Genomic DNA, 61,944 nt, shown 5'->3' on the forward strand with positions numbered 1-61,944 from the left:
ACTCACCAAAATTATGAGTATTTGAGACTTTGCTGGAAGCTATCTGTGGTAAGGGAAATTGCAGTATAATTGAATTGTAGATGCGCTATCATTTTAGGCCACTGTTGTTAGAGAAGATAGTACTTGTGAAAAGGTGGTTACTTTTCTTGGTGATGGAATTAAAGGCTTTTAGGGAGGATTCAGGCTTGAGGGGATAATGATAGTGATGGTTCTAATGCTCCCAAGTGCTTACGTCCCACTAACCTTGCAAGCTGCTATGCATTCATATCTCTGAACCTTACAGTCCCGTGGATAGTGTTATTATTATCCCCATTTAATAGATTAGGAAATGGTGGACAGCATACAAATCCAGATAGCTCTGGACTCCTAAACACTGGTTGTTTTCTATCACACCCTCTTGTCTCTGTTCCATATAATCCACCCACCCTTTACTTAAATCCTCAAAGGTCCTCACTTTATCTTGGGGCAATATTTGTAGCATCGGACAGCTCTGCTCATCCAAAAGTTCGTTCTTTGTTTGAGATTATGTTTGTTTCTTTGTGGCTTCCATTTATTGGCTCCATGGGAGAAATATTAAAGGTAGATCAGAGAGGGAAAGTAAAATAGGGAGTACTGAGAACATGAAGGTAGACCCCTATGGAAGTTGAGGAGGAGGCTGTGTGTCTGGAGTTAACAGGATATAAGCACAGGAAGCTGTTCTATTTTCTCCTCTTAAATTGGAATTTTCATTCTCCAATGGTATGCCCGTGGCACTGTTAAAGGACTGAGGTGTTCTGTTATCCAGCCAGCAGGGGGAGCATTGAACTCGAATTGACACACTGTAGAGATAGAAAGGTCCATCTACTTGGCAGTAGGTGTTCTTACTCTGCCTAGCATTAATAGATTCCATTTTTAAGATATTGTTTAAGTTTTATTTCATCATTATTATGGTTAATTAAGCCATTGGACACCAAGAGCAATACTACACTACAAAAATATGTTCACTTTGATAGTAAAAATGCATTGTGTGCTTTGCTTATAAATGTCTTTATGGTGAATCTCAATTTTAAGGGTACCTTTCTAGATTCCAGTAGGATTGTTAATTTTGGCCAGAATTAATCCTATGTCTGGAGTTCAGAATAATAGGTTTTCTTTGGAGCAATCAGATGAAAAGATTTGGTTCTATTAGGTGAGTTGAGGATCCCTGGAAAACAATTACAGTATTGTCCTCAAGACATTTTACAGTGCCAAAAATTGCAATAATTTTTAGGTTAAACTCTATCACTTTTCAAAATTAAGGAAACTAATACATGCACATTTTACCTAAAAGGCATAGCTCAATTAATTGTCCCCCTTACTGAGTTTGTTTGCTCTTCTTTAAAAAGTTTCTGAAGATTGGTGCATTTTTATGTTACAAAGTACAGGTCATAAGGTATATGTCAAGCCTTGTTAAAGCGTAGGACAGAGGACTCATACCAGAAAAGTGGAAGAATAAAAAACAAACCATTATTTAAATTTGGACTGGTGCTGGTTGGTTCTCTCAGGTCTTAGGATAGGAGAAGCAGCATGTTCTGAGTAAGACACCTAAGATGAGATATGAAAGTCATAGTTCAGGCCGGGTGCAGTGGCTCACGCCTGTAATCCCAGCACTTTGGGAGGCCAAGAAGGGTGGATCATCTGAGGTCAGGAGTTCGAGACCAGCCTGACCAACATGGCACAACCTGTCTCTACTAAAAATATCAGATTAGCTGGGCATGGTGGTGCATGCCTGTAATCCCAGCTACTAGGGAGGATGAAGTAGTAGAATAGGTTGAACCCAGGAGTTCAAGCTGTAGTGATCCAAGATCGCACCATTGCACTCCAGCCTGTGCAACAAGAGTGTAACTTCGTCAAAAAAAAAAAAAAAAAAAAGAAAGTCTTAGTTCAAAAAAGTCCAGGGTTTAATGATGTGGATAATACTTCTTTTGTGCAGTGGCTTATAAAGTCTAATTGGGACACGGACCCCTAGGAGTATCAGATGAAATTTGTGGACTTTTCTTCCAAGAGAAATGCACATACCCACAAAATGTATTTAACATGCGATTTCAGGAGTTCACTGATGCGCCTCCTCCCCTGAAGACCATCCTTGTTTACTGCAATACTCTCTAAAATGGAAGGGAGTGGTGCATGCATCCCAGGGGCGTGCAGAATGATCCATTGGACTATGGACCCTTCTCTGTGTATTTATTTTCTGTCTTTACAGATTTTTTTTCTGTAGAGGTTTTATATTGCACATACTAGCACCATAATATATACATAACATTTATATATAAGTAAGTAAATTTGTTGTAAGAACTCAAATTTTTACTGATAAGGAGGCATAACTCAAAATTGATAGACTACCACTTTAGAGAGTGGTGCTAATTATATGTAAATTCTACACTCTCTTCTTCCTAAATTAGAAGGCCAGTGATCAGAAAATAAATCAAGAGGTTACCACCAGTGGCCAGGAAATTTTGGACCTAGTGATGACAAGTCTATTGCCCATACTTTACTCAGCACTTTCACACATGCCTATTTTGGTACCCCCAGCAGTTCTGTGAGATGACAGGTATGGTAATGGAAATCTCTAAAAGCAGGCATGTTAACTGAAGCAGACATGTTAACTAAATTCTCAAAAAACTTAAGAGACTTTCCCAAGGGCCCTGGGCTAGTCAATGGCAGAGCTCGTACTCACGGCCTTGGCTGCTGACCACAAATTATGTGCTCATTTCACTTAACAGCAGGGATAAGTCAATCATTATGGGTTGTCTATGGCCCCGTTGTTGCACTTACTAGTGCTCCCTAAGAATATGGAGTTGTCGAATCCCTGGCTGATCCAGGCACAAGGATAGAAAACATATTTTAGCTACTTGATCGGAGGGTTAGGAAGCTGAGCTAACAATTCAGTATTAGCTCTCTCCTGTTGGTACTGTAATACCAACATATTTCAAAACAGAGGACTCTGGAAGGGTTTAGATACATCTATGTACAAAAAAGATTTACAATGGGTTATTAAATGGGAGTTCTGAGGCTGGCTTCACGAGAAGTGTCAACTGCTCTTTCTCCCAAATTTCCCTTGGTGCCACTGTCAAAGGCAAAGTACTCATCTAGATGGATTTTTGTTCTGACCCAGAATGACATTTCCAACTTTTCTTATATATAATCCAATTTCTGAACTTCCTTTTCAGTGATATTAAGTGGAATAGCATAAAAAAGTCTTTTGGCATTAAAGATAATAAATGTGTTCAGCATTGCTCAGGTATCTTTGCTCTTTGCCAGTACATTAGCTGTATTGATTTTAGAATTTTAAATGACCCTTTTTACTAGTCTTGATTAATGTCCCCTCCCCAGATCTTGGCTACCTGCTTCTTCTCTCTTTCATGTGCAATTTTCTTCCCTTTCACACTCCTACAAGTTAGAGGTGGCTGACCTTCACTCGACCAGGGGTCAAGAAATGTTGTGAGGAGTATGCTTTGGGCCTGGTGATCAGCATCTAAAGAGTGGGCTCGTTGTGGAAGGGCCAAGTCTTCAGTCCATTGCTCTATGTCCACATTTGAGCCTAGGCCCTGGGAACACTCACAGTGGACCTCTTGGCTTGGTAAGTACCACGTTGTTCTAATATGTGACTTCCAGAGAAGAAGCATTGAGCCAGACAGAGAGCTTGAAGGTGAAATGAGATCTCTATCAAGAGAGGTCAGTTCAATCCAAGTATCAGTTACTGTGTGAGACAAAGGTTAATTTCCTGAGACTCCCTCTAATTAATTAATAGTGTCTTCTGTTATCCTCAGAGGATATGTAATTTAAAATTCTGTTCACACATTATTTTATTCTGCCTCTGGAACTGCACTATAAGCTCCCTGAGCTCCCTGAAGATGCTGTGGCCTGGTAGAGCTTTGTACACCCTCCCAAGCTTATCTCAGGGTGGCTGGTCCATGGTGGATGATGACCCTTAGGCCAGGCTTGTCCTTCTCTTCGGGAAACAGGTGGGAGGGAGGTTGACCACTCCTTCCCTGGAGATGGCTACGCCTGAACTAGATTCTTTTCACTTTTGACTGCTTATCTTCTTTCATAATATTTTAAGAGTAAATTTGTTGTAAATAATAATGTAATATAGCTACATTCTTGCAAATTTGAAAATTTTAGGCCTAAAAATCATCCTTAAACTTCTATACAAATGTGCCTACTCTCAGCATTTTTTTTACCTGTATGTTTAAAATATCTAATTATAACGACAGTGTTCTTGAATATTAGAGTTTCAAGATTGAAAATTCTATTCTAAGAAGTTTTTCTTTTGTTCAATCATCCTCATAAATGTATTGAGATACCAAAATTTATTTCACTATTCATCCTATCGTTATCTATTAGATATACTGTAATTTGTTTCCTCATTGTTGTTTACTGGATATACCATAATTTGCTTCCTCATTGTAATCCATTAGGTGTACCATTATTTATTTGACTATTTTCAGTTGTCTCACACTGATGATGATTAAGTGATTATTAAGTGAGCATTGGCTTAGGAAATCTGCTAATTCAGATTCAGTTTGACAAAGGTCATTATTATTATGGCTTTTGCCTCCAGCAGATACTCAATAAATGCTCTTTTATTTCTTTTGCTATAAGTCTGAGGGTATAGTTCATATTTGATCCAGAGATTTCTGTTTTATCATGTAAGTTTGCATGGTCATTTTAATTACTAATTTATAGGGAGTACCAGCATTCGGATCCCAGGAGTTATCTTTATATGGTTTGGTCAGGTATATATATTCCTTCTTGTCAGACACAGAATATTAGAGCTACAAAGGACTATGGCAGTAACCTCATCAGGTGGTCCTTCAATTGGTGCACATCTGAATTTCACAGGATGCATAAGAATAGCAATTTCTTACTAAATCTGAATTTGGCAGATGAGGACCAGGAATCTGCATTTTGGTTAGGAGACCTTGCTAACTTTTTAGGGTTAATATTACATTTTTACCATGTTCAGTCTTTTGCCTTTAAAACTAATTGAATCTTGAGATGACTTATAACACGAGGCAAATATTACAATCACAATTATGTTCTGCAACAGGAAATAAGCTCTAAATGAATCTTAACATTTTACTTGACACATTACTATGTTTAAGTGTATTAAAGATGTCATTGAAAGGTGCAGGGGAGGAAAATGAACTTGATTTGGCAGGTAGGTGTTCGTGGTACTATTATCCACAACTGTCTATCCTGATTGACAGCACACACATTACCTCTTAACAGGCATTGTATTCAGTTGCCTCAGATTTAAGTGTATGGCATTTTTACTGAATATTTGAAACTGTTTTAGTTAATAGTATTAATTGCTCATAGACCAACTTTCAGCCACTGTTATAAAGTGCTTAATATATAATAAACCAAAAGTTTCTATAGACCTTTGGTTATAGTAAAATTAGGCCAAAAATGCCATGTTGCTTAAATATGACATATTCTGAGTAGGGCAAATGCTTAATAGTGCTGAAAAGGAATTTTTTCATATTATAGCTATGGAAACTGAAATGCAGAGGCTCAGAGTTTCAAGGTCACTCAGCCACAAGGAACAGAGCCAGAACTGGAGTTCAGCTCTCCTGGGTCCTCGTTCTCTGCTCTTTCTACCACACCAAACTGCCCTTTTTGCATAATTTCTATCTAATCAGAGGCACTTGGTCTAATGGCTGGTAGAGATGCATATTTATATTGCAAAGAGCATTGAAGCAAGGAATTTTACTCAATATGTTCTTTTGGAAAACCAAACATGCTTTATTTCATTTTTTTCACAATTTATTTAAACATCTCACATATACAAAATAGGTACAATTTAATTTTTCTGCTTGCCCAAGAAACAAAGCTTCTATGGAACCATGGAAGAAGATGAAAATGAGACTGGCAAAGAACAAATGCTGAATTTGAAGAACAGGACAACTTTGGGCAAATAATCTGCATACTTTTAATTGGGAGTAAGATGGAAAATATGAATGCTAAACCAAATTTTTTAAAAAATACACCACACGATACAACTCAATACAGGAGTATTTCTTCTCAAATTCTTCTAGCACCATCAACATTCTTCAAGTATCTGAAATACTATTAATTAGCACCTTTGTATTATGAACAAAACAAAACAAGGACCTCAGTTCATCTCTGTCTAGGTCAGCACCTAACAATGTGGATCACACTCATGGGAAAGTGTTTTGAGGTAGTTTAAACCTTTGGAAGTTTGGGTTTTAAACTTCCCTCTGTGGAAGATATTCAAAAGCCACAAGTGGTGCAAATGTTCATGGTTTTTATTTTTCAATTTTTATTTTGGTTTTCTTACAAAGGTTGACATTTTCCATAACAGGTGTAAGAGTGTTGAAAAAAAATTTCAAATTTTTGGGGGAGCGGGGGAGGGAGTTAATGAAATTGTATTGCACAATGCTCTGATCAATCCTTCTTTTTCTCTTTTGCCCACAATTTAAGCAAGTAGATGTGCAGAAGAAATGGAAGGATTCAGCTTTCAGTTAAAAAAAAGAAGAAGAAGAAATGGCAAAGAGAAAGTTTTTTCAAATTTCTTTCTTTTTTAATTTAGATTGAGTTCATTTATTTGAAACAGACTGGGCCAATGTCCACAAAGAATTCCTGGTCAGCACCACCGATGTCCAAAGGTGCAATATCAAGGAAGGGCAGGCGAGATGGCTTATTTGTTTTGTATTCAATGATTGTCTTTCCCCATTCATTTGTCTTTTTCTGTTTAAAGAGAAGAAAATAGATACACAAAGCATCACTATTTCTGAATCTGATAATATCTGAACCTTTGATTTAATAAGAACCACTGTTTGGCATGTGTACTTCTGAAGATGTCTGTCCCAGATAAATAAGTTCATCTTTGAAATAACAGTATCAAGGGTGTGTTTAGTGAGAGGAGCTCCCTATCAGTCTAACAAAAAGCGAACAAACAAACGAGCCAAAAAAACCAACAACATTTCAACACACATTCCAAGTGACTTATCTCTACAAAGTCATTTTTAGGATTGTCGTGTGTATGTCCCTCTATGTGTGTCTTTGGGAGCGGGACCTGGGTGGGTATGTAGTGCTGCTGCTAGTGAATTTTAATTTTTCTTATATTTACAGCATATTGTAGAAAAAACATTACAAGTTAAATGTAGGCCATACTAATAAGTAAAATAAAATACACATAACTATAAATTATAGTTTAGGCCACTGAAGTCTCAAGAAATTTTAAGTTCTGGGCATACATTATCATTTAAACAACATGCTAAAGAAAAAACAATACATGGACATAGTATACATTTCAGTATTTCAGAAGGCACTATCTGATAAGAATACTCTGAATTTATCATCTGAATTTAAATATGAAATTAATATGTATAAATAAATACAAAATACATACAAAAACTGAATTTACTTATGAAATAAAAATGAAATAAGTTAGTTCTCTCATTCTCCTGTTCTTTTAACCCCCCTTTAAACCCCCCTTGGGGGGGGTCTAAGTTAGAACCCCCCCCATCCCACTTCCCAAAGCTATTACCATATTTCAGTATTACTTACAGAGCAGCCATCTACAAGAACAGTGTAAGTGAACCTGCTGTTGCCCTCAGCAACAAGTTCAACATCATTAGAGCCCTGTAGAATGACAGCCTTTTTCAGGTTGCCAGTCTCCTCATCCATGTATGCAATGCTGTTCTTGCAGTGGTAGGTGATGTTCTGAGAGGCATAGTTGGCCAGCAGGCGCATGAAGGCAAGTTGGGTAGCCATTTCCTTCGAAGTCACTCCTTCTACATTATATTCAAACTACAGAAAATAAGATGAAATTCCGGTTAAGTGGAGAAGGACTCAGATACTAAGAGTCAAACATTAAAAAAAAAAAAAAAATCTCAGGAAGAGTGGACTCAGATCCAAGCTTAGGAAAAGAGTACTTTTAAAGAAAACTTAATTCACTTGTCTTTGAAATATCAGTTACCGAGATGAACACAAGACCTACTAGACTGAGGCAAGGTCATCTAAAAAAGTTATCTGTTTCAATTAATCCTTTTTGCATATGCTTCTTCTTTAGAATAAGAGAATGAGGAGGCAGAAATTCTGACATTTTTCTTTTTCTGTAATTTTGTAATTTATGGAATTCCAGTAGGCATTCAGTAAAGTTGGTGAAAAGGTTTGATTAAAAATTCAGAAAAGCTGCTCACATTCTGAAAATGCATATGTATGAGTGTGGCATATAGCTGGCCAGTGCTCCTTCACACTAAATGACATCAGTCAGTTTTTTCAATGATTACCAATTAAGTCAAATTTGAATAATAGCTTTGAATTACATGGATGTGTCCAGTCAATCCATCTTCTAATGTGCAATTTAGGACAAAATTGGAACCCAGGAAAGGAACAGGTCTTTTTTTAATAAGCCCATTTTTTGTCAGAGATTAAAATGCAGATAATTAACAAACAGTCCTATGAAAATATTATTTAGCAGAAGGAGAGGTGTTTGTGGGATTCCTCACCTGGCTGCCAGCATTGATAGTTTCTCCTAGCCAGACGTGTTTCTTGTCCTTGGAGCTCCTATACCAGTTCTTGGCTGGGATGTTTTCAGGTTGGGCCCGGATACAGGTTTCGCCAGTAGAGAAATCACAGTATACTTTGATAGCATCCATAGTGCATCCTTGGTTAGGGTCAATCCAGTAGTAACCTTTTAAGAAAATAACATTCAGATCATGAAACTTCTCATTGAGAAGAACACAGATTCTAATAATAACTAATGAAAGATACTAACTCTCATAAGTAATATTTTTGATTGTCTACCCCACATTTAAGAGGAAGAGGGTGGCTATTTTTAAGATTAGACAGTTCCTTCCCTCCCCTCCTCCATGAAAAATCAAATCAGGGTCTTATTACTATGAAAAGTGCAAAAATACATTTTAAGAGAAATGAGATTGGGTGCTGGTTGGGAGAAGATGATGCTTCATTAATTGGGTGTGATTTCACATAATGTAATCTTTACCCAAATGCATTTTCACTCTAAATGTCAATGGAAACTAATTTTGAAAAGCTCAACTTGTGAGAAGGGTCAGTCTGGTCTGGACATCTTGACCTACCACTGCTCCACTCTGGGTGGCTGAGTCTCAAGTCACGGCATGTGCGAGCTGGGTTCTTTCTAGAGCCTTCAGGAGTAAGAAGGGTCTCAATCTGGTTGTTGAGAGACTTCAGAGTAGCGTCAACTTCATAGTCCTTGGGTCTGAGAGAAGGTGCTGAGCGAGGCTGGTCAGCCCTGTAGAAGTCTCCATCGTAACCAAAGTCATAACCACCACCGCTTACACCTGGAGGTCCAGGAGGGCCAGGGGGACCAGGGGGGCCCTGCAAAGGTGAAAGTGAGACAGGAGAGGCTTTATATTTTGTTACCGTGACAGACATCCATGGCAGCAGATTTTCAGTTGAGCTTCACACGGAAGCATGTTCTAATAAGTAAAAAAATAATCAAGTTCACATAAATAAATAACGTGCTTCCAGGCACACTTGCAGGGATGGACTTAACAAGCCCATTGCATATAGACAATTTCCAGATATTTTAGAGAATATATTGAAATGGGGCTAACTTTAATGGGTTGTCATAGTTGTCTTGGTTTAGTCTGAAGAAAACATTCCTTAGGTCAGTGATCTTCTTTATTATTTCCCCAAATCATACTTACAGCAGGACCTTGGTGACCCTGAGGGCCTCGAATGCCAGCAGGTCCAACTGTACCAGGATGTCCAGTGCGACCATCTTTTCCAGCAGGGCCAGAAGGACCAGCAGGGCCCTAAGGAAAACAGACACCAAGTGCATGTGAGCTGGTGAATCCCACCAAGGGAGCAGCAGCCTGGGGCTCACTGCTCGCTTTAGCCTCTATTTCAGAGATGAACTATCTTCTCTTGAGTCCACCTACCCTAGGACCAGCAGGACCCACGGAGCCAGGAGCACCTTGATCACCATGGTGACCCTTTAAAGACAGAAGAGGAAAATCACACTTTCAGAGCACATGTCAAGAGACAGATTTTTTTTTTTTTTTTTTTTTTTTTTTTTCCCAAATTGAATGGGAAACTTTAGTTTAAATGGACTCCGGATTGAGAAAATTGAAAATGTAAAGTGGGGCTCTTTTCTCCCATTATGTCTATTATATTCAATTATTTTTTTTCACAACCTATTTCAGCAGTGCAATATTAGTCATTCCTCTAATTATGTTTATTTTAAGTGGGGTTGAAGGACATTGTTGCCAGGAGATTTTAATGTATGTATATTTCTATCTCCCTTAATCCTCACCTTTCTTGTTGGGATGAAATAGCATTATCTCCAACAGTGAGATGGAGTTAGCCAGAGAATGGGAAATGGATATTATATAGGCTATACTGGAACAATAGCAGTGAAAATATGAAAATCCTTCTGAGCTGAAGGCCTTCAGGATCAGTTTATGCGCGAGATGGCTACAGTTTACTTACAGCGATACCGGGCAGACCTTGCAATCCATTGTGTCCCTTTAAGCCAGGAAGACCTCTGGGCCCCTTTTCACCGGGCTCTCCCTTATCACCACGAATGCCTTGTGGGCCCTATGAAGAAACAGAAGGATGGATAAGACTTACCGTTTTAAAAAAATGGCACTCACTTCACCACAAATACTGCTTAATTCGTTTACAAAGGTAACTCAGGACATGTAACGGTCTAGCTAGGCTCTCACCTCTGCTGGTAATCTGCTTTAGTTGTGCTATCTGTAAAGTGGCTAGATCCTTGTAATTGTTTAATACAAACAAGCAGAAGAGATTTAAAATAGCTCAAGTTATTTGTATCAATTCTCAGCACGGACTGAAATTTTTTTAAAATATTAAGTCTAGCTGATACATTGTTTATTTTCTTAACAGATGTTTTGGACTGATTCTCTCTAAATGTTAGTGTTGCAAAGAAATCTTCAGCATGTACATACACTAGGACCTCTTGGGCCAACAGCACCAACAGGACCAACAGGACCAGAAGGACCCTGTGAAATGGAAAAGAAAAACACAACTTAGCTAGGCCCAAGATAACCCTCCCCACTCCCCCACCATCCCCAAGTGTGGGGAAGTCAGAAGTGAAGCCCACAAGAATGCTACACTGAGGGACTGGTATTCACAGACTTACAGTTTCACCACGGTTTCCATGTTTGCCAGCAGGACCCACGGGGCCATGAGGACCAGGTGCACCTGCAGCACCAACGGGACCAATATTGCCAGGGTAACCACGCTCTCCCTACCAAAGGCAAAATGAAGCTTAGCATCAATCTGGGTTGTATTTTAATCACTTTTGAATTAGAGAAAGATGAAAAGTGTACTGACCTTGTGTCCGGGTTGACCATCGCGACCTGGGGGCCCATCATTCCCAGGGTTGCCCTGTGAAGACACCACACAAATTAAGGCTGTTGGTTAGGCTCTGCTGCCTAGCAGCCCCTATATTGTGGCTACTCTGTCTTCATCACTTCCAGTGCTCAGTAACGAATCCTCTTTCAGACTGTTAAAACTAGGGATAAAAACCTGCCAACCTAGATATTTTTTAGAGATGTTTTAAATACTTGGGCCCAGTTTTGCAGTGTGCTATTGAAAAGCCCATTCTTTGGCCTAAGCCATTTTTCATATTTTCAATACTAGGTGTAGATACTATGGAGAAGCTGACCATCTTGTTCAGAAATTTGGAAGAAGAGAACCTCAGCTCAGGACATAAAGTTTCACACAATGAAATCCTGCTCAGTTTTATTTTACAAACCAAGTGTTGGACTCACATCACGACCAGCTTCACCAGGAGCACCATTGACTCCAGGACTACCCACAGCACCAGGAGGACCACGGGCCCCAGGAGGGCCAGCAATGCCAAGAGGACCAGGTTCACCCTAAACAGGCAGAGAAGATAAAATGACATTCCCCTCATTCGATGGAATGCTAACCTTCCCCTCCAAAACAACCCTACTCAGGAGATTCCAGTTTGAAGAAAGAAGGTAAATTGAATGTGAATGGGTCACACAATGGTAAGAAGTATCATTAGCATCATCCCCGCCCTCCTTCTCCACATGTAGGTGGCCAGCTTTATGTAATCATGGGATGTCGCTCTGTAAAAAGTGAGCCTCGTGTCATTCAGTATCCCAAATGAAATGAATTCAAAAAGTTGATGGAGTTTATGGAGATGAGATGGCTTCTAGTTGTTGTCACGTATAAGGTTTAATGGAATGATTCAGAACTTCCAGAGTTTCATTCTTCCTACAGGATAAATGATGCCAGCATTTCATATTGCAGAGGAGTAAATGCAATTAGAGATTGTATCGTTCCTAAGTGCGTGGAAAGAACAAAAATCATTCTGCATAATTTTAAGCTGTGTCTTTATAGTGTATGTCTAAGTAAGGTGGTATTGAAGCTTCTTAGATAAGTGACATGTGATCTGTATAAAGAAAATGCCATGAATAAAAATCTTAAGTGAAGTTATTCAGTGATCAATCTGTCACATTTGAAGTGGCAGCTTTTAAAATCTTTTCTTATGTTAATGGAGTCAGAATATTGTCAAGCACTCACCACAGCACCAGCAACACCTGGTAGACCACGTTCACCTCTTGAGCCAGGGAGACCCAGAATACCAGGAGCACCAAGAAGACCCTGAGGACCTGGAGTGCCAGGAGGTCCCTAAATAGAGAAAAAATACTGAGTATTATGGGTAAGACCCTAGGTGATAACACAGGTTGGCTTGAAGATTGTGAGAATAAACTGTCTTCGCTTAGAAAAAGGCTAATGACCTCTTATTACTAGGACATATCCTTGGATATCTTTTCTCTAGTGATGACAGTGAGTTTACATCTTGGCATGTATACTTTTGTATCTGATTCATCCTTGAGACCAATGGCACAACATTTAAAAATATGTGGTTGAGATTTATAAAGACACTTGGGGTGGTGAAATAGAGTTTTTATAGCCTCTAGGCAGGGAAACAAATAAAAAAATTTATTTTAAATTATTATGGATACATAATAGTTGTACATAGTAGGAGGGGTTCCTCAAAAAACTAAAAATAGAACTACCATAAGATCCAGCAATCACACTGCTGGGTATATACACAAAAGAAAGGAAATCAGGCTGGGTGGGGTGGCTCACATGTGTAATCCCAGCACTTTAGGAGGTCAAGGTGGGTGGATCACCTGAGGTCAGGAGATCGAGACCAGCCTGACCAATATGGTGAAACCCTGTCTTTACTAAAAATACAAAAATTAGCTAGGCATGATGGTGTGTGCCTGTAGTCCCAGCTACTCGGGAGGCTGAGACAAGAGAATTACTTGAATTGGGGAGGCGGAAGTTGCAGTGAGCTGAGATCGTGCCACTGCACCCCAGCCTGGGCAACAGAGGGGAACTCCATCCCAAAACAAAAAAACAAAAACAAAAACAAAAAGGAAATCAGTAAAATCAGTATATCAAAAGGAAGCAAATTTTGACTTTGGCCTCTAAGGTCTAATAGGGGCACCTTTCAGAGTAGCACTAATACTGGACAGTGTATGCTTAAGAAATTGGTAGCCTACTGAGATTGATTAATATGTAGTAGGATGGCCACAGCAATGGGACTCTGTTCTAATCCTGGTACCAGTAAGGTGCCTTCAATAGCTTAAAGGGCTGTGTGATAAAACCGAGTTCCCTCATTTATTGTCTTCCCGATTTTGTGCTTTCTGAGCATCTTGGAAGCCACAGCCCCTCAGTGTGTGCTGGACAGATTTCCTGGCTCAACTGAGCTCTACTTGAGAGCCTACAATACTCATCAACAAATAGATGCCACTTGAAGATTTGTGTAGGGGCTTTATTTTAATTCAGCATAAGGTATTAAGAAAGAGGAGTTGGAAATCACTTACAGCAGTACCAGCCTCTCCAGAGGGACCCTTCTCACCAGCGAAGCCAGGGGGACCAACTGCACCTACTTCTCCAGTTCGGCCAACTGGACCTTGGTCACCACGAGGACCACGAAGCCCTTCTTTCCCAGCAGGACCAGGAGGACCAGGAGGGCCAGAAATACCCTATGAGCAAATGTACAAGGTCATTTCCTTTCTGTTAATCACCAAGGGCCTGGAAGAGAGCAGCGAAGATTCTAGATCTTAAGATGCAAACAAAGTGATGCAATAAAATAATACCCTAGCCATTTGGGGGAAATATTTATAGTTTTTAACATTCTTTCTTTCTTACAGAAAGAAGCAACTCCTGTCTTCCTTTATGAGGCTGTAACAAACCAAATAATGGAGGAGAGACTATGGCAAATTTCTATGACGAAAAACAATGTCATGCCACTGGTACCCTGGCATATTGGAATCAGAACTATGTAGAATGATAGGAGTTAATGATAAATGAATGGGACTCTGAGTTTCGAAGGACTTTGCCTTTTCTTTTTTCTTCTTTTTTTTTTTTTTTTTTTTAAAGAAAGCCAATATAGGCATTTTGTTCATAATTGAGGAATCACACACGCTTCTCAACTAGGTTTAATTAAATGCCTACAGGGAATGAAGATTTTTCTGTTATGAACCTGTAAAAGGATTCCAAGAAATCAACATCTTTGCTATTTTTTTTTCCCCGAAACCTTAACCAGAAGACTTAATCCTTGGTAATTAATTAAATTTTCTTGAGTCCTGACAGGAGAGTCTGAATCAGAATTAAATTAGACGCCAAACCACCTTTAAATTCAGGAACAATTATACCTTAACAATGGAGGCAGAATGTTAGCCATAAAGGGTAATTAGATAAAGAAATATCTGATATGTGGCTAAAACTGTTCTTTTTTTTTTTTTTCAAAGAGACCATGCCCCTGAAAGGGGACTGGTGTTCACATGAATAAAAGCCTCTTAAACTGATATTATAAAATATAACTTGTGATGAAATACCTTAATGGTTCAGAAAAGCTGATTTCAGACCAGGAGAGTAATAGCAAATATTAGTGATGCATTTTCATGAAGAGTTTCTTACCAGTTTCCTACCAGAAGGCAGACCTTTTGGCTAGAGTAAATGAAGACACATGTTTGTAGTGATTTACTTACAGAGGGTCCCGGGGGACCAGTCCGTCCAGCAGCACCAGGGAAACCAGTCATACCCTAAGAGCCAAGCACATTAGAATTCCACAGTCAACATCAACTCCAAGAATTTGGGTAAGATGGGAATTTCTTTTTTTTCGGAAAATCAGTACATGTGACCAGGGATAGACCAAGGAGTAGGAGGTAGGCAGCTTTATATAGGGCATTATTTAGCCAGGACCCTGAAGGCCCTCCTTCTCCACACATCTTCCTTACCAGCATGCCACCAGTTGGAATGCCCATATTTTGCGTTAAGGTTTGGATGGTCCTTTCTGAAATGCTGACATATTATCTTATGGTTGTAAAGGTATGAAGATAAGACACTGTGTCATTATTACACATTAATGTGTATACATTAACAACTATCTTTATCACCTGGCTAAGTGGTAAGGAAATGGACACTTAATAAGTAATGGTGTTCATGGACGAAAGAATAACAAATGACCTAGATCATTCAGCACTGTCCAGTGAGAGAAGAAGTCAGTAAAGTTCATTTTTGGGGAGCTCTGGGTCTCTAGAGAATTGTTGTGATAGCATTGCCTGCAAAGGGGAAGGACGTGGTCAGGCAGAAGAAGGGGCATATTAATAAACAGATGAAAGACGCCAAAGAAATATTTTTTCTGACTTTACAATTAAACTGCCTAGGGCCCACCTTGGTTATTATCTCAAGTGAGGTGATAGCAACATACACTGAGTTCCAGCTGAGTTCAAGTTAACATCAATATTGGAATTGCTCTGAATAGAATGAACTTGAATCTCAAAAGTTTCCTCATGGTAGTCCAAATTTACCAAAAATTTCAAAACTTTCAAGTGTCCTTAACAGATTCTGAAGAAAGAAAAGTGGCGAGAGTCCATTGTAAATACTCACAGGGGGGCCTCCATCACCACGACTTCCAGCAGGACCGGGGGGACCGTTTGGACCCTAAATGCAAACAAAAAGATGGGGTCAAATCACAAACAAACCCTTATAAATGCTACTCTTTTCTTCAAGGGGTATCATTCCCGCATCTCTTACAATAAAATGTAGAAGTAAAAAATGACTATCTGTGTCAGTATGCTCTTCAATATTACCACCCTTATGAGTTTATCAGAGAATTAAAATAAAACAATATTTATGAAACTTTTATACATTGTAAAACAGTGTGCAAATGTTAATCCTTCCATTATTTTCCATCTTCTATCTGGTATATTCCCTGTTGCATAGTAGGCACTTGACGGATATATATTTAATTGTAAGATCTAATGGGCAGCTGCTGTGTGGACCACCAGTGAATTCAACTTACAGCTGGGCCAGCAGCTCCAACGGGGCCTGTGGGACCAACAACACCGTTTTCACCCTTAGGCCCTTTGGTTCCTCTTTCTCCTTTAGCACCAGGTTGACCAGCAGCACCCTGTTGGAAAGAAACAGTTACAGCTCTGGTATTCCGACCCACTCTACTCCCCAACGTAGGATGTTTTCAGATTAATCTTCATTATGTGATACTCACAGCGGGACCAGCAAATCCATTGGGGCCAGCAGGACCGACCTCACCACGTTCACCCTAGGTGGGAGAAGGGATTTAAAAATGTGTTATCAATCCTAGGTTCATCAATGTCTAAACATCGTGAGGTGTGAGTATACAAAATGACCCAGGTTCTTACTTACAGGGCTTCCCCGAGGACCAGCAGGACCAGCAGGACCAGCAGCACCAGCTTCGCCCTATAATGGGAGCAAAGATGAGTCTGTTAATGTGCCTGACATAGATGCTAAACGAACTGGGAGGGAGAGAGAACAGTGGTGGACAGACAGAGTCTGTAGTTGCCTTGGAAGAGATAACTAATGCACATCTCACAGAGTAAAATGAAGTGGATTTTTACTTAATGCTATATTCATTTTGGGGGTTAAGTGGTATGGGTTATACACTTGAGAAAACACTATAAATCAGTGCCCACAATACCAGGAGGAGGACATTTTAATTTTTAGATGGACATGCAGCTGATCTATTTGTGGCCATCTTTGCAATACAATAAATAAGATCTATTTTAAGTGGAGAGTTCAATGTGAAATGGGCACACTATGTATTTTATTGATTTTTTTTTATGATTGAAGGCTTTGAGAAGCCTCAGTGCATTAGGATATTATTAATGCGCAACATGGAAAGACTTTAAAACAAATGCTAAGGATTAGAGTATAGGTCAGATAGCTGGCACATCTATAGGAAGGAAAAGTAATTTTAAACACACAGCATTTGTTTCCTGCTGCTCTATCACAATAGCTAGGTTTTTAAATAAGTAGGTTTTATACCAAGCCATAAAAATGAATTGCTGGGGCTCTTTGGGACTAGAGAAGGCAGGAAATTTTAGATATTGCTGTTGGCTTAGTGAAAATGCATGCTTACCCGGTCACCTGTGGCTCCAGCAGGACCAGGGGCACCTACAGCACCAGGAGCACCCTAGTACCAAAAAGGAAACATGTCTTATTAATAACACCCCATATCATCAAAAGTGAACCTTGTCATTCTCTTTTGCTGTGCTTATACAGTGACTGAACACTTTCACTGCACTCTGGTTGGATATCAAGAGGGCCTCTGATGCATTTTGGTTCTAATTATCAAGACTATTAGAAGCCACTCTCAGAAGGAGGGTACTCCAGTAATAAAGGTTATAGAAATGTGTAAGTCAATAGCAGGTCAGAAATTTGGGAGATCTGAACTTTCTGCTATTGTAAAATTCCCTGGAGAGCAGCAAATGAGTAGCCTTGTTTGAAACTGTTAGAACTATGTGATTCAAAAGAAAGACTATTACAGATGTGCTATAGTCAGTTTTCAGCTCCGAAGGAAAGGTGAATAAAGGAATCCAGGCCGACTGTGGCCTGGAAGATCCATGAGGCTGACATCCTAGATAAGGTAATTAGACTGTCATGGGATTATCTTTGGCATTTTCATGGCATTAACAGCTAATCTTTGGGGCTGCTCTTTGGGTGACAAATTTCTAGGGAGTAGGTTTGAATAACTATAGAATCTTGTTAGAGGTTCCGGCTTCCTAAAGCATAAGAGAGTTATTTATTTATTTATTTTAATCTCTATTATCACTTGAAACAATCATTTAATATTCTATTAAACCTAAAGCTTTTGGTCTATAGTTTGTAGTTGGTATCGCTGACACTAGGGAAGTTAGAAAATTCAAGATATTATTTTCAAAGAGGTTAAATCCCGTTTAATTTTTCCCTTGGAACGTGTAAAATGATATTATTAGTCATAGACCCAGGAGAGAAAGGAATATTTTATTAAACTTGATAAATAAAGTGTGTGTAGTTCTAATTTGGAAAACTTCTCAATTCAAACATCAAAAAAATCTAAGTACAAACAAACATACAAACAAAATTCTACTCACACGAGCACCATCTCTGCCAGGGTTACCAATTTCACCTCTGAGACCAGGTTCACCCTGAAAGTATAAAGCAAGAGCAACTTTTTGTTTTCTGACCAAAATTTTGAATCAAAATTAATATAAAGCTTTTTTATTTTTTACAGAAGATGTTATGATACCTTCAGTCATTTAAGATTTTTAGCAATGTCTCGATTCCTTACCATTCTGTAGAATGTTAATCGAGAAAAATAATGAGGAAAAAATAATTCAAGGCCATTTCCAGATTATTGTTAAACAATCTTTTCTAATTTCCGTACACTCTCCTGAAGCATAATCAAGCAAGGTACAGATTCATGTGGACAGCATAGTAAGGCAACATCACAATGGGCTGCAGCGCCTGATCACTCTTATGGCATAACTAATGCAGCAGCACGGTTGACAGCTGTTCAATGTAGCTTCTTCCCATTAATTAGGGCAGGATGAGGCATTATTGTTAGTGGCATTAAAATGAGCCTCATGTATTACTCAACACCATCTGTTTGTGTGAAATTCCATGGTAGCAAGGAATTTTGCCAGATTAGTGAGTTTAGAAATGTGTAGGTGCTAGGTGGCAGAGGGAAATATATATAGATAGATATCAAAATGCTACCAGACCACCTGCCAAGAATTGTGAAAACTTGGGCATCCTTGTGCAGCCTTCTTCGCTAGAGTTCATCAACAATATGTAATAGGGTTCAACACAGGGAGGGTACCTTTTCTCCCTTGCCTCCAGGTATGCCAGCAGCACCCCTCTCTCCTGGGAGTCCACTAGGACCAGATGGACCAGCAGTGCCCACAGCACCAACCACACCAGGTTCACCCTTGAGTCAAACACATGTGAAATCAATTTTAGTGGAGAAAGAAGAAAATGAAGAATCAAACTCTTGAAGAATTCCAATTTAAACAGTTAGCTAGACAGGCTTCTTGCCTGCTTTGAAACACAAAGAAGGCTGGGCTATTGAAAGGAGGGAGAATATAGCAGAGAGAGATGCTGTTAATGACATGGTGACTGAAGAGATGAGGGTAGTGGGAGTGCACAGCTGTGATTCCTCTATAACCTGCTTCAATCCTCTTAAGGATGGCAGGCATGGAGAAGAAGAGAATAGGACAATGGGAAGCAAAGAGTAAAAAATGTTTACCCACAGACATTTTTCAAGGATAAGTCTCTTAGCCCAGATAGAAAACATGGAAAGAGACCCTGTCAATTGAGGAGATGTTTGTGTTTTAATCTCCTTAAGAGTAGAGACTGTATCTTCCATTTTTATATAAAACCCTACAATTCCACATACTTAAAACCTGTTGACTAGCTTCTGAGATAAATAGATCCCTTTGAAAGTACTACCTCACAAAACCGTGGTTTCTTTATTTCCTCTCTCCCTCTTACGTTTTTATTTTTTTCCCAAGAACATCCTTCCATACACTAAAATAGCTTTTTGCAACTAAAGTTTACATTTTTTCCCCTAGAGTTAAGAACTAAAATAATATGAATTGTCTTCTTTTTATTGTGGTTAAGGTAATCTCTTTTTCAGGAATGTATGCTAAATCTATTTTAAAATCTAAACCACAGATTCTATTTTGGAACACAAGTTTCCAGAAAAATTTTTGGGGTGAATGTATTGCCCAATGAATTTTCATCATCATAAACTCTTATTATTAAAATTCAGACTACTTTTTGAAATTTTACTCTATGGGATGAGATGTTAAGATAAAAAGTTTTTTTCTCTGAAAATAATGTCCAATGTATACAATGTTTCTAGATTAAAACAAAAGCATAAACAGTGTGATGAGAAAAGAGTGACAACCCATACTAATTCATTTATATTTGGGGAACACTGAATTTTCCCCCACAGTTTGTTGCTATTGTTTGTTTGTTTAGAATAATTCAGGTCCACTGGAATCGGATTGCTGTTTACTGAGAAGGAAGTCATCACAGAACTGGAAATAAATAAAAATCTGAAAAACAATTATCTTTCTATTGTAAAGGGTCTACTTACTCTAGGCCGACTGGGCCAAACCAGCAATATATAAAACATAAGATTTTACCTTGTTTCCATCAGGCCCTGGGGGTCCAGAAGGACCTCGGCTTCCAATAGGACCAGTAGGACCGGCAGCACCACTCTCACCTGGGGGACCGCGTTCCCCCTGAAAAAAGTGATTAGAAGAAGTGTTGCACCATTCATCACTTTCAGTGATACTGTTTTACATATGAGAGTTTACACTTGTGTAGCTTCCGAGCCCTGGTTCTGCATTTACTAGCAAATTAAAATTTATTTTGTTCCTAATTTCTCCACTAGAAAAATGAAGAGACTGATGAGATATTCTCTAAAGTGTCACTTAGCTCTAATGTTCCGTGACTACAACTCCAGAATTTGTTGCTTCTAGAGTATAATATTCAATTTTTGCAATTCATTCCCCTTTTTTGGGGAGTCTTTTCTGTGATAAATCCATAGGTAAAAACAGATGGCAGTTATGTGTAGTATTCAAAGAAATTTTAGTTGAATAGCAATGGCAGGTGTAGATAACATTAGATATTCTCCTATCTATGCCCCCTTTTTATAACCTTGTGTAATAATGATATAACAGTTATAATATTCATATGTATATTTGATATATGTATTTGCATATATATATGTCTATCTAAATATCTCCCAATTTACATCTAAATATCACTAGAACATAGCATTCTATAGCCCAAAATATTTATCACATAGGTCCACGTTGTAACTGTTTCAAAGGACCTTGTTATAAGTTGGTTCTTTGAGCTTCCTACATATGTGTTAACTAGTGACATGATGGAATACTTTCAGGGAAAATTAATCATTTCAGTGATGCTAATACCCACAGAGAAACTAAGTATTTTTTTCTTTATATGACTACTCATAAGTTAGGCTTTAGGCTTTGAACATCAACACACATTGCCAAAATTAACTTTAGATCTTAGTAAGATATTATTTTTCCTTAGCTCAAGTTGAGCCACTGTCACAAATGTAGCATAGTTGTCTATATAAATCACTGACTATAATATGTATTTATTTATTTGTTTCTTATAACTATGTAATTACTGAATAGGAAATATGAGCAACGAAACAAAAAATTCTACTATCAACTTAGAAATCTAATGCTCTCTACAGATTACATTTTACTATAGAAGAGCATCAGAGACTTGTTGCAGGGTCATCAGTGGCTTTAAGGAGAAAGCACTACTACTTTTAAAAATACGTTGCCAGAGTTTATGAAAGTTAATGAAGTAACACTTACTCTTGGACCAGCAGGACCAGGGAGACCAAACTCACCATGGAGACCCTAGACAAAACATGAGAATAAAGCATGAAATCTGTGTGTGATCTCTAAATTACTTATGATTAAGATATTTGAAAAATTTGGAAAGAGTGAAATAAAGCTGGCAGTATCTACATGACTGCATGAGTACACAGGCTAATAAGAACAACTTTTAGTTTGGAAAGATACAGAAAGAGAGAATTTTATTGGTGACAAAAATGTATCCATCCCAGAACTTGGTATCAAAAAATTTGTTTCCCATTATTTAGTTTATTGCTTTTTAAAAAGTGACAAACAGACTATTTCCTTCAATAATAAGATAAATAATAATGAATAATATTAGACGTTGCCTATTTTTAGCTAAATAACAGATCGTCTTCTTAAGAGAAATTACCATATTCTGTACATTACCTAGTTAATTGTATACCCAAGTGTATCTCTTTTATTACTGACCAGCTGTCTCCTTAATGTGTCCTACTGCTGACAAAGGAGACCAGGCCACAGAATGTAACTGAATTGGGGCACATTCATCACAATTAGATAGAAAATGACTCAGAACTCATGCCCTGATTGTGTATAGCAGTGTCATGTCTGAATGCCAAGAAAAACACAAAAGGAATTTTTCAGGATCTAGTTTGATTGAAAATTGTGCATTTACTTTTTCACTGTGGGGAAGGAAATAATTTGTATCTTAACGTTATCAAGAACAATACAAAAAGTAAGGCTATTAAATAAAATATTCGTTGATAGATTTTACTTTCATAAGGTGATGTTTCATTAAATCTGTAAAACAAAGTAATCAGAACTAAAGTAATTTGGCTCATTCTCTCCATCAGCACCAATGTATGTAAAACACTATCATTAACATATGAAATAGGAAATTTTCTTTTACATATTATAATTACATAGCAGTGGGGTATTGAACAGGGGGAAATTCTCAAGTTTAGTAGTCACTACTTACTATTACTTGTTTTACTCACCCTTTCTCCTGGTTTGCCAACTTCACCAGCGGGACCTGAGGGTCCAGGCAGACCCTAAAAATGAAAAGAAATACAAATCTCAATCCTATGGCTATGTTCAGGAGATTTGCTAATAATTGAGTTTGGGGGTAGTGGCTACCAAATATCAACATGAGCATGATTGTATGTTATTAAAGCATTACACAAAAGTTTGTTTGAAAGAAATGCACCTTTCTTTGCTTCAGTCCTGAAATCATGTTTATTGTGGTGAAGAGAGGTACGGTACGGTGATTTACAGCTGAATAGGCTGACCAAAGGCAGTATTGTGTATGTTTGAGTTGACTTACCTGGAAGCCTGGAGGACCAGCGGGACCCTGTTCGCCTTTTCCACCTTGGACACCCTGAAAGTGACAGGAAAGAGCATAAATAGCAACGTATGTCACCACTGTTGTCTAGCTGTATAACTTTTGGAATGAAAATGGAGATGGTCAGTTTGAGGGACTATATACATTCTAGTGCAGAAGAGCACAAGAGTGGGAGAAATCCTCACCTGTGGTCCGGGAGGTCCCTGAGCACCATTGTTTCCATCGGGACCTGGAGCACCCTAAAAATATTTAACAGAAAGGCTGATGGTTAGCTGCAAGCCAGGTAGTTTAAGATGTCTCAAAGCCTCAGGTATTACTTCCTTAAAACAAGTTTGTGATTTTAGCATGAATTAAACTCATTGTGGGTTCCCACCAAAGCCCAAATACTGCCTACTAACTTTTTAAATTTTTAATTTATGTGGGTACATAGTAGGTATATATATTTATGGGTTTGCCTACTAACTTTTGATATGACTCAAGCAAAGTATGCGACACAAGGCAATTTATAAAGGCCAGAGAATGCTACTACATATTCATACCCTTTTAATCACAAAATGAATAAAATAAAAGCCAAGTGCTTCTGTATTTTTGACCTAATGTATATTCTGATTCGTTTTTGCTCACTGTTTTATAAGTTTGGTTTTTAAAAAGGCATTTTATGATGGTAAAAGGACCCCTGGGGATGCCATCTTGAAAAGAAAGTGACAAAATGATATCAGATGGTGTAAAAAAAAAAGTGTGGTTCTTAGATGAATGCTATGTGAATAGATCTGTACACAAGTTAGCACCTACCCGAGCACCAGCAAGACCAGCATGACCTTTATCACCGTTTTTGCCAGGATCACCCTAGAGTAAAAATGAAAAACAAAACAAAACAAAAAGCAGCCTTGCACATTTAATGTCAAATTAACCACGATGATTTTGGAATGTTGATTCCTGCTTGTTTTTGTGTTCTTTTGAGATCCCTAGTCTGTGGTTTCTGTTATCTAAGGGTGATCCATCACCATGCAGCTCCATGTACAGTAAGATGTCCCTGTGTCTGTGGAAGCACGGGGCTCAGGAGACGGATTTTTAGCAGGGATATAAGGATACACTAGAGGTAAACTTTTAATGTGATAAGTGGCCTGCAGTTTTCCTGTGTTGAAAGGAAACTCCCTGAGACTGGACTGATTCGCAGGAGAGAAATACTAGGGTTTGGTAAAATTTGGCTACAGAAAGTGCTGAGGGTAAGAAAGTTGTGGTGATTCTTACAGTGGGGCCTTTGGGTCCAGGGAATCCAATGTTGCCAGGCTCTCCTCTTGCTCCAGCTGGGCCAATTGGGCCAGGCCTGCCGTCGATGCCAGGGAGGCCCTGAAAGCAGAGTTATTTCAAGTTCACTCAGCGTCAACATATTCTCACAACCTCAGGCTTATGATGCTGCCACGGATGAAACAGAATAGTTTTCTGAATGCATAGAGCTTCTTGTATAAAGCGTTAATAAATTATGAATCCATTTTCCTTTTCTAACTAGGATGTCGGTACACACATAGCCAATTCAATCTCGTATGTATGCAATTTCCCTCATTCCCTTCTCTTGCATCCCCTTGTCACCTGCTTCAATTTTCCCTGCCATGTTTTTCTCTCCCCTGCTCTGCTTTCAGTCCTGCATTCATTTGGACTCCATAATTACAATCTATTACTCTGCATTCCCAGATGATGTATGTGTCTGATATTTATTTTCAATGTGCTCATGTATAAATAAGCCACAAAATAGACTTGATAAGGGTGCAATAAGTGTCCTTGAAAATATAATGGAAAATGAGCAATACTTACGACAGGACCTTCTTTTCCAGCAGGGCCGATATTTCCAGGGGAACCAGGAAGACCCTATAAAATAAATGAGGATGCTTTTATATTGGCACTTTAACTTACATACTCAAGCCTCAGATTAACTGAAGTCTAACAAAGGCACCTTTTCCCTCCACTTTTAGTTTGTTGCCTAGGGTAAATCATTAGGAATATTAGCCACTAGCTGGGAAGTGTGAAAAGAGTTCTGAAATTTTCCCTCTATTTTTTTGTGGCTTTCCTTTTACAGATATCTCAAGAAACTGTTAAGCAACATGCTATATGGGCAAAATGTATCACATTATTTACCTCATAATAGAAAAACTAATACTTTTAGTAAGCAATTTCCAAAGTGGATTTCTTATTGCTATCTTTGGTGTCCCTATTACTTGTTTATGGTACAATTACAGTTGATATTCACCCATAAGAGGTAATGGAGGCAAAAAAAATTACTCTATTGCTATGGATTAGTGTGTCTATGGACCTAGAGGTTATTTCTCCATAGCTAGTGTGATGCTGAATACATTACAGCACTTTGTGATTGCTAGGAAAAAGACTTCACTTATGAATCTAATAAACGAATAATGTATAGTCCTAATATATTTCATGAACACCTTATATAAAACTCACAAATTAAGATAAAAGATTCATGCTGATAGGAGGACCAATCTAATTTGGATATATTAAAATAGATCTATTCTTCCAAAAACCTCATAGTCATTGTATCAAGTAATAAATAGAAAATTTATGAACTAATTAAATACATGAAAATATCTACTGAGCTTTGATGAAGTTAAAAATGCAACTGTCAGCAAGACTACTAACAAATTTACTTTTGATATTTTTATTGTTATCTTCAATATTAACCAACCCTTTAAAGAAGGAAATAATGCCAGGTGTGATTTGCTCAGAATCAGTTTGAAACTTACTCTGGGTCCCATGAGACCAGGCTCCCCAGGGCGACCAGCATCTCCACTGGGTCCTCGGACTCCAGCAGGGCCACTTGCACCACGACTACCAGGAGGACCCTATTCAAAAAAAAAAAGAGATAGAGGACGAGGATGCTAAAGCTAATGACACACCCACCACCAGAAGCATCAAGTTCCTTTCTAGGAAGTAAGTGATGGACAGCTTACCATGACGCCAGCTCTGCCATCAGCTCCAGGAAGACCACGAGAACCAGGACTACCCTGCAAGAAAGTACATGAAATAGAGGGAATTAAAGAAATCTCTTGACTTTGATAAGGTAGAGTTTGTTAAAAATAGCATGATCTCCTTACAGGGGAGATACAGACACAAACCAAGCCAAAACACTTCACCCAACCCCTAGAGGAATTCATAGATGAGCATCCTGCAAAAGTAGGTCAACATTGTTTCCAGGCCAATTTTATAACATATTAAATTGAGAGTCACTGATTTAATAAGGCAGATGGAAAGCAGATGCTTTTTTTTGCCCAAGAAAACACAGTCAGTAATTTTGACCAATTCCCAATGAAGGGGTGTCATAATCTGCCTCTGGTGTGTTTGGGTGTTGGGAGCATTTGAAACCTACTCTCAGCCCAGGAGGTCCTGGAGGGCCGGCAGATCCAGCTTCCCCATTAGGGCCTCTCTTTCCTTCTTCACCACTGGGACCAGGAGGACCTTGGGGCCCAGCAGAGCCCTGTTTAATGAAAAGAACAAAAGAAGGGGGAGTAAAAAAATAATTTTTATACTATGTCCAGCTGGAGAAACTGGAATGAGAAAAACAATTAACTTTATAAAAGTGTGATGATAGAGCTACTTACGGGCTCACCCTTGTTACCGCTCTCTCCTTTGGAGCCAGCTGGACCAGGTTCACCCTAGGGTTCAATACAGAACAGTGGTCAAACGACAAACATTTGTTGAAACTCTCTTGCAGACAAATCTCTCAGAATATTTGTGGGTCAAGGTAAAGAGAAGCTCAAGTTCTCTAGGAAATGTACCCTGTTCATATTTAAATTGCGTACAGGGGAATGGTATTGGTCGAAGGGACAAAACTGATATTGTAGAACTTTGCCTCATTTACCTCGAGGTAATGATTTAAGATAACAGGAAGGGCATGTCTGTGTGCATATAGCAGATGGGAGTGTACATACATATTTAAGAAATATAAACTAAAAATGCTAAGGAAGAGAAAAATAGGAATAATAAAACTACAAGTGGAAGTCTAGATAGTGATGAAATGACGGCAGAGCTGGTATTTCAGGATGATGAGAACCACAGTCATGACCACTTACAACAAGTCCTCTGGCACCAGTGGCACCGGCAGCACCAACAGGGCCAGGAATACCGCGGGGTCCAGGGAGGCCGGGAGCCCCAGCAACGCCGGGAAGGCCCTATGAAGGAAAATGTAGTGTGGTCCATTAGGGAGGTGATAGGCTGTAGAAGCAGCACACATTAAATGCCTTTAAAATCATAGCAGCACATTTTGGCTACACAGGTATACTCACAGCAGCACCCTTGGCACCAGTAAGGCCATTTGCTCCAGGATTACCCTATGAGGAAAAGGAAAGGAGAAGGATATCAGTTAATTGGAATATTTCAGTTCTTCTTTGACCCCATCTTCATTATTCTTCTTCCCCCTACCCCATCTTCGTTTTCTTTTACTCAATAAAGTTTAAAGACAATGAATACTTACAGGAGGTCCAACAGGGCCGGAGAGGCCTGGAAGACCCACTTCACCACGGGGACCGGCGGGACCAGCAGGACCAGCGTTACCAACAGCTCCAATTTCACCCTAAAAGAGGAAATTAAACCAAGGAATTAACCAGCAAATAATGAAACAGCATATCTGTTTTTAAGATGCCAAGTTTTATGAAATGTCTTCATAAAACTTCAAAATTGCAGTTATTTTTCTTATCCGTTTTATTACAACAAGATTTGAGTTTGGTTTCCTATTTTCCTTGCTTGATTCTGCCATCTCGGCTACTGTTATTACCTTCTCTCTCCTCTGTCTCTCTGTGGTTGACTCTGGTTCTCAGTCAGTCCTAACTCACTAGTCCTAGAGTCTATTTCCATGTTGCCATCTATATCGATGGGCACAGTGCACAGTGCAGAGAAATGATCTATTTCAAATGTAGAGTGAGAAAACTGGTCATTCTACGTCCATTTTGAAGGGAAGGACTAATTAAGGTAACTGTTTCATAATTATCTCTTTATCTGCAAACACAGTTCCAATCTTTCACATCACAGTAAGAAGTTTATCAAAGTAGTGACAATGGTCACCAATGTTTTTACCTTTGGGCCAGGGGCACCTGGGAAGCCTGGAGGGCCAGCAGACCCAATGGGACCCTGAAATCAAAGCAGAAGGTGGTAAGAAATTTCCTCCAAGTAAATTAAGAAAACAATAACAATGACAGAAGATTGAAGTTGCTTACAGTGGCATAACACTATTTATATTAGTAAAGAAAAAAACTGACAGCCAGTCTGTTGTCATTAGGATCTCATCAAAGGCAAGACATTCATGGTATCCAGGGTGGGGATATTTTGCTTTATACATCAATCAAAAGTCCAGGTACTTATAAATGGCGTACACTACTTATAAATGGAGCCTTCAAAAGACCTCACAGAACATTTGGTAAAGTGTCTGAAATGATGCTATTTCATAAGAGATTAATGAATAAGACAGCGCCCACCCCACATTCTCAACTCCTTTCAAATTCCCCAGTGTCAAAACTTACAGCAGGACCCACGGGACCCACACTTCCATCACTGCCACGGGCACCCTAGGAAGAAAATAAAGGGGAAGATCAGGTGGAAACTTAAATGACAGTCATTAGAAGATTTTTTAAAAGGATGAAACTGAACAAAAATGGAAGCACTTACAGCTGGGCCAGGGGCACCAACACGTCCTCTCTCACCAGGAAGCCCACGGGCTCCCTAGAAGCAGAAATAGTTTCAATAAAATCCAGAATGCTAATTTAAAAAAAGTCACAGGCATCATTTGCTTTGTTCAGTTTCCAACCTGTACAAGAATACACTAAAAATAAATAAGTTGCCTTCTAATTCCAACTAAACGATAGTGGATTTCAATTAAGTATCAGAAGGCTATTAGAAAAATATCAAAGAATACAATGCTGAAAGATACAGTGATTAGCGAAAACATTAAAGAAGTTCCATCTCATAAAGAGTGTACACATTTAAATTTACAATGAAGTAGCCAATACTTACTGTTTGACCTGGAGTTCCATTTTCACCAGGGGCACCAGGTTCACCCTACATGGAGAAGGATCGAGCTTTTGTTCATTAAATATAACAATTATTTTTCCTGATAGTGCAATTTTACCCTATTCTTTTACTTTGAACCATTCATATATTTCATAACATTTCTTACACATGTAGATTGTTTTTCAACTATGCCAGACACACAGATTTTAAAATGTGCTAACATGAGTTTTTATTCAGATAGCACCACATATCCAGGTTCTAAGGAGATGTGGTTATTTGAGTGTACCTCCTCCCCAATTTCTCCCTTAGATTCAGGATATCAATTATATATTAGAAACAATATCATAAAAAGAGATGGCAAAGGGTAAATTTACTATCGATGTAACCATATTTATCCTCTTTAAAGTTGTTTTGAACACTCAGTGTTATCACTTTCATAAAATGTGCATGAAAAATTGAAGCTTCGTGGTATTTTTTAGCGCCATCATATTTATTTCCAATCTATATTCTTATCCTGAGTAAAAAGCAGGGTAGTAGTAGTAGTAGTGGGATTTAATACTATGGCACATGTAAAAGAACTTTTTTTAAAGATAATCTGATTTAGAAATAGGGGAAATATGGTTTAAGAGACCTCATAAGGACCCTTCATTTCCAGGATTCTATGTGAAGTCTATTCTTTGGGAATAAGCATTGAAGTGGCAAGGGGGGGGATCATTTCTAGCCTATGACTTTCTAACCTCTGGATGTGTGACTTTGGGCAAGTCAATTGCTCTCATGAAGCCTCAGTTTCCCACCTCTGCAAAATGAGGGGGTCTCCAAAGCTCCTTGCAGCTCTAACATTTTATGATACAGTGATTAGTAGTCTGAGCTGTTATATCGGACTCTTGGGAGAATGAGTTTGACCTTATCCATTTGTGTGGCAGCTGGAAAGTTAGAACAGATTCTCCATATTCATGTTCATTTCTGGTCCCGCTAGTATTCGTTACTCATTAATTTGTAATTACGTTGGTATTCACTTTAATATCACATTATCTCCTTAATAGGAAAGAGAACATTTTATAGTTGAAAACGCTGTCAGAGAAGCGCCTAGCCAAGAGATAACACACTTCTGAGACTTTAATTACCTAATTAAAATTTTTTTGAGTGTGCACAGATAAATCACAGGAAAGAGGTTGAAAAGTGTATAGCGACATGAATGTACCTATCTAATTAGTGTGTGGCAAAGGAGAATTTACAGTCTAAAATAATACAGTGTCCTAATCTCTGATTATATGTTTATTTACTTTTATTTTGGCTGCAGAGATACACTGAAATTATAGAGGGAGGAAAGGAAATGGAAGAAGAAACTATTAATGTTATTTTTATCTCAATTGTTTAATAGATATTGAATTTTAATAAATATTAATAATTGACCTTTTTTCACAGACTCTCATAGTCCCCATCCTTGAGGGATTTGAAGTACAGAAAAGAAAAAAAAATATTTTTTGTAATATGGGTAGCCTTCAGTATAATATACTTTTTTGGAGGTCATGGGGAATTTCAATCAAGTGCTTAAAAACAGTGCTTCTAATTTAATATTTACCTTCACACCAGGAGCACCGGGCTGTCCCTTCAATCCATCCAGACCATTGTGTCCCTGAAAGGCAAGCCTTATTATAAAATGCTGTTCCATGATAGTGTTTGGTCAAATAAAAGTTGTATATCTTTGCCATTAATCTCTCTTGGGTAAGTCTTGTCTGCTGCAGTAGAAAGAAGTCCAGTGTTCTAGGTCCCAGCAAACTCAGTCTATTGCCCTAGATACGTCACTTAACTTTCTTGCCATTGAGAGAGAAGGATGGAGGACCAGGTGTTCTCTCACATCTTTTCCATCCTTACTAATTTTAGGATTTTCAGATGGTTGTAAATACTCAATAAGTAATACATGTTCTATATAATTTCTCTGTAATGAGCCTGTTTTCTGGTAGCTATGAACAGACTGAAAAAATTGCACCCCACTTTACTTTCAAGAAATCTGACTCTTTAACTCTTTCTTCCCTTTGGCAAACTCCAGGAATTTGAAAGTGAGTATATGTCACACAAGATTTTAAACATACTTGAGTTTTTTCCAAAAATTAATAGGCATTTTCTCTCATCTGAGTAAAGAATGTGCTCACCCTAATGCCTTTGAAGCCAGGAAGTCCAGGAGTTCCAGGGAAACCACGAGCACCCTTAGAAAGAAATACAGAAGATGGTGAATAATGTTTTACTATAAATAAAAAGACAGTGACTTCTTCCCTCCAAAGTATTTATTCTCATCAAAGTTCAAGCTTTGAATCAAAGTCTAGTATACCTTTAAGCACAGAGCGACAAATTAACTTGTTCTAATGTGAGTAACTAATAATACGGTATTTGTAGAAAACACAATTTAATTGCTTATAGTATGCTTGCTGTCATTTATATTCCATTATTTGCATGAATAAAATGTATATGCATTTTTTTACTAGGTTTTTTTCTTTGTTAGATGCCTCCGATTCATGCTATGAGTTTGGGTGACATCTATGTTGTCATTTAGATTGATGCTAGTTTTAGCAACTATCTTATAGGCCTATGATGTTTGTGCTATCTACCAATGTAAAAAATCTCACCTGTGGTCCAACAACTCCTCTCTCACCAGGTCGTCCGGGTTTTCCAGGGTGACCCTAAACATGAAAACATAGAGTCAACTTCTTCTTGGTAAACTATCAGACAAAACGGGGGAATCTTGGTTTTTACAAAAGGGGAGAACGTTATCACACAAAAATATGGATCCAGATACATATTTAATATTTCCCTTAATACAAGCAGGTTAGTTAATATTTCATTAAAATAATATTTCCCATACATTAAGAGTTCTGTCAGGCATATTCAGCTTTTGGCAGAATACTTAATTTGAATCTAGAAAATCTTGTTGCGGCAAGAGTATTTAAATAGCATTTTGAAAGTGCTGAAGAGTAAATACTTACATCTTCACCAGCCTTGCCAGGAGGGCCAGCTGGACCACGAGCACCTGCAGGACCCTAAGAAAATGGGAGACCCATCATTTCGCTAAGGTTATATTCATAAACTTCCTGGAAAAAACTTATCACAAAGGTGGAAAAATGTACTCACAGTTTGACCAGGTTCACCAGGCTCACCAGCAGGTCCTTGAAAACCTTGAGGGCCCTAAAAGAAAAAAAGAATGTCATACTCCAATTAAGAATTAAGAATTAAGAATTAAGATTTTCTTAATTCTCTGTCTTTTTACACAAGAGGCATTACAAGCTTTCAGTACTTACTGGGGCTCCAGCTGCACCAGGTGGGCCTCTAGGTCCCATTAAGCCCTGTAAAGAAAGCAGATGTATCAATAGTTAGCACTGATAAGTTGTCATGGTGTTGGCTGGGGTCAGATATGACCAACTTAGTAGTGCCATTGTTGTGGTTTAATCCCATAGTTTTTATTCCTCCCAAGGAAGAATTTAAGGACTCAAACTTCCTGCACTAGTTCTCTCCCTTTGCTTTTCCTTTTCTCCCAATCCAAATCAACAGAAATCAATGAGAATTAGACGCGGCAGTCATAGGTTCCTTAAAGTTGTGCACAATTGGGCATATTGAGATTGTTCTGATGCAATGAAGTGAATCAATCTTTGCAGAAGTGCAGAATATACAATCGTCTTCTATGTAGCAGATTAAGCATTTCCATTTGGATTTCTTTGATCATATGTCATCTTTCTATGTCATATTTAGCTAAGAAATTGGTATTTTTATTGCCACAAAGGACATAAATTGAAAAGAATCAAAAGTCCTTCTTAATGATTAGAGAGAAGTTTGTTATAACCTTATCGCTCCTCTAAGGGTTATTGGTGACCGATGAAAATGTCAAACAAAATTGGATGTAACGAGGGGTGAAGGAAAAATAAAATATTATTGAAACAGCCTTCTGGAAGAGTCTATTATATGATATTATTGTTGAAAATATGGCCCAAATGATGAAAGATTGTTTTCCCCTTTGTTGTTTCCGTAGCACAAAAGTAGGGTAAAACAGGCTGTTACTAGTTTGTAAGCTAAATACACTTTCTTGACTCCTCTTTGCACTAATCAATGCCTGTGTAAGCTCATCCTTAGGGTCTGTTCCTCATAATGCTGAAAATATTTCATGTACCAGTCTCAAGTAATTTGTTCATGACATCAGCCGTGGGGACTCTCCAGTCAAACCTACCTTACTGTATTAATGCCTAGAGTGAAATAACATGGATTTTATCTAAAATATACATCATTTTCATTATAAGAATTATTCATTTGGTTTTAGAAATTGCTCTGACATTAAAAGAAACTGTCACTTTTCAATCACAATAGCTTTTTAGGCATACATTAAAAAATAATTTTCTTTGACATCATGAATTTCTAATTATATTTATTTTTTCATGTATTTGCAACAATTTCATTTACATAAAATGTAGTGTATTTCATGGAGGCTGTGAGACAGTATGATTACTCATTAATTCAGAGAAGAACCCTGTAGGGTTTTATAGTTATTGATTTTCCAACATGGAAATTATTTTAATACTTTATTGCTGCCTATCTTCCCTATTTGTGAAACAGATATCTGTTGGTTACGTATGTCTGTGCATGTGTGTGGATGTGCAAGCTCAAATTATATTTCACTGATATTTCAAAGTAAAATACTCTGCCTTATGCCCCCAAGACAGATGTTCCAAAAACAGGGGAATCTGAAATCCATATTAATTTTCCCAGCTTAGTGGGCTTTTTAAAAATGACATTTAGTAGCTCTTTACTTTCCACCCCTTTGCTTCTTCTTGAGATATAGGTACTGCTTTAAAACTGACTAATGTCCAGCATTAGCTGAAACAGCTAATTTCAAATATCCAACATAAACAAAGCCAAAAGAAACACTCCACTTTTTCATTTCAGATATGAACATTTTAAATTACCAGAAAAAATTAGAGAATTAGAAGTCATCAATTAAAGGTACATTATTTCTCAAGTGAAGAGTTTTAATTTACAGAAAATATTATCTCACCCTTAGAGTATATTAGCTTACTGTGGGCCATTAGCTCCAGCAGAACATCTTCTTTTGAAGATAGAGCACTAAGTGCACTGCCCAGGTAAAATTTATATTTTAAAGACCATGTTGACTTTGGGCAGATAAATACCTTTGTTTTGAAACAATTAATTAAAATCACTAAATTGCACGTGTGTGTATACATTAAATTCTGTAGTGCTTAATCAACCTAACACTTTGACTTCTGGCAATTTTTCCCTCTATTTCATATAGGCTAGTATACATTTTGTATGCTTATATTAGCATTTTTCCCTTCAAACTTCTCTCTAATGCTTGTTAGAAGCTTCATTTGTTAATAGTCATCATCATCATCATCATCATCATCATCATATAGGGAATGTTTCTAAGCGGTGCTCCACTGATAGGGTATGGTGCTGATTATTTGTAGAGTGACATAAATGCTAGATTTTTACTCATACTCTATTCTATATTGATTTACAATCAATAGACTAAAAAACGATTCTTTTTTTTGTCAAAATGTAGAAAAAGAAACATTTTCTATATTGTTAACTCCTTGAGGAAGGATCAGAATCTGTCATATTCCTTGTAATTTCCCCAGTTCCTAATACAGTTCAGGGCCCATTGAAGGTACCTGATTAATATCTGTTGATTAAATGAGTGGTTTATTCAAGGACTAGGTACATAAACCATGTTGTAAACAAATATTAGACATCTTGCCTGGCAGCTAGTTCTAGTTATGTCATTATTTACCTGGATGACCTTGAGAAAAGGGCTTAAACTCTCCCATTTTAAAATGAATTAGCCGGACTAAAACTTGTTGATCCTTTCCAACAAGTTCAGAGCACTTAATAAATAGTTCTATGCCTCTAAGTGTTACTTAAAATTCTAAGCAATGTTAAAGAATATTAAAAAAATTAATCAGAGTGATTACTGTTTTAAATTAAATTGATTTGCCCAAGTTACGGTTACTATGTCCAAAGATTATTTCTTGGACATATGTATATGATCTATCTTAATGAGGCACTTCTGTAAAGAAAAGTGAACTCCTTAACTTATGTTTTCATAAATTTGAAGACAAAAAGAGTTGTTTTTATATAATCCAAGTATTGAGTGTTAACTTAGGTAGCTAAATAAATGGCGTGGTAAAATGTGACATAAAATGAATTATTTATTTAGCAAATTTTTTGGCTAAGATAAACAGATAAGCATACCATTGGTCCAGGGCCAAGACCAACTCCTTTTCCATCATACTGAGCAGCAAAGTTCTAGAGAAGTAAAAAAAAAAAATTATATATATATATAAAATATTTTTAGTTACTAGTCATGTAGTTCACTTTCTCATTCTACTTGTAAATATTTTTCTGTTGTTATTTAAAAGAGAGCAATGTTTTTGATATAATTATTAGTTTAAAGTTCTATATTGAACTAAATTCCTAAAAAGTCAGGAGAGCTGTACGTTTAAAACTTGGCCGACACCTCTTTGAAATGGAGAACTTCCCTACTTTATTTTTTGAGCCCTTCTTCTGCCTTAACTTGGTGTCTCCACTCCCACCTTTTACCTCTACTCTGAGGAAGGGAAGCTTTCTAAACTTTTAATGTTACTAAGGGCTCCTGATAAATTAGACAGAGCTCAAGAGGACATCTTCACACTTTCACCTGTTGCCCTCGCCCACCGGAACTACACAAAATGACTAAGAGATCTTTTTCTTGCTGGAGTTTCAGGAAGGATATAAAGAGTTTTCAAGTTTAGAGGAAAATTAAATTAAAATGCCCCTTGGAAGATAAAACTTCTAAAAACTAGTTCACAGTAATAACTTTACTGTTAAAGATCTCTCTTATAGTGGTAGCTCTATTAAAGAAGCTGCTTTTTAATGCAATTCATAGATAAGCAATCATAATAAGATCTTTGGGGGAGAAAGGTCTTATTTTACTGGCATACAGTTGGGTATTAGAATCAGTCTTCTGATTCATAGTGCTAACCGATTAAGCAAATATGTTTTCCTTCCTGCAGTGAGGCCATTTGGCACTCATACCATTGTTAAAGACATGCAGCTAAAAGAAGATATTAATGAAAAAGGGAAATGTACTTTTCTCAAATTAGTTTCAAGCAAATTAAACCTAAAACTGCTTTGAATGTTGGTTCAGCAGACTTCAAGTCAAGGAGAATAAAAAGCATAGGGTGTTTGTAAAATTGCTTAAGATCAGGGATTTCACTTATGTAGTTCAATCTAATCAAAATCCTTAATAATGTAACACCTCTTATTTGTGCCTTACTGATAAAAGATATTAAATCTCCAAATTAAATAATGGTAATGATGGCCACAGCTAACTTCAGTGCACACAAAGACCAGTCCTGTAATTGACAAGGGCTCACAAAGAGAATGGGTAAAGCAGAATCTTGAGTGAAGAAACCAAATAAATGAAATAAAATATACTAATTTTCAAATGGAAGAATTATCCCTTAACTGCTAAAAATAAATTCCACAATAAGCCTTCTTTCAACTAAAGTTAGCTAAAAGTTAGCAATACTTAAGACACCTTACCCCACCGAGACCAGGGGGGCCAGGAGGACCAGGTGGACCAGGAGGGCCTGTGGGACCATCTTCACCATCTCTGCCTGGGGGGCCTGGTGGACCCTGTTATGTAAAAAGTGAGTAAGGTCAGGTTAGACAGGCCCTGTAGAAACCTAAGAATTACATGTGGTAAGATCAGTTGTTCAGACCTTTCTATGTGCAAGTAGGGTGGAAATTTAATATACTATATTTGTCACTGATTGAAATTCACTTATGAGTCTATTTTAGAAAGTGGGTTAATAACTCTCAAGATATCACAGGGTAGTTTTCCTAAAGAACTATCTCGGCCATTGAATATTAATTCATACTGAAGCTCCAGTATTCAAACATAAAAATTATAGCCAAAATGTATGGTTCCACGTGCTTCATATGTTTAACAGTGCACAAGGACTTACATTGTATTTTTATTGCCGATCTCTGACTGTGACAAACTGATTCAATTGTTTTGGTATGTTACATGTGAATTAATTAACTGATATGACAGTTATTAAGGTCACTTTATCATAGGATAGAAAATCCTGCAGATTTACTATCATTAACTACTTGTGTTGTTAAAATAATTAACTGATATAATTCTGTTTCTAATAAATTGAGTAGAATACATGTAAGTCTCTACTTCCTAATAGATACAAGATATAGGTATTCATATATTGGTGAAAGTGTTGTATAATGCAAAACCATGTAGTTATAAATGTCAAATAAGCATTGCAGGGAGATTTAAGAATGCCACAAATAAAATGTAAGCCTGACTTGTACATGTATGAATTTGAGCAGAGAAACATGTTACTGACTACTAATTCACTATTATTTCCAAGCTACCTAAGGGATCTTACTTCAAAAGCAAATGAAATATGTTAAAAAGAGGACTGTGGTGGTAGGTAGATACATTTTCCTTATGCATGTGTTGGATGGGTCAATTACAAACAAAGAAAGTAGACCATGCAAAGAATATGACTGTAACAGTTTTTCTTTTTTAACGGTAATTTTGACCTAAAACAAATATTGATCGTGTATAATAATGCTCATTCACTTCTTCTGCAGTGCATTACCTGTTTAAAGGGGTGTACAATTATCTGGATACATAATATTCTTATAAATTGCCAGTTCCTGTAGTTTCTAATATATAGTTATTCAAATATGGGGCGAAGTCCTTTATAATTCAAAAATTACACACCCTTTCTCCACGCGGTCCTCTATCTCCGGCTGGGCCCTACCGGAAAGATACAAACAGGACAATAATAAATGCCTAAGAAGTAATTTCCAGTGAACAAGCAAATCATTCTTCATAATAATTAGTTGGTAAGACTGATGTAACTACAATGTTATTAGATAGCACATAAGAAATCGACACAATGCAATAGATAAAAGTATATATTTTAATTATAATTATACATAATTTTTTTTCAGCTGGGGGATTGTAAGCTGCTATAGTCTTCAGCTATTAGGTCAATACTATACATAGCATTTTGAATAAGATGATAACTGTAGATGAAATGACCATTTTGTTACATTTTTAACAGCACATTTATACAGTCAAAGCCCTTTAAAATAAACTTTTTTTACTATCTATAATTAACATAATATGCCTTCCATCTCCAGAATAAAAACGAGTCTTTTTTTCCTTTTGTATGTAAATCACCAGTTTGTATCACATAAACATAATTACAGATGATTCTGGAAGATAATTAAACTTTCTTATCTTAAACATCAAAGCTACTTTATTTTATGCTTTAGCTAGTGCATATTCATATGAGCAAAATTTTGATAAAGTATTTTCCTTCTATATTCTACTATAAATTTAGTTAAATTATGTTATCCCTGATAATTTTAGATATTTATGGAGAAGTAGTGTACTCTTACCTTTCTTACAGTTTCCTAGAAAAGAATAAATCAAAGATTATTATGAAGAAAATTGTATATATATATATATTTAAAAACAGCTTCCATTTTGGTGTAGTATACAAATATACCTTCACAATTCATTACATTATCCATTCACTATTATCTTAGTTTAATATTTCAAACTACAATTTAAAATTTTACCAACATGTCAAATAAATATATGTACCTACAGAACAAAAAATACATAGCAATACGTACCTGTACTTATGCCTCAAATTCAATTCATGAGCTAAGAATGTGTTAACAATAAATGCTTTTGCAAATGATTCCAAAGGAGTGAAAAGATTCTCTAGCTCAGTGAAATCTTCTGTTTCATAGAAGCTGATCCTAAAACTCAAACTTCTATTGGATTATTTACTCTATATTTCTTATGAGTATTTTATAAACCTAGTCTTATTCAGTAGCCCCGCCTATTTTGGAAAATTGGGTGGGTACTTTCTAAGGCAGCCAGAAAGGTTTTGACTATCATAATTCTTCACAATTTTCTTGGGAATCTAGGATGGTCAATATTAATGTAACTTCTTCCCTTCCAAGAGAAGACATCAGTGTAGCCAAGGGAATCAAAGTATTTTAAAAAATTCTAAAAAAAGTTTTACTCACCTCTTGTAAAGCTGTAGAAAAAAAAAGAAAAGGTAGGAAATAATTATTAGTATCACTTCATGGATCAATAGCAATAATTAACAAATAGAGAAACAAGTTTATAGAATTGAGTTACCTAATTAAAGGACCTATTATATTTTTTTATTAAGAATATTTTAATGACTTGGAAATTATGCAGGTCAAAAGTACAGCAGGGATCAGCAGGGTGATTTGTTTGCAATATTAATATGTAAATATATTTTGAATTAAATTGTTAATTATTTGCTATTTTATAAATGCTGTGAAATATTAATGTGTCTGAAGGATACTTTGAATGCTTAGCAATTAAGCTGGTAAACTGCACAGATGAATCGCTGAGTGTAAGACTAGTAGATTGATGAGGAAATAATTTATGATTTAAATCATTTTTAATACCTAAATATCTAAAAAGGTAAAATTTAGGAAAGTATGTTACCTTAAAATTCTATATTGAATTTGTTTTTTATAAAACATTGAAGCTGACTTACTTTTTTATAAAACATTGAAGTTACCTAGTACTTCACTGAGTTTGTACCATTTTTAATATCCTTTTTCAAAAGGTCTAATTTGCACATTATTAACTATGAAAATGGATTAATTCAGACAACTGAATTTTGCTTTAAATTAGTTCACTTAAATTAGCTAAGATCATTTTACCAATATGTATCATTTTTGTCTCGGAGAAAGAGTTTTGTATAAATGGAAAAACTGGATTAAAGATCTTGAAAAATAATAGAAAAAATAAACGAAAGTACTATCCCCCCTTTTGCCATAATTGTTATAAGTCCTTAAAGAGTGAATTCCTCTCCTATGGTATAAAAATTATAGGTTAATACAGGATACAAGTGTGGCCAAGCTTGCAATAGGATGAATCACCCCTAAAATTGCTTTAATTAGGTGGCCAAGAAGTGCGTTATTTCAAGTGAGAACATCTGTTGCAACAGTCACAATTTAGGAAGGTGGACCACATCCAGCACTGACATTTAAGGGCAATTTATGAGAATTACTGTTAAATTACAAGAATGATATGTTTACTTCATTGTGTCCATCAGTAGGAAGAATAATTATGCCTGACTTGATTGACGGAAGTCCTTATGATTTTGGAAATTTGCCTTTTAATTACTCAGACATGGACCATTTTGAAGAATGTGTGTTTGATAACATTTATTCCAGACTGTGGTTGGCTGTTGATCAGAAGGTAAGTTGCCTTTGTACCTTCAAATTTCCCTAAGTCTGCCTTCATTTTATTCTCTAGGAGCCGACTCTTTCCTCCCACTCTCAGATCTCATTAAAAATATGAACTCGGTAATGTGAATTTGTTCACTGCAATTACTCCTTAGTATCCACAGTATGTATACTAAAAGTGAATGAAGGGGGAACACACACACACACACACACACACACACGCATGCACACAAATGCATTAGAAATTATGCGGCGGTAGACACCGTGCTGTGTGGGTGGAACAACTTTTTGGAGTACTGGGTGTGGTCAGACAATACCATCCCCCACCTAGTCAATATCTTTGTCTAGCACTTTGGCAGCCATTTTCAAGATGAAAACGAACTGATCTTCTTCATTCTCTCTTGACATGAAAGTCTGGCCATAGAACCTAGAGCTGGAAAGTGGCCTTCGGGTCCCTTTAATCTCTGTCTCACATTTTAGAAAAGGCCGTTTGACTTGCCCAAAGTCACGCAGCAAATTGGTGTCAGACTCATGGGAAAAACCCCGGTCTCTTGAGTCTCATGTCAATGTTGATATTTCTCAACTTGCTGCGTTCATAATGTTTGCTTATCACTGGGAACATGTCAAAGGGGTAATTCTCAGGCTCAAACAAAATTTAGAGCAGATTTGAGTTAAAAAATGTTACCATTTCCATGACTAGAAAGTGAATTGAGACACTTATATTACTTTACAGAATGTACCCATTCCAGGTAGTATCCATTCTTCTTTCCAGGGTTCACTGACTAGCCACTGGGAAAGGCTCCAACCAGAAATGCTGATCATTAATCTGTATAAATCCGTAGAAGCTTTAATTGGGATTCCATTTGCTTAAGGCCCTGTCCCCTGTACTTTCATTTTCCTTCCTGCAGAGGGCGCCTTATAACCATCATCATATCATCATCGTCCGCATCCTCCTCCTCCTCCTGACAAGTCTTACAATGCCCAGAAGATAAAAGCTCTTAGGAGGTGAGTTTTACATTACTCAATTGTAGGGCTTTCTAACGCAGGCCTCAAGTTTTACAAGGTGGACATCAGTGCGGTTATAGGGCCTGTGGGGTGCAGGTCCTTGACTTCCTCCACCACATTGGTCGTTAATATTTCATCCTTAGGGAAAAGACCTTCCGCTCCCTTTGGGGGTTACTAAGCTGAGGAGCCAGACCGAGTTAACTGTTTCACTCTGAACTTAGAGGAAAAGTTCCCTAACTTTTGGCAAAGCTTTTATGTTTTCATTTTTTAAAGTAATTTCCATGTTTCTTATCAATTCCGGCGTTTTCCCACATGCCTGAGAGTCTGCCCTCCAAGTGTACCTGGAATTCAGGTTACAGGTTTTCCTTTTCAGGGCAGGGTGCCCTCCCATCTAACCTCTCTACCCAGTCTCCCCCAAACAACTTGAAGGCACTTACATTGGCATGTTGCTAGGTATGAGGTTACTGCAAGCAGCAACAAAGTCCGCGTATCCACAAAGCTGAGCATGTCTAGCACTTAGACATGCAGACTCCTTGTGTCGCAGAGTCCCTGGGTCACCGGCGGAGGTATCACCTGGCGGGCGCGGGCATGCAGTCGTGGCCAGTACCTCCAACTTAGCCGAAACCTCCTGCTGCCGTGGTGCTAAAATAATAAAGCCCGGATCTGCCCTATTTATACGGCAAAAGTTTCCCTGGCCCGAGGGTGCCTCCAAAAGGGCCTCCACCAATGGGAGGGCTGGGGATGAGGGCCCGGGCAGCCACAGCTGGGAGGAGCCTGCGGGGGCGCAGAGGAGGGAGCGAATGGGGGAAGGGACGTGGCCACGGGGCTGGCTTCTTAAATTGGTTCCATTCTTTTTGAGGACGTGGACACTTTTGAGGCTTTCAAGGGGAAACTCTGACTCGCTGTCTGCATACCTCCGCCCTCCCCATCCTCCCGCCCTCCCCCGCCCTCCCCATCCTCCCGCCCTCCCCCGCCCTTTCCAAGTTTGGAAACACTATGGGACACGTCGGAGTGCTCTGCAGCCCCGACATGGGCAGAATTTGCAGATCTCCGGGCAGCTAAGCAGCTAGAGAGGGATCGGGAACCCAGCGATCAAAGCAGGAGCTGTCCAGTCCTGCCTCACCTGTACCCTGTAGGCCACCTGTAGGGTGGAGGGCTCCAGCGGGAGCGGAGGGGGCAGAGAAGGAGGGAGGGAAGACTCGACAGCGTGGCGCAGCCGGAGCCCGCCTCCCCGCCCCTCCACCCCTGCACCCCGCCCCCAGCCCCGTCCAGCTTTTCTCTAGCTTTGGGGCTCGTGTGCGCCCACTGTTTCAGCAGTGATGCACTCTCTTTCTCTTATGACTTCGGGAAAGGGGGGTCCTGTCTGTGGAGGACTGGGTTGCAGTCAGAGGGCGCCTTTTGCTGGCAGGTGGGCTGGGGAGCAGGCTCGAGGCTGCTTGGCACCCGGCTACAGGGAGGATAGGCTTTGCGAACTCTAGACTAGACCGAGTCACCTGGGAAGTCCTTCGACCTCCTAGCTTGCCTTTGCTGAGGCTCATTCTAAAGAGGGTCTTTTGGAGGATGGTCTGGCACTCCGAAACGACTCCAACCTACCTGGAGACCGAGAACTTATTTCTCAGTCTCTCCTTTCTGAGGCTGCGGTGGGGGATCTTTCATGGTTTCCAGTCTCCCCTCCCCTTCTCCATGGGCTCCTTGTCTGGATTTACCAGTTCTACCCTGAACCTGGACCCTTCAACCTTCCCGTGAGCCCCCGGTCCCACTTGACCTTGCTGCTTACTCTCTGTCTCATCTCTTACAGCCACACCCAAGCACCTCCCCTAGCACATCCAGAGGGCCTTCTGATTCGAGCTTGGGGTCTTTGTAGTCTTCACTGGTAACACCCCAAGCAGTGCGCCCACCAACGTGGATGTTAACTCTCTCCCCAGCACCCAACATCCCTCTTCTCTGGCCGCCTCCATCCAACCCTCCACTCCCTACTAGGGAGAGGAGGAGCTGGTACGTTGACCCTGAGGTGGGAGGCCAAAGGTCCTGTGCCCTTTTCTAAAGCCTCTTGGGATGGCATTCCAGGCCCTAGGTTTGAAAGGCTGTGTGTGTGTGTGTGTGTGTGTGTGTGTGTGCGCGCGCGCGCGCGTGCGTATGTGTGTGTATGTGTGTGTGTGTGTCAGGCCTCTCCTCTACTTGCCTAAGGCCCCCATGAGGCAGCGGGGGCCTAGTCAGAGTGCTGCTCTATCCCAGAAGTCATCGCAAAGGGGGCATCTTTAGGTCAGTTCTGTCTCTAAGAAACAGAAACGAGTGGGCTGTAGTTCCCTGAGAATCTTTTTCCCTTCCTTCCCCCCACCCCCTCCCCGCTTTTTTTGCTTTACCTTAAGGAAGAATTTCCGCAGAAGTTAACTCCATCAGCAGCTTCTGTAAATAAAAGGGACTATTCTAAAGCAGGTTACTCTTTCTAAATGTAAAAGAAGAAAAAAAGATTAATGCAAGTAAAAGTGGATAACCAAAAACTATAATAAACTCTTGTTTTATTCTAATTAAAGGCACTCACTTGGGAGAGAACTTTGGATGATTTTTTGAAGTAACTGGGAGTGAAAGAATTTGAAAGGGTTACTGGTCATTCCTAGAAGGGGGTTTACAAGGAGCAATCCACATTCAATTTTTTTTCTAACTAGGCAACAAAGTTTGAAGTTTTCTAGGTTCTAGGAACAACAACAACAAAAGACCTGAGGTTGAATTGTATATTCCAAGAACATTTTTAACATTTCCCTGAAATATCACCGTTACAGAACTAACAAAAAACTTTTAAAGTGGAAATCGTTTTTATCAGGAAAGAAAAACTTCAATACTACATCATAATGAAATTTTTTTCTGCATATCAGAAGTGTGAGCAATGATTTCTAAGAATCATTGTTACCACTCTGCTGAATTGCCTTTGCAGGGCATATGTGTGCATTTGTCCTGTGTTGCTGAGAGTCAGAGACTAATTCTGAGCAAAATGACTCAGGGTCCTAATGCAACAGATTTATGAAAGAAACCCTCCAAATACCCTTCAGTGAGGTTATCTGATAACGCTTCTGGGGTCAAGTTGGCTCAGTCATTGGATTTGCAATAGATACCCCAAATTTTAAACATTTCATTGTAGGTTTTGTTGTTGTTGTCAAAATAGTTTAAAACGTAGAATGTTTTTAGAAGTGTGATTATAATTTCTCTTTTAGCCAAAAAAGAAAAATCCTCGGCATGTTTTTGAGAATTAGAGGACTGTAAGTTGAAGCACACATCTATAAACTTAGAGGGAAAACGTCTCTGCTAAAGGCAGCAGGGTGAACTGATAACTTGAAAAGCATTCCTGGAAACTGATGCAAATACCAAATGCCGCTGTGCTCGCTCCCTGCTGATGTGGCAGGGTTTGAAGCAGGCAGCCATCAGCATTTGGTGGGAGGCCCTGGACCTAGAAAGAAACATAGTGGAGAAAACTAAACAAGAATCTTTCTTTCTTAAAGTGAGAATCAAGTTCTAATTGCAGCTGTTTTTACATATAACTTGGGGGAAAATAGTTGATTAGGAGTTTGTTTTAAAGGAGGAATTTTTAGTGGTCAGTTAGATCTCTGTTAAATATTTTTGTGACTCCAAATAAGGAGCAGCTTTTCCTGGGGATGGGGGTGGGACTGGTAGAGCTTCGAGAGCTGACCCAGAACCTGAACTGAGTGCCCTGATGAGGGCCCTGATGGTTCTAGTGTGGGGAGGAGGGGAGAGGGAGGGAGGAGAAAATGAGTAGAAGGAAAAACAAGTAAGGGAGTGGGGTGGGGTCAAGACTGAGAGTAGAGGGATGGAAGAAGGGAGGCAGAGGAGACTAAAGATTCCTACAACTTTGGTGCTAGACGGTTAATACCTGGGTCCCTATTCCCAAATTATTTTCTATGAAAGAAAAGATAATTTATTTAGCTTCCTATAACCCACTGATTACAAACTGGGCCACATGTTTATATACGGCAAGAAGACGGTTAGAGTCTGGCTAATACAGAAATGCAGAACAGCCTGACGAGGCCCTGATGTCTTAATCTTATATTTCTTTCTTTGATTAAAGTTAAACATCGGACTGACATCTCCTTTCAAACATTCATTGAGGATCTACTCTGTGAGAAGTAGCAATACCATGTTATCTCATTCTAGTTCCAGTTCTAGTTGACTTGTCAAACAACTGCTAAGAAGGTATTTGCTGAGAATTAATGTGGTAGCTGAAGAGTTAAGTGCTGGTTTTTTATTTTGCATTTATTTATTTATTGAGAAGCTCTCACTTTATCACCCAGGCTGGGGTGTAGTAGCGCAATCTGGGTTCACTGCAATCTCGACTTCCTGGATTCGCGTGATCCTCTTGCCCCAGCCTCCCTAGTGGCTGGGACTACAGGTGCATGCCACCATGCCAGGCTAATTTTTTTGTATTCTTTGTAGAGATGGGGTTTCGCCATGTTGCCCAGGCTGGTCTTAAACTCCAGCTGAGCTCAAGTGATCCACCTGCCTCTGCCTCTTAAAGTGCTTGGATTACAGGCGTGAGCCACTGTGCCCAGCAAGGGCTGATTTCTTTCCGTGATATCTGTTTGAAAGGCATAGAGATTCCTGCTCTGTGTCATATCAATTAGGATATTCAGTTCCCATTGATTATTTAAATGAGTCAAGATATATATATATATTTTTTTGAGACAGAGTTTTTGCTCTGTTGCTCAGGCTGGAGTGCAATGACACGATCTCAGCTCACTGCAACCTCTGCCTCTTGGGTTCAAGCGATTCTCCTGCCTCAGCCTCCCAAGTAGCTGGGATTACAGGCATCCACCACTACCCCTGGCTAATTTTTCTATTTTTCAGTAGAAAGGAGTCTTCACCATGTTTGCCAGGATGGTCTTGAACTCTTGACCTCAGGTGATCCACCCACCTCGGCCTCCCAAAGTGCTAGGATTACAGGCATGAGCCACCACACCCGGCTGGTAAGATGTATGTTTACTCAAGCAATATTTAGTGTTATGCTAGGCACTTCCTGGGTTGGTGGGTATATAATTATGAAACAGAATGCCAAGGTCATTGCCTTCTGGGGGCTCATAGTCTGTTGGAGGATAGAGGAGTGTGATGAATACTGTAATGGAGGAATAGAATGCTTACATGTTTATGGGAGGATTTAGGATGGACACCTCATCTAGGTTCAGGTAAGTGGAATCAAGGAGGGCTTCCTGGAGGATGCAACATCCTTGTTCAACCCTTAAATACAAACAAAATTTTAAAAAGAGGTGTGAGAGTGGTGTGGGCACAGAGGCATTGAAAAATTTGGCAATCTGAGGAATGGAGCATTTCAGTATGATGGGATTGTGGTGGAAAAGAGGGAGGATAGAGGAAGGAGCTAGAGATGAGATTCGTGGTTTTGGCAGGGACCAGATCAAAAAGGACCTTTTAGGCTGTATTCTGGTGTTTGTGTTTTCTCAAGTGTGCTATGGGAGTGTTTAGATTATTTTAAACAGAGAAGGTAGGAAACCAGGGAGTGTTTTGAATAAGATGACTGGGGCTGCAGTGTGGAGAAACGATTGGAAGGGGAGCACAGTAGAGACAGGGAGAATAGTAAGGAGACTGCAGCAGGAATTCTGAAGGGAAACGATGGTGGCCTGAACTAGGATAGAAGTGGTGGAGCTCAAGAGAAGTTGATGAGCTTTAGAAATGTTTCAGAAGTAGAAGAAAAGTGCTCTGATGTTTGGTAATGGGGAGAGAGAGAGAGGAAGAACTCAAGGGGATGACTCAAGGAGCACTGCCAGTTTCTGGCTTTAGCAACTGGATGGCTGGAGGTGCCGTCCAGTGACTTGGGGAACATTTGAGGAGGAGATAGCTTAGGGTGGGGAGGGGAGGATAAAGAGGCCAATTCATGTTCAATTTCGGGTGATTGTGGGCCATCTAAGAGGAGAAATCTCATAGATAATTAGATACTTAGGCCTCAAGTCCACAATCTCTATTTGGCTTTGACTTATGGATAAAGGAGTCATCAGATGACTGATGTCATGGGAGTGATGAAATCCCCCAGATTATAAGCGCATGTGAAAGTGGAAAATAATCAAACATAGGACAAAACTCTGAAGAGCTCTAATGTTAAAGAATGAACAGAAGAGGAAAATCATCAAGGCAACTGAGAAGGAGCAGCCACTTTGGATGGGGAAAAGCCATAATGTCCCCATCACAGAAGGAAAGAAAACAGGCTTTGCAGGGAGGAAAGAATAGTTTTTTAGGGTGCTGGAAAGTTTCATGTTTTTCTGAGAGGTCCAGAAAAGACTAAAAAGGTTACATAAATTAGCACCTTGGAGGTCACTGGTGACCTTGGTAACAGTGGTTTCAGTGGAACAAAATCCAGGTGAGCAAAAGTGGAAGAGGGAAAGGTGAGGTAATAAACACAAGTGGTGTGGAATTTTAGCTATAACAGGAGTCCAGAAGGAGCTGGATAGAGTTTAAGGATGATGTTAGGATTATTATGCAAGAGGATTATGCATGTTTAGAATAAGATCATTTGAAGAAGCTGCTGAATTTTAACACTAACCCCCATTTTAAAGCCTTCCACTAAAATATTCTTTAGGTTTTCTATGTTATGCCTCTCTTCCTTTGCTTTTCAGTATTGAAGCAAGGAACATTTAAGTGTGTATGGATTTTTTTCCTAACTTGTTAGTGAATCATCAATTTTTCTCATGAGGTTCTTTTACAATGTGTAGACAGAGTTGATTTATCTCATATTTCATGAATCCCAGTTTAATCTCCAGTGCCCCATTTTTCAAGTTTAGAAATATGAAATAGGTAACCACTTCTTTACTTACACATGATTCTGAGTATTCTTTTATACAGATTGTATGGAGATAGTTGTTTTGTGGTATCTTGTTATTGACTATTCCAAGCCCCATAATTCAGAGGGATGTATTTGGGCACACAAATTTCAACTTTCAGTTAAGTCTGCCTTTTGCTTTGAGAAGATGCTGATTACATTTCCGCAGCCAGTTCCAAATCCATCCTTAAGTTGAAAAACACCAGAATGTTGATGCATTCCAAAAGTCCACCTGGTTTATTAGAACTTTGGTTGGCTTGGCTTCCAGACTCGTATTTTTCAATTCTTTTCAAGTAGCTGAAAGAAATAAGGAGACATTTACTTCCAATTGCAAGAAAGAATCTGGGTGTTGATAATTGATTAATTTGAATTTGTCCATGATCTCTCTTTGGTTCGTATATTACATATAGAAAAACAATTATAAAGACTTAATTCTGTGTGAGACTGTATGTGCAATTAATACAGTTTATATTTTACTTTTTAAAACTGGCAAATTAAGTTATTGATATTACCGTTAAACTATTTTTTTTTTTTTCTGAGATGGAGTGTCCCGCTCTGTTGCCCAGGCTGTAGTGCAGTGGCATGAACTCGGCTTACTGCAACCTCTGTCCCCAGGGTCCAAGCAATTCTTGTGTCTCAGCCTACTGGGTAGCTGGGATTACAGGCACCTGCCACCATGCCCAGCTAATTTTTTTTGTATTTTTAGTAGAGATGGGCTTTTGCCATGTGGGACCAGGCTGGTTTCAAACTCCTCACCTCAAGTGATCCACCTGCCTCGACCTCCCAAAGTACTGGGATTACATGAGCCACTGCGCCTGGCCCTGATAAACTCTTTAAAATTTGATTTCGACCATTGGAATTCTTTATGTGAATAATCTTTCAGTTAGTTAATGTGATGTCATAACTACCTGTTATATAGTGTGCTAAGTACTGTGGTGGGAATTTTAAATAAATTATCTCAAAGTGCCAACAATCATTATCTACATCTTAAGGGGTGTGTTTTATTACTTTTTTTCCAATTTTACAAGACAATTGAGGCTCAGAAAGCTGAAGTGACTTGTCTAAGGCTTCCTAGATATCCTACAATGGGCCAAGTCCTTTTGTTGTACATTTTCAAAATGCCTTGTACTTCTAATACCTAATATCTACCACAAGACTGGTTGGTTAATTAATTAAAATGCTAATTATTCATTGACTAGCTTCACTTGAATGTGAGGTCTTTTATAGCAGACACAATGCCAATTTCATTTACCCTTCTATCACTAGATCCTAGCATAGTGCCTGCTGACTTGTAGATGCTCAACAAATATTTACCCAATAAACAACTGATTTGGCATGACATAGCTGGAAAATAAGGAACATAAATATAAATACTGGTTATTTACTTCACTGATGATTTACTATTTAACCCATACATTAAAATTTTTCTTTTATTGATATAATGGCAATCAACACATGGAATGTACTTAACACATAAATGTATTTTAGGCAGTTCACCCAATAGCCGCCCCTAATTGTTACCTAATAGCTCATAAACATTTAAGTCAAATTTATAAGGACCAAAATACCATAAGAATAGGAAAAAGCTGATTTTATTTGTTATAAAGTCATGAAATAACTGAGAGTTGGAAGACAATTTAAACATCATCCAAATCATAATCATAATTATAAATGTGTGGAAGCAAGATTTGTTTTTCTACCATATTTCTATTGTCTGACAAGTGTCTGGTATACAACAGGTATTCAATAAGTGCTAGTTGCACGAATTAATTCCTTTTACAAATGAGAAAACATGACTAGAGAGGTTATTTGACTGGTCAGCTTATGGTAGACCTGTAACTAGGGGGCTGGCCTCTTGACTGCAAGCCTCTTGCTCCTTCCTTTAAATTAAAATAAAATCTAGCATTTGTCTGGAATATTTTTCAGTATTTAACACAACAATCTGAAGAGTTTTACAAGGGGAAAATTATTTTACAAGGAGAAAATTGAAGCTCAAAGTTAAAGACTTTCTCCAGATCACTGGTTCTCAAAGCGTGGTCCCTGGATAGTAACATTAGCATCACCTTAGAACTTGTAAGAAACACAAATTCTCATGCCTTATCTCAGGCCCACTGAATCAGAAACTCTGGGTGTGGCTTCTCAGCAATCTGTGGGTTAACAAGCCCTCTAGGTGATTCTGATCATGCGGCAGTTAGGGAACTACTAGTGTTGAGGAATGTGACTGTTATGGTTAAAGTTGGATTTAGATAAATTACTTTGATAGCCTCATGGAGAATACATTAGAGTAGGGCAAGATGGAAACCTGGAAGTCCAGTTATGAAGATAACTTCTTTTCTCTCTTCTCCTTCACTCCAAAAAGCCTCCTTCACATTTTTTTGCTCTCTCTTTAATATGTCTGTTGACTTACTACTTTTATTCTATTTTATTTCTAGTTGACGAATAATAATTGTATATATTTATGGGACACAATGTGATCTTTCAATACATGTATACATTTGGAATAATCAAATAATGCTAATTAACATATTTATCACCTCAAATATTTATTATTTCTTTCTGGTGAGAACATGAACAAATCCTCTTTTTAAAGCTCCTTTGAAGTATACAATACGTTATCATTAACTGTAGTCACCATGCTGTGCAGTAGATCACAAGGACTCATTCCTTCTGTCTAACAGGAACTTTGTACCCATTGCCAACGTCTCCCCTTGCCTGTCTAGGCCCCTTCTTTTCTTGATTCTCCTTGGTACAAAGAGATGGGTAGCTGGACATTCTGGAAGCCTATTAATTATTCTTTATTACAGTATTTGTAGCATGAAAGGAAGAATTTTAATCCTTTTTTTTTGCTCATCCTAACTCTACTTAAAGTTATTTAGTTAACATATTTACAGTGAAAAAATGTATACTGAAGGGTATACATGAACTCTTCAATAAAGCTGAATGTGATTTGAGTGATGGTTAAAACCTGGTGCTAATGAAGTCTGGGCTGTAGCCTCAGTTCCTCTATGGACCAATTAACTTCTCCCAGTTATAGTATCTTGGAATTCACCACTCTGTGGACTTGGGGTGCCATTCCCTTGGTAATTAAGCAGATCAGGTGAGGCAAAAATGATGCATACTTTACTGTAAATTCATTACTCCTCTTAGAAAATGCCTCCAGAGGCCTAGATGACGTTTTGAAACATTTTATTTACACATTGACATCAGAGACATATGCTTCTATTCCCTGTAGTTTCTGTGTCACGTTTTGATACTTGAATAAAAATGACACTTTGGAGTCTTGAAAAATGGACTTTCCTTCTGAAGTACCCAGGAGAGTAGGTAAGAGAATAGATCTTCCTATTCAGAACTTCAGAATGTGCAACATGCTGGACTAAAACAGTCACATAAGTCATTGTTCATGTCTGTGAGTCCCTACTGGGTTTTCTGACAGGCACCTCATTTTATAACTGCGGCCATTTATGCACACCAGCAGACATACTCCTGCCCAGACTTGGAACAGGACCTGTTGTATAGGATAAATTTAAGAAGCTGTTCTAGCCTTTTCTAAGCATTGTTTATCGTATTTCTCTCTGGGGCTCTGTTCTTTTGTCTGGGCTTCATATTTCTGAAACCAGACTAAATTGTATGTCCATTCTTATATCATCTATCTCGTTTTCTTGCACTTGAGTTTTTCTTTTGATAATGTGCCTGGTTCCTCTATTATTGGTAAAAATCAATCACTCTATTCACTCCTTCCTTCATTCATTCAACAAAACTACTACTGTCTGTGTAAGACACAATGTTAGAAACTCGGCCTGATGGGAGGATTGCTTGAGCCCGAGTTTGAGGTCAGACTGGGCAACATAGAAAGACCTTGTCTCTACAAAAAATAAAAACATAAAAATTAGGCATAGTGGTGTGTGCCTGTGGTTTGAGCTACTCAGGTGGCTGATGTGGGAGGGTCAGTTGAGCCAGGAGGTCAGGCTGCAGTGGGCTGAGATTGTGCCACTGCACTCCAGCCTGGGTGACAGAGCAAGATGTTGTCTCAAGAAAAGAAAAAAGGGAGAGAGAAAATAAAGAAAGATAGAAAAAAAATTGGGCCTGAGCTATGATCTTGGCAACCAGCCATTTATTACCCCTTCCTTACACCCTGAAGGCTGGAGTTCTTCTCCTAAACTTCAGTGCCATGTCTGTATATTCACATCAGTTACTGTTGCAGACCTAACTGCCTGGATCTCCGATAGTGCTTCCCCAGGACTCTGCAGTCCTACACTTGTTGCGGCACCTGCATTCCTTCGTGCAGGACCTCTCTGATGGCCATTCTGGCTTATTGCCTCCATGCTTTCTCTGCTTCTGACTTCCGTCTATTGTCTGCAGCTGAGTGCATTTCTGCTCTGCCTGTTCCCAATCTTCACTTTGCTCTCAGAATCTCCATCTGAGAGAATAGGATAGGTTTTGCCAATTCCTCCTGCCACATCTTGTTTTTAATTATATGTTCAACAAATAATGATTAAGTTCTTATTATGTGCCCAGTGTAGATGTGGGAATAGAAAAAGGAATAAGATAGAAATTCCAGCCTCAGGAGACTGTTAAAGATAGATTCTCCCTAATTGTGAGGATAACAAGATTTTGCAGTTTGAGGTACTTAAGATTTTAGGGAGACAATACAGTTATAGAGGGATTAAATGCAAACTTGCATAAATCTTCTTTGCATTATCTCTAAAATAGAACCATCAGAACAGCATGCTAAACAAAGAATATCAGTAACATTTTTTACATCTTAAATTGCTAATAATGGTTATGGTACAACTGCTTTCCATTTATCATCTCTTGCTCAGGTGAAATTTCTCAGGGCCTTTCTCCTCTGCTATTTCAATAAAATGCCCATAAATTTGCTTTGCTTTGCCAAAGTAATATGCATATGAAAGATCTTTCCCCCTGAATTTGGTTCTCCATCCAAATGTGCAATGCCTTTCTGATTTCATGATTTGGAATTGTTGACTTCTGCATCCTCAATCCCAGAGATAACTCCCCAAAGTACATGCCATCAGGCCCCTCTTACACAAATACCACTTCCCTCCTTCCTTGCAACTGTGGGAGTTCCATTTTAAGGTCCTGGTTGACGTCTCCTCAGATTCCCTAATTTCCTAAAGCCTCAAGGCAAAAACCTCTGTTACTGTCATGCCATCTGCCTTCCTTTATTTTTTATTCCCATCACCCAATTTCCTCTTTTTCTAATTATCCCCAAAAGGAGTAACTCATAATTCTTATATACTGGAACTAAAATTCTTGTGGTTGAGAAAAAGTATACAAAACTAAACTGCATATACTGAAATACCTTGTTTATTAAAACTTGATATAGGGGCAATTCATGCATGGGTAGAGGTTACTATAACTTACCTGAGAAAATAATGCATTAGCTCTTTAAAGCAAATACATTTTTCCTTAATGCAGTGAACAATGTATTAACAAGGTCTAAGGAAGTTAAAAAGTAACTTGTTCTGCTTGGGGAAGTTGAGGAGGCTTCCAGGAGGAGGGAACATTGGAAGTGAATCCCGGAGAAATTCACCAAAAAAGAAAGGAAAGGAAAACCCTTTCTAGGAAAGATGACATAATATTTGTAGTGGGAGGTGACATTTATCATAATTTGTACTTACATAATTAATGTTATCATAATCTCCCTCTAGAACAGTGATTCTCAATCCAAGGTGATTTTGTTCCCCAGGGGATGTTTGGCAGTGTCTGGAGACATTTTTGACTGTCATTAACTGGGAACAGGGGTGTATGCTACTAGCATTTAGTGGATAGAGGCCAGGGGTGCTGCTAAACATTCTATTGTACATGGGACAGAGCCATAACAAAGACTTACTCACCTCAAATGTCAATATTGCCACTGCTCTATAAGGTAAGTCCCACAAGGGATGGAATCTTGTCTGTCTTAATCACTACTGTGTCATAAAACCTAGCATGGTTACAGTCAGTGTTGGTACTCATTTAACTTTTGCTAAGTGAAGAGAGGCATGAAAGAGAAGTCGTGTTTGAGAAAGAGCAATATGTATGTTAGTGCTTGGGGTATAATTAACAGTGCAGGCCAATGGATGACGAGGGCCTAACCTAAAGCTGAAGCCGTGAAGACAGAGAGGAGAGAGATATTTAGGACCTAGAATTCACAGGACTTGGTGATCAATTAAATATGGAAAGTGGAGGTGAGAGTTCTGGCTTGGGCTACTAAGTGGGTGTTGGTTACTTGGGATGAGGAAGACAGGAGGAGAAGCAGGATTTGTACATATGCATGTACATGTACTTGCCTTTGAATATTAAAACCTTAGTTTGTATTGCTATCAACAAGACTTTTTATATAACCATTACCCAGGTATAGAAGATATCCAGATATATAATTCCAGTTTTTAAGAAGCTGACATGTGAATCATTTCTCATTCATTCAGCAACTATGTATTGAATCATAGGCAGTGAGGATAGAAGGATGCTTTAGATGACAATTGCCTTCAAGTTGCTCGTAATTTAGTGGGCATGCATGAGAGATAAATAATGTGAAAAAGATTAGTGATAGAAGTCTTTCCGTGGAAAAACAGAAATAAGGCTTCTAGCTTTGCCTGAGAATGTTAAGATGGACCACCAAGAACAGAAGATCAATCTTGATGGGTGAGGATTTGTTGGGTTGGCACTCCAGGAAGTAAAGAGGACTATGCAAAATCATGGCTTCATGGTTCAATCAGATGGTTCACTCATTTATTAAATATGTATTTTATATCTACTATGTCTCAGTCACTGTGATGGGATTTGGGAACCTAAGGCAAGAGGATTCCTGCAGAACAGATAGGCATTAAAGAAGTCTACAGAATAAACTGTGATGAAACATCTTATGGGAAATATGTAGGATGCTATGGGAGTACATAGCAGGGGTCCTGATCTAGTTATGGGACATAGAGAAGGACTCTGAGGAAATGACAAACTCAGAACTACAACGGTGTCATAGCTCGGACTGCTGTAACTAAATAGACTGGTTGGCTTAAACAACATTTTTTTCTCACAGCAATGAAGGCTAGGAAGTCTAAGATCAGGGTGCCAGCAAATTTAGTTGCCCATGAGGACTATCTTCCTGGCTTGCAGACACATTTTGTCTTTACATGGCAGAGAAAGAGAAAGAGACAGAGAGAGAGAGAGAGAGAAAGCACTCTGGTGTCTCTTCTTACAGGGACACTAATCCCATCGTGGGGTCCCTATCTTCATGACACCATGTAAACATAATTACCTTTCAAAGGCCCCACTTCCAAATAGCATCACATTGGGAGCTTCAACAGATGAATTTTGGAAGGACACAAACATTGAGTCCATGATCAGTGGGTACAAGTTAGTGGAGGGAAGGAAGATGAGTGAGATAGGGGTTGAATTAATGCAAGTACATTCCAAGTTATTCAGAGGATAATTAGGGAGGACCTTGAAAGGCATGTTAGAAATTTATTCTAACAACAATGAGAGCTCTCTGAAAGTGTTAAATCCTAACCCAAATATTAACTCTAACCTTGCTGTAATTCTAATTCTGATCAGATGTGTGTTTAGAAACATAACTCCGTGGTCTAGAGAATGGATTGGAGCAGGTAAGAGGAACTTAAGAGAATCTTCATGATGATAGATGAATTGTGGTAGGATGTGGGGGTGATAACATTGAGGGTGAAGAGAATTAGGTGAATTTGGGATGTGAGAATCAGGCAAAGAAAGGAATTAAATATGACTGCCAGGTTTCTGCCTTGTGGTAACATTTCTGAGACAGAGAATCCTGGCAGAACTTGAGGGCTTTAAAATATGGTGAATTCCCTTTTAGGCATGCTGTGTTTGAAATACCTGCACATAATTCCCTATGGCTGCAACATGGACTGCCTGTGGGAAAGCATCAGAAAAGAGGAAGTAGGCACCAGCACTCAAATCATAGAGGCAGCGGTATATATTGTTAGAAATGAGGAATCATTGAGGGATTCTCTTTAGGACACTTCTTGGTGTGATTTGTGGTTTAGAACACTTATTCTGGCAGTGGGAAGGCTGGATCATGGAGAGCTAATATTGGAGACAGTCAGCTAAGGAGCAGTTGCATCATGAAACATGGTGGTAGTAGGTTGAGCAGTAGAAAGAGGCTAAGAATTACATTTAAGAGATAGCTTCATAATATTTATTGATAGAATATCAGGGTTAAAGGAAGAATTGAGAATGGTATCTAAATTTCCTTTAAAGCATTGAATGGATGATGGTGTCATTCACAAAGCAAGGAGGGGAAAGGCAGACTTCTGAACTTGAACTTATATTAGGACATGGGATGCTTTGCAGAACACACTCCAGGCAACAGCTGCTGGCTTCTGTGACATTGTCATGGATAGTTTTATTAATGCTGACTCATTTCAGTTTCTCTCTATAACTTCTTTCTTTCTCTTGGTTTCTAAGGATGGACTTCTTCTCTCCCTACACTACCCCTTGGAAAAAACCTTTTATCAAGAAGATACCAAATATCATCACTGATGTAAGTGCTGCAACTAAAAAAGGTTGACTTCTGTTTTATGAACTCAATGATAGCATTATATACACAGCTACCTGGATTTTTTTTTTCTTTTTGAGACAGAGTCTCGCTCTGTCACCCAGGCTGGAGTGCAGTGGCGTGATCTCAGTTCACTGCAACATCAGCTTCCTGAGTAGCTGGGATTACAGGTGCCCACCACCACACACAGCTATTTTTTTGTTTTGTTTTGTTTTTTGTTTCTGAGACAGAGTCTCGCTCTTTCACCCAGGCTGGAGTGCAGTGGCGCGATCTCGGCTCACTGCAAGCTCCGCCTCCCAGGTTCATGCCATTCTCCTGCCTCAGCCTCCTGAGTAGCTGGGACTACAGGCGACTGCCACCACGCCCAGTTAATTTGTTTTTTGCATTTTTACTAGAGACAGGGTTTTACCATGTTGGCTAGGCTGGTCTTGAACTTCTGACTTAAGGTGATCCGCCTGCCTTGGCCATATTTTTATTTGGATACTTTGCCGTTTTCTCAGTTCAACATATTCATATCTCAGCTTTCCAGAATTCTTCCATTATGTCCAGAATCCTTATTTCCACCAAGTCTCTTAGTGCACTAATGTTCTTGTACTTGCACATGTCTGAAACCTCAAGATCATCTCTGATCATTCCATAATCTTCATTCTTCAAATTCAGGAAATCATGAAGTTCTATTTTTTTTCCTTTAAGATGCCTCTTATTTCAGTCCTTCTTATGTTGCTACCCCTAATGTTCTAGCTAATAGATAAATAGAAAAACATTCATTAAGGCCCTACCATGTGCCAGGTAATCAAAGGTGCTCAGAGTGTAGTGCTAGTGAAGGGACAAATGCATGAACCAACAACTACTGTTTAATATGTATGGAATCCTCATAGAGTACAATGTAGAGTGGAGGCACCAATGAGAGAGTGATTAATTCAAAATATGAAAATCAAGGAAAAATGTACAAGGTATGGCATTTGGAATCCACTATTCGTAGTTAGTATGGCCAGATTACAAATTGTGAATCAGAAAGTTACAAAAAATAAGGCTGTAAAGGGACCAAATAAATCATCCTAATCAAGAAATGCATCATACCACACCCAGATTGTTGACCCAACTTTTTAGCTGCTTCTGATGCCTCTAGTTTCTCCTTCATCGGTTTAACAAGAATTTATTTTAAAGTGTATTTAGAATGAATTTTCAAAGCACTGTCATGTATGTCACCCATTTAACCATTACAACACTTCCTTGAGGTAGTATGCTCAAGCTAGTAACTTTCTCAATATTACATAACTAAGTTTGAACTCTAGGTCTTCTAAACTAAATTGCCAAATACTTGTCATTTATCTATGCATTTTGAGGATTTCTGCCAAAATGTCTATGCATTTGTATATTTCTGCCAAACTAGAAATGCAATGGTTACCTACTGCTCAAAAACTTTCACTGGCTTCCAATTATCCTATATCAGCAAGAAGAGCCTCTTTGCTTGGTGTTTTCAAGACTATCCACAATGTGGAACCACTATACATATTTAATATTATTTTTTACTGTTCAATAAACTGTGACTTTGTGTTTTGGTTATCTGTTGGTGCCTGACAAACTACCTTAAAAATAAGTGGCTTTAAACAGCAAGAATTTTATTATATCTCCTGATTTATAGATCAGGAATTCAAGTAGGGCTTAGCTGGGCAATTATTCTATTCTAATTTGTACTGACTGAGGTCTCAGGATCCTGATGGCAGCTGATCTGGTCTGAAGGATCCAAGATGGCTTTGTTCACATGTCTGTTGCCTTAACGGAAATGACTATAAGGCCGACCTCAGCTGGAACTTTTTGCTGAAATGCCTATATCAGGCACCTCTAGCATAGCAGGAAGATTTCTTATTTGGCTCCCAGAGAGTGTTCTAAGACAGCAAAGAGGAAGCTGCAAGACTTTTTCTGTCTTAGCCTTGGAAGTTATGCAGTGTCACTTCCACTACATTCTGTAGAAAAAAGAGAGCCACAATGCCAACTGAATTTGAAGAGGATGGTATTGCACAAGGACATCATTACCTGGAAGCATAGTTCATTAGGGAGCAACTTTTGGGGATGGCTTTATACACACTTGGCTTTAGTCAAACAAATTATCACTGTACTAGCTCATGCCATGCTTATTCCTGCATCTGGAGCTTTAACCGTGTTGATCTTCCCAAGACGTTCCTTCCCTCTCCTCCTTTGACTTTCCTAGACCCTACCTGTCCTTCTAGGCTTGTTCAGTTTCAACTTGAGCATTTACAATCTTTCTTTGAATACTCTAGTTCTTAAAAAATCTTCCCCATTTTAGAAATACAATAGCATTTATAGTCTGACATAGGAATAGAAAGGAGAAGACTGAGTTGGAGATATTTTGGTGGAAGAATTAACAGGGCAAAATGCCTATTTGGATGTTGTAGGCTAGCAATAGGAGCCGGTGAGTGATGATATTGTAGCTTTGAGCCTCGATAGCTGAGAGGATTGAGCTACCATTCACAGAATCATGAAACACTAGATGGACAGTGGGTATAGGAGAAAATGTAAATTCGTTTTTGAAATATGTTACTTTGGAGGCATAGTGGAAGAGCCAGGTGAAGGAGTTGTGCAAGCAATAAATAAAGAGAAATGGAGTTTGGATAAGAAGTGAGGATTAGAGAAGTAGATCTGAGAGCCTGCAGGCAAGGAGATGCTAGTTGAGTCTGCGGGCTTGAATAAGCTTTCCAGAGGAGAATTTGTGGAGATGGAACACAAAATAGCCAAAGACAGACTTGGAGCAGAAAGAATATGATGATCCAGAGGAAGAGACCTGGGGGAGTGCCAGGAAGAGCAGATCTTCATAATCCTAAAAAGAAGGGAGCTTCTAGAAGGTGAGGATGATCAAGTGTTAAATGCTGAAAATGTGTTTAAGAAGCAGAGGACTAAAGAAGACATGATCATGAGGTCACTGACTATTGATCTAGAAATTGTTAGGAGGAAGCCTGATTGTATCCAATGTAAGTGGGCCATGGGATTAGAAGTAGGAAAAGTGAGGCCATACTGGCCACTTTTTCAGGAAGTTTAGCAGTAAAGGAAAAATAGGATATCTTCTACAATAGAATTACAAAGAAAACTTTTAATGATGACTGTTCTTATTGGATGGTAGTCATTAAGGAAAGTAATGTGTGTGTGTGTGTGTGTGTGTGTGTAGGTGTATACTATTCAGCAGTGTCTTCCAAGCCCAGATCTGTATTTAAACCACTGGAGGAGCCAATCACACTTTCTAAGGCCCAAATCAAACTACTGAGTGAAACTTATTTATTTATTTATTTATTTATGTGGAGACAGGGTCTCACTCTGTTGCCTAGGCTGGAGTGCAGTGGTGCAATCTTGGCTCACTGCAACTTCCACCTCCTGGGTTCAAGTGATTCTCTTGCCTCAGCCACCTGAGTAGCTGGAATTACAGGCATGTGTCACCATGCCCGGCTAATTTTTTTAATCTTTAGTAGAGACGGGGTTTTGCTATGTTGGCCAGGCTGGTCCCGAACTGCTGGCCTCAAGAGATCCACCTGCCTCGGCCTCCCAAAGTGCTGAGATTAGACTTGAGCCACTGTGCTGGGCCTGAACGAGAAATTTTGAGGCTGGGCCCCATGTATTTGTAGGTTAAAAAATGCTCACAGACTGACTTAAGGGTTTTGGTATATCCAGGGACCTTGAGCTTCAGAAAATAGTTGATATCTTTATGGGGGTAGGGCTAATATGCAGTTAGGTTGTCAGAATAAAAAATTGCAAAATGAAAATTACAACAAGAATTCAAGATGTGGCTAGGTGTGGTGGCACAAATGTGTAATCCCAACACTTTGGGAGGCTGAGACTGGAGGATTACTTGAGCCCCGGGGTTCAAGACCAGGCTGGGCAACACAGTGAGACCCCTGTCTCTACAAAAAGTAAAAAGATTAGATGGGTGTGGTGGCACATGCTTATAGACCCAGCTTCTCAGGGGGCTGAAGTGGGAGGATCACCTGAGCCCAAGGGGGTCAAGGCTGCAGTGGGCCATGATCATGCCACTGCATTCCAGCCTGGGAAATAGACCCAGGCCCTCTATCAAAAAATAAAATAAAATAAAATAAAAATTCAAGATGTAAAGAAGTAAAAATAGAAGACAAATATCTCTAATTGAAGACCAACAGCTACAAAAGTCGTAACTTTTTATAGATTTTCTTTTTTTCTTTCCTTTTTTTTTTGCCTCAGCAAGCAACGTGGACAATTTTATGAAAATCTATCATCAGAATTCCAAGGCATGTTCCTTTCCTTTCCTTTTTTTTTTTTTTTTTTTAAACTGGGCTGGGGGAGAAGGGTAAAAAGAATGTGGTTTGTGAGGCAAGCTAAACCTCAGGAATTTTTTCAAACTAAACACTTTTTCTAACCATTTGATGTCTGGAAGTCTGGATATTGGGGGCAGGGAAATTAGCTGTGGCTGTAGGACCATTTGTCATTTCCTGGGAGGTGCCTGTGCTTAACTCTTAAGGGAAGCACATTTGAATACGCTTCTGGGCTTTAATCAAGAGGAGGTCCAACCCTCCACTTTTTCTTTTTCAGATTGGTGTTTTCTTTCCCTACTCCTCAGTGGAAAAGACTGGCTTTCCTTGAGGGAGACGCAAATAGCAGCGCCATTTGGATGTCAACGAGACCAACACTGTTTAATGCCTCTGTTTTCACACTTTCTTGTGAAAATCCAAAACACCGAAGCAATGTCACATTTTATTAATCATATTTAGATAGGAATGCATTCATACTGTTGTGTTGTGTGTATTTTCACAAGAAAATCTTTGTCAAAACTGAGTCTGGCCTTTGTTTTGAGACTGGTATGCCAGGAAAGGGTTACAAAATCCTGTTTCTTCTTGAAGTATAACAGCTGGTAAGAAAGCACAGCATCTCCCTCCCTCCCAGCCCTGGGGTTGTACTAAGTAACTCACTGCCAATACCATCCCCCATAGCCTCTCTCTGCTTAGTAAAATCCCTTGCAAAGTTGATATCCAGCAGCAAGCAAAGGAAGCAGCTTGGGCTCGTTAGCTTTAGGAAGACTGAGGAAGAGATTGTCCTAGTTAAGGAGGTTTTAAATGCAACAACTTGTATGAGATCTCCAAGATTTGTAGTTAGAGTGTTGTTCCTGAAAAGGAACAATTCAAGATAAGGAGTGGTCTTAGCCTTATTGAGA

The 61,944-nt window shown here is 38.7% G+C and overlaps 1 protein-coding gene across 2 annotated transcripts; it reads right to left on the reverse strand.

Moving 5' to 3' along the window:
• Positions 1-5,745: 5,745 nt before the first annotated feature.
• Positions 5,746-42,297, reverse strand: COL1A2 (collagen type I alpha 2 chain). 2 transcript variants are annotated; one of them, XM_063725738.1, is made up of 50 exons: positions 41,791-42,297; positions 37,859-37,894; positions 36,655-36,747; positions 35,323-35,376; positions 32,367-32,411; positions 32,200-32,253; positions 32,055-32,108; positions 31,698-31,751; positions 31,227-31,280; positions 30,656-30,709; positions 29,077-29,121; positions 28,732-28,785; positions 28,587-28,631; positions 28,144-28,197; positions 27,545-27,643; positions 27,357-27,401; positions 27,144-27,242; positions 26,673-26,726; positions 26,441-26,548; positions 26,025-26,078; positions 25,818-25,916; positions 24,877-24,930; positions 24,316-24,414; positions 23,857-23,910; positions 23,250-23,303; positions 23,047-23,100; positions 22,721-22,774; positions 21,720-21,764; positions 20,505-20,603; positions 19,175-19,282; positions 18,447-18,500; positions 17,453-17,506; positions 16,720-16,773; positions 16,562-16,615; positions 16,358-16,465; positions 15,943-15,996; positions 15,042-15,095; positions 13,872-14,033; positions 12,556-12,663; positions 11,775-11,882; positions 11,335-11,388; positions 11,141-11,248; positions 10,947-11,000; positions 10,468-10,575; positions 9,918-9,971; positions 9,684-9,791; positions 9,093-9,351; positions 8,502-8,686; positions 7,558-7,800; positions 5,746-6,735 (listed from the first exon to the last, which is right to left on the reverse strand). In XM_063725738.1, exons 1-50 carry the CDS (start codon positions 41,899-41,901, stop codon positions 6,589-6,591), a joined length of 4,116 nt encoding a protein of 1,371 aa, XP_063581808.1. In that variant the 5' UTR covers positions 41,902-42,297; the 3' UTR covers positions 5,746-6,588. The 2 variants fall into 2 exon arrangements, with proteins under 2 accessions (XP_063581808.1, XP_024105396.2); XM_024249628.3 differs by lacking the exon at positions 41,791-42,297 and adding an exon at positions 38,545-38,563.
• Between the last annotated feature and the right edge of the window lie 19,647 nt (positions 42,298-61,944).

This window comes from Pongo abelii, chromosome 6 (assembly GCF_028885655.2).
Source record: "Pongo abelii isolate AG06213 chromosome 6, NHGRI_mPonAbe1-v2.0_pri, whole genome shotgun sequence".
NCBI classification, from domain to species: domain Eukaryota; kingdom Metazoa; phylum Chordata; class Mammalia; order Primates; family Hominidae; genus Pongo; species Pongo abelii.

Bases quoted from the DNA above. Each gene is read 5' to 3' on its own strand.
- COL1A2 (XM_063725738.1), bottom strand. From the start codon at position 41,901: ATGCTCAGCTTTGTGGATACGCGGACTTTGTTGCTGCTTGCAGTAACC. The intron at 30,710-31,226 runs GTGAGCACATTC...CTTGCCTTTCAG, and splicing joins CTGGCTTCAAAGGCATTAGG to GGACACAATGGTCTGGATGG. The intron at 9,972-10,467 runs GTAAGTAAACTG...CTGTCTTTAAAG, and splicing joins AAGGTCTGCCCGGTATCGCT to GGTCACCATGGTGATCAAGG.